Source organism: Helianthus annuus, chromosome 1 (assembly GCF_002127325.2).
Source record: "Helianthus annuus cultivar XRQ/B chromosome 1, HanXRQr2.0-SUNRISE, whole genome shotgun sequence".
Classification (NCBI taxonomy): domain Eukaryota; kingdom Viridiplantae; phylum Streptophyta; class Magnoliopsida; order Asterales; family Asteraceae; genus Helianthus; species Helianthus annuus.
The window spans coordinates 149429600-149501688 of NC_035433.2; the positions used below are offsets into that span (position 1 = coordinate 149429600).

Here is a 72089-nt window from a genome sequence, read left to right on the forward strand (position 1 = left end):
TTACAAGCTTTTATTCTACAGTAGCACCTTTACAAACTGAATTTTCATTAAGTTGTTTCATTTCGCAGATCGAACCACGAACTTACAAAGAGGCGCTTACTGAAGATTCTTGGGTCAATGCGATGCAAGAAGAGTTGAACCAGTTTGAAAAATTGGGTGTCTGGAAACTGGTGGATCTGCCTGATGGTCACAGGAAAATCAACACCAAATGGGTGTTCAAGTGTAAGAGAGACGACAGAGGAGTTGTTGTGCGAAACAAAGCTCGACTCGTGGTCCAGGGCTTTAGTCAACATGAGGGAATCGATTTTACTGAAGTGTACGCTCCTGTGGCACGACTAGAAGCAATCAGAATTTTCCTGGCATTTGCATCTTGGAAAAATTTCAAAGTATATCAATTAGATGTTAAATCGGCGTTTCTTTATGGGAAGGTCAAAGAGGAGGTTTATGTCGGACAGCCACCGGGCTTTACCGACCCAATCCACAAGAACAAGGTTTATTTGCTGGACAAAGCACTGTATGGCTTACACCAGGCCCCGAGAGCTTGGTACGAGACATTGTCTCAACATCTTCTAGCTAACAGGTTCACTCGTGGAACAATGGATGCCACTCTCTTCACTAAAGAGGTCGACGGACTTCTTTTGATAGTTCAAATATATGTGGATGACATAATCTTTGGGTCAACGAACGAGAACTTGTGCAAAGATTTTGAACAAGTTATGAAGCAAAAATTCGAAATGTCATCGATGGGGGAAATGAAGTTCTTCTTAGTGCTCCAAGTTGATCAACTACCTGAGGGAATTTTCATTCACCAGACAAAGTACGTTCATGATATTCTAGAGAAATTTGGGATGTCAAGTTCTACTCCTGCTGCAACCCCATTAGAAACAAATCATGGGATTCACCCAGATCTCACCGGAGATAGGGCAGATGAAACGCTTTATCGTTCCATGATCGGCTCATTGATGTACTTAACTGCTTCAAGACCCGATATTATGTATCCAATGTGCCTCGCAGCAAGATTTCAATCTAACCCGAGAGCTTCGCACTTGATCATTGTGAAAAGGATATTACGTTACCTGAAGAGAACTCCATCGTTGGGGTTGTGGTATCCTAGAAAAGGCGATTTTACGCTCGAAGGGTATTCCGACTCGGATTTCGGATGCTGCAAAGTCAATGCAAAATCAACAACTGCAGGATGCCAGTTCTTTGGACCTTGCTTGGTTACCTGGCAGTGTAAGAAACAAACGTCTGTGGCGCTATCCACATGTGAAGCGGAGTACGTGTCTGCCAGCAGTTGCTGCTCTCAGATCCTGTGGATACAACAACAGATGCGCGACTACGGTTTGCAGTTTCTTAACACACCTCTTTTTGTTGATAATGAGGCCGCAATTAATATAACAAAGAATCCAGTACATCACGCTAAAACTAAACATAAAGAAATTCGTCATCACTTTATTCGCGATTGTTTCGAGAAAAAGTTGATACGAATAGAGAAAATCCACACTGATGAGCAAAAAGCTGATTTACATACCAAAGCATTTGATAAAACACGTTTTAAATATCTTTTAAAACTAAATGGTATGATGCTTTTATCGGTGTCAGATGGAATCATTGGCGTTGATGAGGATACCACTGTAGATGATGTTGAAAAACAATCTGCAACGGTTTGTCGATTTTTTACCTGTTTTGGTCTTTAGGGGGAGATAGGTATATTTGTATATACTTTCAGAAAATCCAAAAACAATAAAAAATTGAAAAACCCAAAAACATGAGAAAATTCCAAAATCCAAAAACATTAGAAAACTGAAAAAGAGCTTGTGTAAAAAGGGAAAATGATAGTACATCAGCTAGACTGTTACGGTATGCTAAAGATTTGTAAAGTCTTAAAAGGATTAAATAGTCTCACTGATGATGTGTCGATAGGTTTTTACACATTTAGTAGATTTATTCGAGATATAAACCTAAAATTTCAAACTTGCGTAATTCGTGGGGAACACTACTTGGATATATAGGTAACCCCTGAAATCTCGTTTGAAAGGTCCCTTATTCTGAGATATTAGGTCTTTATACTCAGTGATATCTGGGGTATTATTTCGGGACTTCTGCTGAATGGAAGTTCTGACCTAGTCCCCGAATAATACTTTCCGCAAAATGCTTGAGACATAGCATCGCCCTTAGCAAATTGATGAAACAATAAAATTGATAGTCATTGTTGTTGTAACAAAAAATCCTCTAAAGGGGACACACCGAAAAGTCGAAGCCGTCATCTCTTTGCGTATACGGAAGTATCGACCTGAGCTCTCATGGCCCTCGCATTTAACCCCTTACAGATATCATCTGTGGTATACTCACCTGTAAGACTGAATATTGGGATCTGGATACGGGAGTATATTCAAAAGGTGGGACACATGAATGAGTTAAGTTCCTAAGACATTTAAATCGTATCCTGAATAAATTGAAATTTGTGTGAAAATTTAAAGTGGACTAGTATATCGACAATCTATGTGAATTGTTTAATTCTGAGTATGAATTTAAGCTTAACGGTACTTGTAATTTGTTAGTAGCTGATATGATTCCCTAACACGCTCACCAAAAAAATATGTTTGTAAATAGTTCACTTTCATTGCATTCTGTATTTTAGTTTCTGATCATTCATTTCTAGTTTAGATTGTACATTTTGAAAAACCAAAAAGATTTTCCTTTTTCTGCTTTAGTTTACGACAAACCAAAGCAGAGAGTTGATCTTTAGATTCACAGTCTGATGCAGATGCAGGAAGTTGTTCTGAACTGGAAAATGAGTTGGGAGATAATCTTGATAAAAACAGAGAAAATGAAAAGTTCATGCAAGTTCATTAATTTGAAACTTGTAAATTTTCAGAAAAAGATTGATCAAAATATCAGTATGTTTTGTCTCGGATCAACCAAGGTCATTAAGTTGAACTTGGTAGACAAATTAAGTACCTAGGGTCATTAATTTGAACCTAGATACTTAAGTGGATTTCTCAAACACTAATAAAGTCAAAAGGTCAAAAAGTCAATGTTGAAAGTTAAAGGATCACTTGGATCGAACAAGCTGTCCGATCGGCCAGCATTACTAGCCGATCGGCTGGCCTAGCCGAGTCAAGAGAGCCTATAAATAGCCGGTCAGAGTTCAGTCAAACGGTTAATCTGTTCGATCGGCTAACTTATTCTCTCTCAAAACTTTCACTGATTTCTTGATTCACTGATTCTCTTTGCAATTATTTCATTGGATTGTTGGTTTGCTCATCATTCTCAATGGCAAAGGTACGTTTTCACATCCAAATCTGTTCAATTTCACAGTGTTCTTCGTGTTCTTCACTGTCGGTTCTTTGATCTTAGATTTAAGAAGATTTAGGAAGTATTCAAGGATTTCAAGCATAGGGTTTTGATCGGAATGATTAGATCTACAAGTTTACCGGTTCAATTTGTGTAAAATCATGCTTAATCTTGATAGATCTAGGATTTTAGTGTTCGGCAGTCGGTATGTTCTTTGTGAAATTAGACACTGTTCAGGATGAATTAGACAAAGATAAACATAGGGTTTTGATCACGACAACATTAGGAACATGGATCTGTGCTCAATTTGTAATAATTAGCATAAAATTTTTGAATCATCTGTTTGTGTTCTTAACTGTTCTTCATTGAAGATGCTAGCCGATCGGACAGCAATTATAATGTGTTTTACTTGTTGTTGCATAGGGTAGTTTATACCTTGAAAAATGTGCCTTGATGTGTTAAGTGTTTGGAAATGATATGTAGTGTGCTAGCCGATCGGTCAACATTGCTAGCCGATCGAACAGCATTGCTAGCCGATCGGTCAGCATTGCAAGCTGATGCAGCATCCTCATCATCACATTGATTTCTGTGCAAATTGTTAATCGATCGGACAGCATTTCCAACCGATCGAACAGCACATGCCAGTCGATCGGACAGTATTTACCAACCGATCGAATAGCATTGCTAACCGATCGGACATGCTAACCGATTAATCAGTCTCACATAATGAAGTCTCACTGCATTGCCAACCGATCGGACAGCAATGCTAACCGATCGGACAAGCCATTCGATCCTCTAGTACTATCACATAGGATTCTCCAGTGTTAGTGAAATTTTCAAGTGTTAGAAAAATTTTCATAAACTCTCATCTTTTTCATCCTCAAGGATCAAGACCTCTACACATTATTGATGTTATATATATTTTCAGAGAAGAGGAAAGGACACAGATAAAGGCCACAATGTTTATTGTGCAATTGATTCTGACAACACAAATGGTACGGTGGTTGAAAAGATGGCCAAATTCTTGAGAGAAAGCAGAGTAGCCAAGGCTCTATCTGATAAAACAGTTATTTATGAATCGCACGTAAGAGCTTTCTGGAACACAGCTAGATCTGAAGAATCAGACAAGATGATACATGCTGTCTTGAGAAAGAAGGATCAAGCTGGAAAAGACATAGATGTGGAGTTTGAGTTTGGTGTAGGAGATGTAAGGAGAGTTCTAGACTTACAAGATTCTGACAATGATCCAACAATCATGTCTGAACGTCTTGCTAAAGGCTTGTGGTGTAGAATGGGGTTTACTGGTCATATCAATGGAAAGATGACTAAGACAAGCTTTTCAAAGGCTTACAGATACTTGCTACACTGCATGGTACATTCATTGTCACACAGGAAAGGAGCCTATGATGAAGTTTCTGATTACATTATGAACATTGTCACAAGCTTGGTAGTGAACAGAAAGTATAACATTTCTCAAGTGATATTTGAATATATGAAAGAGAATTGCCAGGCAAAAGGAGATAAGTATATCATGTATCCTAGATTTGTCATGATGTTGATAAATGATAAGATCAAGGATCTTCCAAAGATCAGAAGTGACGTTATGGATGTTAGAAACATTACACATGAAACAATTTTGAGAGTTACTAAAGAAGCTGATGCAAAAACAAAGCAAATGATATGCAGAATCAAAGATAAAGATTATGTTGCTCCTGAGAATGAAAAGTGGAGGCATGATAACAGTGATTCAAATAATGAAAATGAAAAGATGAGTGATATGACTGAAAAGAAGACCAGATGGTGGTGTGTGAGAGATGGAAAACGAAAGAGAACACCGAAGTCATCCCCTGCAGTTTCTATTCCGAAGGATGGAGATAAGGGTATAGTGAAAGGGGGAGCCTTAAGACAGTTAGAATTTATGTTGATTAAATGTTTTTAACGTCTCTGTTAATGTTTGTTTTTGTAGGGTCTTCTGGAGAACCACACCAGAGATTGATTGATGAAATCGTCTTGGAGCCATCTGTGATCATTGAACAAGGAGCTGATCTTCTAAACCAAACTTTTGAAAGTTATCTGAAAAAGAATGAGGAAGCAGCAGCACAACAAGCTCAAGGATCGAGTGCTCATGTTGAGAAGGTTACAAGGGTTGAACCAGAGATTGAAGATCAGGGGAGTTCAAGTGAAGATGTTTCTGAAGCAACTCAATCTGAATCTGAATTAGATCCAACAACTCTTGGAAGAGGGAAAACTCAGCTGAAAAAGAAACCTTTAAAGAAAAAGAAAACATCTGATGAAGAAGATTCATCTTTTGAACCAGATCAGCCAAAGAAACAAGTAAAGAAACGAAAAGCAGTTCAAGCTGGAGTAATTCCAAGGAATGTTAGAGCAAAGAAATCTGGAGCTGAACCACATAAAGATAAAGGTGGAAAGAAAGAGAAACACATTCAGAAGACACAAAATGTTGAGGTACCAAAAGAACCTGAAGTGGAATCATTAAAAGAACCTGTAGCTGAAAGAGAAACTGGTGGTGATGATTACGTAGAAATCACTGGGTTCAAAACTGCTAGTCCACGTCCTCCTCCACAAGACAAACCAGAATCATCTTAATAGAAAGAAAAGATTGATTACATGTTTGAAGGATTTCCAGAAGCAACAGGAATTTACACAGAAGATATTCCTGAAGAAGACTACGACATATTCAATGATCAAGCAGTTAGAGAATTTGTACAAAAGGTCAATAAGCTGGAAAAAGAAAAGGCTAAAATAGAATTGGAGCGTGATATTCTGAAGAAACAAGTTGATCAATTAATGAAAGCTCATGATCAAGTTAGAGAGGCGTTGATAGAGCAAGAAGAAACAGTGAACAAAATGAAGGATGAAGCTCATGATAATTCAAAGTTGTTTGAACTGTTGACGGCAGAGATTGCTTCGTTGAATGTGAAGATTAAGAATTTGGAAGATGTCAATCAAACACTTAATCAGCTTCTCGGTGAAATGAGTGAAGCTTCATCAAATGAAATGAAGGCAATGAAGCTAGAGATGGAAGCCATGAAGGCAGATAAGGTGGTGAAAGATGAACAACTTCATATGCTACACTCTGTCATGGAAAGTCATTTGAAGATGGATGTTCATATTGCATTTAATGAGATAGAAGTGAAAAGAGCTGAAGAGAGAAGATTAGAACGAGAAAGATGTTTAGCTGAAGAAGCCACTCAAAAGAACAAAGGTGTGATTGATGACACTCAAGAAACTGGGGGATCATCAAGTCAACCTGATATTGGTGGTTCATCATCACAACAAGATATTGAAATGGTTGAAGTTGTAGAAGTTCAGGAACAAGAAATAGCTGAAGATGAACAAGAAATGGTTGAAGCTGAAGAAGTTCAGGAACCAGACTTCATGATTGTTGGTGAGTCTTCTGAGCCTGTTAATATTGATAATATTCTTCGAAAGGTTGAGGTTATTCAAAGAAAGAGAAAAGCAAGAGAAGTGTTGCTACTAGAATGGAAGACACAACAATTTGTACTTGTTGATAACGCCTACCCAGTGCCATACAATGCGAAAGAAGTGGCTCGACTACTAAAGTTTTATGATCTAAAAAGAAAGGGAAAGATAGCTCGTGGAGAAATAGTTGATGAGGATTCAGATGTAGAGATGTTTGGAGATGAAGAAGAGGAAGATGAAGATAATGTTGATGATAAAATGGATGATAAGCGTGATGATGGAAATGATAAAGATGATAAAGGTGATGATGACAATGATCAAGGTGCTTCCGGATTGCTTATCAAAGATCCAACTGTTCAAGAAAGAATTGATGAATTAATGAATGATGAAATCAATGAACAAGAGGATGACGTACAAAATGAAGCATCATTATCTGGAAAACAACATGTTGATCAGGTATTCCTCTCAAACCCAACTGTTATTTACTTGAATGTTCCACAAGAAGGAGAAGTTGAGGTTAGAAGAACCAGAGCTGAAATGCTAGAGGAATTGGGGTTAGAAGAAGGAAAGTTCAAGTTTGATATTGAGGATGAAATTCCTCAGTCACCAGCAAGAGACTTTGAGCCCAGATATGCATTTAAAGCAGATCATTATGATGATGTGATTGTTGAAGACGCTTCAGATTCATCTGAAGATGAAATTGATTTTCATTATGCTGGGATTGATGAGACATTTCCTTCATTTGCTGAGATGTTCAAAGGCAGAAATGAAGACAAGATTAAAAGAAAGATTCTTGAAAAGATCCCCACTGAAGGTGTTCCTGAAACTGTTCCAAGAGAAATTTCTGCAGAAGAAAGAAAGAAATGGTTCAAGAATATGCCTAAGGAAAGAAAGACTCTCAGAGCTCTCCAGTACTTCACTCACAACAAAAATCTGTCATGGGGAGATATTTTATCATGGGGATATCTTGAAGATCTGAAAGTGTATGCCATCAGGAGAGAAGAAGGAGTTCAATACTTTGAGTTCTTATCTGATATTGCTTCTCTACCGTGGTGGGATGTGGATGAATTGGTAAAGACAAAGAACATTAAACAGTTCTACTTTGGTCCTGAAGTTCGTCAACATGATCAAGATCTGTGGAACTACATCAAGTTGCAAGCAAAGAATGGTTATCCTGATTGGAAGCCACAGTATCCAAAGCAGATTGTCAGAATTTTGGAAAATGGTGAGAAAGATATAACTCTGGATGTAAAGCTACCCAAGTGTTTGAAGAATATGCCTCTCAGAGCCATTGAGCAAGATTTTCATGATCTATTTCAAGGATGGTTTTACAATGAAACAACGGCTGAGGCAGTAATATCTCTTTTTGACAAGTCCACCGGAGAATCTAGAAGAATCAGTATATTGGATCCAATGTGGCTTGTGAACTGCTCAAAAAAGACATTGATTGCTTATTTCTTAACAAGATCGTTTACGAGAAGAGAGATAAAGCTCAAGCAATGCAGTATCAATCAATAGTGGATGTTTGCTTCGCTCAAGACATCAATTCTGGTAGATATTGGAAGAGCAAATGGAGAGACATTGAAATTGATGAGTTTTTGAAGCGATACAAGCGAAGTCAAAGATCAAAGGAGATTGCAAAGAGAGCTGCTGAGCTGGGTAGACGAAAAATGGGGTATGTGCCACCAGTTGATCAGACGCCAATTGAATATAAGGAAAACAAGATTCCAAAATGGGATCGAAAGCGTGATGGTGACCCAGTGTACAGGAAATGGTGGATGACTGAAGGAAGACACATAAGACAAAGAATGTTAGAAGAAAGAGAAGAAAAGAGGAGGCAAAAGGCCAAAGAGCGAAGAAGAAACAGGAAAAACTGAAGACTATGCTGGAAGGAACTACAGCTACATCCGAGGGGGAGTCTGTTAGTACAATAACGTCTGTAGCTTCCGTCAGCGTGTAGTCATGTTTTGTATATTTGTGAATAGTTTATGTTTGTATGTATGTTTGTAAAGCAAGTCAGGATATGGCGCGTTATTTTGTTAAGTGCTGACTTTCATTGACTATGTCAGCCGATCGGCTAGCCCAGCCGATCGGACAGCCCAACCGATCGAACAGGCTGTTCGATCGGTCAGCAATGTCAGCCGATCGGCTAGCCCAGCCGATCGGCCAGCACTTACTCTATCCTGACTGTGCCTATAAATAGCTGTTCGATCAGCTCATTTGTAACTTTTGATACTTTCACTCTCTGGCAAACTCATGTCCGTCTGAACTTTCTAAGGAGCTTGTACACTTTCATATTCAATCAATAGAAGATCAGACAGTAATTCAGAGTTGAATTTGTTCTCGTATATCTGTTGTGTGATTCAATGAATTCCGCGCATTAATCATATCCGATTCAACTAAGTTTCCGAAGAAGAAGATCCTATCCGAGGGACCAACAGGGTTTCAGGCAACCACACTCTTGGCCACTCTTTTACCAAGTAGTTCTTTTGTGTCTCTAGTCGTGAATCGACAAGTAAAAATGCCTATGGTTTGGATGCTTCCTATGTCGTTACACATGTTGATGGCCTAGCTAACCATTAGCGATCTCGTATTCCTTACATTTACAGAAGTACTTATTTCATACAATTACATACCATGTTTTCTACAATGAATGCTTAAATGTTTTACACAAAACTGCATGAATTCACACCAACATTATGTTGACGATTTTCCAAAACTTACATGTATTTCAGGTAACTAAAGTGGATGTACGTGCGGTCTTACTCTTGCTCCTGGATGTTGTTTATGTTTTAAGTTATGTTGTATCAAGACTTCGGTGCCTGTTTTGTGGGATTTGATTGTTATACTCCATTCCGTGTGGTGATATAGTGATTAAAAACCTTGTGGTTGTCTTTGAAATAAGTTGTAAACTTTTTAAACAATTATTAGTCGTGTGATGTAAACACTTAACTTATGTTATGTTTTGATTATGTAATGACAATCGCATTTTGGAGTTATTTTACGAGCATGTAGTATGTTTACCATTCGTATGTAGTGAGAACCTTTCAGGATCACACCTTGTGCTTCCGCCTTAAAAAGGGGTGTGACATTTTAAGCAATTCAATGTCACACATGCGATTTTATACATAAAATATTCGAAATTAAAAACATTAGTGTAATCTAACAAGTCTAAATATGAAAAAGAAATTCAACATCAAACAAGTCTACTAGTCATTTCCAATAAATGCTCTCAACCTATCTGAGATTATTTTGTCCAAATCTTTGAAATACTTTTCTCTGTCCGGCCTTTTATCGAAAGCATTTGTCAGTTTAATTATTTTTTGACGTTCCACATTGTGGTCGGATAGAATGATTTTACTTAGATATATGTGCCTCAGGAGATGAAGTTGTGAATTCTGCCTGTTGTTTACTTCATTTTCTTTCACAAACCCAGTCACCCATGGTGTTTTCTCTCCTTTGTATGTTTCCATGTGTCGCATCGTAAACACTCCACAGTCTACACCGTTATTCTCCGTCCTCCATTCCATCACCTTTCTTTCTATCACCGATTTTTCAAGTTCTTTTATAGCTGGTGTTGGTTTAAGGCCTTTTGTAGGTGTAAAACCAATACCCTTCTCTGTAACATAGCAGCATTGTGTCAGTAACTTTACATAAATATAACATGTATATGAAGAAGTTTTTGTATTACCAGTGTGTCTGGAAGCCCCTTGTATCTATCCTTGAACTCTTGTTCAGCTGCTGAATTGTCAATCAGCTCAATTTTGCCGATTTTCAAGTGGAAGCACAAGACATAGAAGTGGTCACCTTGAAGTACCGGAATAAACATCAACTCAACCGAATCAAGTTTTTTTACCTCATATTTCAGTATTATGTCTTCAAAATTTGAGCCAAATACGTTTAGACGTTGGTTGTCTGTATATTTCTCCTCGTTGTACATGATATCCAGCTGTATGTTATGTAATTAGAATCAAGGTTAAGTAATGTATTACAAGAGATTTGTACATGCGAATTTAGTACATGCAAATAATGTGTGAAAATTTTTCACATGCGATTTGTATATATACTGTATGCGAAATTACAATAGTTTGTGAAATGTGATTTTTGTTTTTACAGGAAAACTGTCCATTATTCTACATGCGATTTAACTATAATTAGCATGCGAAATCATTGAATATGCATTTTCTGTTTAAATTTCAAATGCCAATATGCTTAGAAAAACATACCATCATTGTGCTAAACAAGAAGAGTCTGTATGGTGATGATTTTCTATCCCTCTTCTTCTCTTCAAGGTTGAGAACATCCACAAATGCATCTATTCCGTTTGATGCTACGTACTGACCCTGTAGAAGCTTCCAAAGATACCTTTGACCATGTAAACCCCTGTTTTTGATCGGTAAAATACATCCCTGCCAGGCAAAAATTAAATAATTAAATATTTTGTGTGTATATATTTAGATGTTTGTTACTTGATATAATTGTTTTACTTACTCTATGTTTGCAAATGTAACAAATGTGTATCGGATCACACTCAATTCTTGATTCAAGAGTGCTTCGTGCATGTTTACCACTCTGTTGCAGAAAGGGGAACAAAACGCTTCACCAAGTTCTGCACATCTTTTCTCATTTCGAATTTTGGCAGCTTCTATTGTCTTATAAAAGAGTTCATTTAACCCCTTTGGTATAACTTGTTTTGGTTTTAAGTTTTTTCTCCCCCTATCTGGTTTTTTTCCTTTTTTTTCTTCCAGGCTGGGTCCCAGGCTCAAAAGCAATTCAACTGATTGTAATTCCTCAGCCGTCACCTGAGGGCATTCCACTTCTGGTTCCTTCTGAACTTCGATACCTGAATCGGTTTGTTGAGGGTCCTTCTGTGTAGTTTCTCCTAAAGAAACTGCTTCCACTTCTGGCTCCTTTTCTTGAACTTTTTCTTGAATTTGTTGTGTAGATTCGGCTAAGTTCACTGTTTCTTCCATACCAATTTCGTTTTCACCACTTTCTGCAGGCCAGAGTAAGTTAAGAAATATAATATGTTGTTCTTTTTATTTTTTTCTAATATAAAGTGTTTTTTTTTTACCTTTGACAGGTGGTTTGTAAGCGTATACACCTGTTTCGACAGTTTGAATGTTTGCAATAAGGGTGTCTGTCACTCCTCCATCATCTTTATTTGTCAATCCTTCATCATCTGGCTACAGTACCCCTATAGATACAAATTATTGAATTTTAATACATCAGAATCAAAATGGCATGCTTTAACATGAAATCGCATGCGAAATCAAATGTTAAGTGTATGCATGAAATCGCATGTGTTTTTTAAGGTATCGCATGTGTATAGTAAATGGTGATTTTTACATAAAATTGCATGTATTAATTTGAAATCGCATGTTTACCTTCTGATGCCATTTGTTCCAAAACATTGGATATTACTTGTTGAGCTTCTTCATTCTGTCTACTTTCTTCGTTTGTAGTATCTTCATGATGAACTTCAGAAGCTGCATTTTCAGGCTGTTGATGAGCATCAGAGGGTGTAGTTTCAGGCTTTTGAACCGAATTAGACGGCACACAAATGGGATTGTTCCAAAGCGTCTCATCCCACTGCTTACAGGCCTCCATAATCTCCGGATCCCAAAAACACTTATTTTTTGCTTCTAAAACTAAGTTGTTCATCCCTTGAACATCTTGAACCATTTTAATGTATTTTTTGACATTGGCTTTCATTTTTTTCAATAGGTTATGTAATATTTTTCGAGTTAAAATACTATCAAACCATATGATAAAAATAAATGTATTAAGTGAAATTAATATTTTTTGTGCTTACCTTTTTGTGTCCCAACTCCCATCACAAGGTTCAACTGAGACATTTCATGGAGTTCAAAACTGAAATCCATCATATCATCAATGTTCTCGTTATTGTTAGGGTCTTCCTCGGGTTCTACGTTTTCTACTGCACGTGCAGTCCTTCTTCTGTAGCTTATTGTGGTGTCAACAGGTGGTGGTAGTGTATACTCCTCCGTTGAACGACCCTCTTCTTTTTCATTTTCACTCTCATTTGTTGTCCACACAGGTCCGTTATCCGAAATATGCTCCTCGACTTTATCAATCTCCGTAGATGTGATATAACGAATAACCGGTATCTCCACGACTTTCTCAAACAGTTTAAGCCTCTTTTTGTACTCATGCGTGTATAAAAGCTGTATAAATATAAAAAGTAGTTGATATTTAGTTAAAATGTGTATTTATTTTATATTCAAAGTCATCATCATACTCTATTTCTACCAAATCGCATGCTATCAGACAAAAACCTTATGAAATCGCATGTATTCTTTATCCATTTACCAAAACCACTAATCTGATAAAATCGCATGAATTAGTTATGATTTTGTATGTATCAGTTAATCATCACTAAAACTATCTAACCTTATAAATCGCATGCTCAATCAAAATTATTTTTGAAATCGCATGTGTCAGTTAATTATATAACAAAACAAACTAGTCTTGTAAATATGTTATCAAATGTAGTAAGACATACCGTAAGAAAGGCAACAGGTCCTACGAACTGTATTTTAAAGTTCTTCCAGCCCGCTCGTGTACGACGCAAGGTGTCCAGTAGATATGAGCACCAATCTAGGTTTTGTATGTCCTCAACAGCCTCTACACCAAGCAAACATCTATCATTTGCAGTTGTGGCCTTTGTAATCTCCGCAAAAAACGTCATCCAGTACACCGGGAAATTTAACCTAAACAGACTCCCCCCATCTCTTTGATTATCCATTGCAGTTGCAATTAAGCCATGGGTAATTCTCGCGTTTTCCCCCCATTGGCTGATGAGTGTATCCATGACAGTATTTCCCGGTTCTTTACTCTTTTCAATTTTCTCCACATTTTTAACTTTTCTTTTATCCACTATTATTTCAACTGGCTTTGGCATTCCAAATACCTCATAAACCGTGTCGAAATATGGTTGACATTCATATCTAGAACAGCCCCAAATCCCATATTCTTCACCTCATCAATCTGTTTTTTTGAAAATTTTTTCACAGTATCCATATACGAGTTAGGTTGACATCTCAACAGTATTGCTTCTTGCTGTATTCGAAGAAAGCTCTAGTTTCTGTTCTAGGTGGTTCCACCTTTTTTGAAGGTTTTTTGGTTTGTATCTTAGATTTCTTGTCATCTTTCTTCTTTTTCGGCAGTGGCTTAACAAAGTCATCATCCTCAGAACTTTCTTCCACAACCCTTCTTTTTCTATTTTTGTTCACTTTTTTCAATGTTGATATGGGGTCTTCAAAGTCATCATCAGAATCTATTTCTACAAAATCGCATGCTATCAGAAAAAAAACCTTATAACATCGCATGTATCAGTTAACCATTTACCAAAACTCATTAAGTTGATAAAATCGCATGTATCAGTTAAGCATTACCAAAACTAGCTAATCTTATAATCGCATGCTTCAAACAAAAAACATTTATAAAATCGCATGTATCATTTAATTATATACCAAATCTAACTAATCATATAAAATCGCATGGAGTTTTTATAAAATCGCATGCCTAAGACAAAAACCTCAACAAACAAAACTTAACATATAAAATCGCATTTGTCATACAAAACCCTCTATAATATCGCACATGAATCAGCTTATCATTAACAAACCTACATAATCATACAAAACCTAATAAAAAACCATACTTCATAAACCCTAACAAAATCATAGTTATGAACAATATGTAATCTTATAAAACTATAGGTTTCAGACCAAAACCTTACTAAACAAACAAAATCGCATACATCATCCAAAGTCCCTGTAAATATCATTATAAAATCGCAAATGTCAATCGATACCTGGATTCATCTTCTTCGCCTGTGGTCTGTCGTTGTTGGCTTTGCTCCGTTTCTCAAAACTCATGAATCTTCGTTGAATCGCAACGGTAAGTAGTAGGGAACTTGGGGGAAGGAGAATGCAATGTTGATTTTGGGTTTACGGTATGATTGTGAGTTATTGTTTGCTGATAGTCAGGGATGTTGATTTCGCAATGGACGATTTTAACCTTGGCGGTTTCATTTATTTATTTTAATTTGATTAATTTAATAGTGAAGCACGGGGTTTAAATGAGATGATCTGACGGTTGTGGTTGTAGCATACATAAAGTACGATTAGGCATATTGTATGATAACAGGCCTATATATATATAATATATATATATATATATATATGTGTGTGTGTGTGTGTGTGTGTAGAGGATCCTGTAAAAAAAGGGTTTTTTGTGAGAAGGGTAAGAAAGAATCTACACCATTAGATCTTTGATCTAATGGTTGAGATCAGTATGGACCAAATTGTAAAATGTGTTTTATTATTTTGGACTGATTTGAAAATTGTAGGGGTAATAAAGTCTTTTATATCCATTTGGAAAAGGAAACTGTAAGTCAAAAACCCTACAGTTTCGTGAATCACTGTAAACCATTACCAACCTCCATCACAGTTTAACCACCGGTCGTACACCTGAACATCATCTTCTCCGGCCGTGGTTTCAACCACTACAAAGTCAACGAAGCACTCGACTTGTCTCTTGAGTTGAGCTCACAATGCAGTTCAGCCACATAATAATTCTGGTGTCACAATCTTTTAATTATCAAATGTCAGAATTCTTTTAGCCTCCCACTATTCTCACACCGTGCATGAGACTTTCATCTCACACGGCTCCTAAGTGATAAAAGAAAGAAGAACGTGCTGCTAAATGGATGGATCTTATCAACGTCCTCTTGTTCTTTCAAAATAATGGAAATAAATGAATTTTTTACCCTTGAACTATTGATTTACGTAATTGGAAGTAACCAATTAGGTTTACGACGAAACCTTTTCTCGTTTTTTTTCAAAAAATGATCTTGGAAGAGTGGTCGGAGGGTCACCACCACCATCGCAGCGATGTTGTTTGTTGGGGTTTTTATTTTAGACCTAGGGTTCCTATGGCAAGAAGAGGGACGAATACAGATGATAGCAGCGACGATGTTGGCTTCCGGCAAAGAGCACACCGGATCGGACATTGCACGTCTCTGGTCTGTCCAATTCCAACAGACCTGGGAACGGTATCGGTGTCCATGACTTTGGTAAGTACTCGATCGCTCACTAAATGTGTTATAATTTCGATTTACATGAAGTTTTGTATTTAATTTCGAGCATTTAATCATGTTTGTTTCTTGGCCATCAATCCACCATTTTTGTGTTTGGGAGCTTCTGTTGAATTTTGAATATGTATTGAGCAGAGAGAAAAACTAATACACTATGGGTAATTGAATCTATTTTTCTATATAATTTATTAATATGTTTTTGTGGTACAGCAGCACCTGATTACCTTATTATTTTTCAAGCATACAAATTATGATTGTTGATGATTCAAGTTGTCTTTATCAGGAAGTTGTTACTTTTGATTATGTTTTTATAATTTTGGTCATATCATATTTTATAAATTTACCCGTTTTGACCCAGTTCTATTTTGGCAAGAACCCGACCAAAAAATCCGCGGTTCCTAATGGAATAGGTAAAATCAGAATTTCGATCAAATCACACACCGCAGTATACTAGGTCTTCGAATCACACTTTTACCACTAAACTATACCGGATGTTTCATCTCCTCCCCTATTTATATCAAATTGAACTTGGAGGGCTGATGAAAGAATCGATTCAATACATTTCTTATGTACCTATGGGTGATCGAGTATGGAATTCTGTTTACTTGCACCTTCCTATTGGACCAACGTTTTATTCTTTTATATTCGTTTTTAAATTACGGTTCCGTCCTTCATTTAAAATAAAATTACGTTTTTGCCCCCACTTAAAAATAAAATTATGTTTCTCCCTCGCTTAAAATTACTTTAAAATAAAATTACGTTTTTGCCCCCACTTAAAAATAAAATTATGTTTTTCTCCCTCGCTTTATTCCAAAAATGGAAACAATTGCAAGCGTTATCCGGAATGATTGGGCGTAAAGCGAATTCCTTCATCATCAGAGCTCGAAGCTCTTGCCATGTTTGAGCCAGTGCCACATCGGCACCCCTATCTCTCATCACACCATTCCACCATGTCAGAGCTCGTCTCTCAAAGACGCTAGATGCAAATTCTACCTTTCGCTCGTTTGGACATTGAACATGTCTGAAGGTGTTCTCTAAACTCTCGAACCATTGTAGAAGTGTAGTCGCTCCTTGAGACCCAGAAAACTTTGATGGGATGTTGACCAACGGAAGTCAAACCATCCGCGTGGTGTTAATCGAGGAGGAAGACGATCTTGATGCTAGTGACGATCTTGATGCTAGTGACACGGTATTTGGACTTAATTAATTCAGTTGTTAAAATGGGCAGGATAACCCCAAGGGGTTGTGGGTTTTTTTCTAGTACAACTACTGCTTCAGTTGTTGTACCCTGGGAGACAGAACCGTCTGAGAGGAGGCGCGTGGTGTTGGCAAGAAACCTCGTGTGGTGGATATTTCTCAGATCACGCCGCCCGCTTCCCCTCCGTCGAGGACGGTTGGTCTGACCCCTCCTCGTGATGATGTTGAGGCAGACAAAAAGGGTGGAGAAGGGGCTACTGAAGATGTGGGTGAAGGAGCGAACCTCTCCACAACAGCGGCGGCGGAGCGGCAATGGAACGAACCTCTCCACGACACCGGCGGCTGAACATCATCTTCTCCGGCCGTAAACCATTACCAACCTCTCCACGACAGCGGTGGCGGAGCCGCAGTGGTGGTGCCGGCAGTGGAACAATGAGGTTGTAGTGTTATACAAAGTTATAAAAGAGTAATATGGTGTTATATACTAGAGATGGGCATAATAACCGGTTCCAAACCCGACCCGGTAGAACCTACCCGTAACCGGTTCCAGTCCCAACCCGGTATAAAGCATACCCGGTTCCGGGTTTAAAAAACCCGATGGTTCCTACCCGGTTCCATATTTAAAAAAAAAAATAAGTTCCATACCCGGTTCCAACCCGTACCCGGTTCCTACCCCTACCCGGTGTCCATGCGTACCCGGTTCCTACCCGTACCCGGTTCCTATACGTACCCGGTTTGCATGCCTACCCGGTGCCACTATAATTTTTGAAGTTTAATAAAGCTGGGCTTGATTGTTTCAAGTTTACAAGACCCATCCCATCAAGCATAGCCCATCTAACAGAATCTGCCAGACCCATAAAGCATAGCCCATATCTCCCTAATCGATTCTAACGGTAATAATCATCATTTAATACAAATCTGACCGTTGGAACCGGTTCTAACGGTAATAATCACAATTCAGCCAATAGCCAGTACCCGGTTCTGCCTATAAAATGTTTGTAATTTTTTTAATATTATCACACATTAATTCTCCATAATCTTCTATCTTATTCTATAATGGCTACCAAAAATTCCAAAGTTACAAACTCCAAATCCGTCAACAATGGTGATCAATCCGCTCCATTTGTCATTGGAACATTATCCCACAATCGCAATGTTGAGGTGTGGTGTAATTGGGACTTGGTCGAGTTGAATGAAAGTTGAAACTATGATTTTGGAAGAGTTTGAAAGTATGAAAAATGAAAGTTGAAACATTGAGTTAAATAAAAAAAATCGGTTATAATACGACAACCGATTCCTGTAATTACGAATTCCAACATATTGCTTTTAATATGATTTGACTGGACATGCAGAGAGCATCCGGTTCCTTCTTCCATGCATCATGTCGGCTTTTTCTTCACATATACGACAGAACCGGTTCCGACCCGACCCGGTTCCATACTACCCGTAACCGGGTACAACAGGTTATGGTTTTTTGGGCAAATACCCGGGTATGAACCGGAACCAGGTTTGAGAGGAACCGGGTACTGTCAACTTTGAGAGGGACCGGGTACGGGTAGGAACCGGTTCCGGGTTTTAAAAATATCCGATTATGCTCATCTCTATTATATACTATTCATATTGTTTTATAGTGATATGTATTGTTATATCTTGTTTTGTGGTGTTATATAGTTATTACAGTGTTATGAACTGTTGAATGTTGTTTTGTAGTGTCTTTAATAGTGATTTGTAGTATTATATACTTATTACAATGTTTTATGAACTGTTGAAGGGTGTTTTTGTGGTGTTATATACTTATGACAGTGCTGAATGGTGGGTGTTTTTGAAAGGAGTTTTCGAGATGAACCAACGCCATCAAGACATACGTGACCTCGAGGCTCAACGTATACAAGAGAACCGAGAAGTGATCGAGCTTAGAGGGTTATGGGGCTCCATCCACTACACACACGTCATGAAATTTTATACAACACCCCCCCCCCTCCCCACTCCCCATCTTACTTTTTTCATCACTTGTAACATAACCCCCCCCCCATCTTACTTTTTTCATCACTTGTAACTTTTTTCATCACATGTCCAGTCAAATCATATTAAAAGCAATATGTTGGAATTCGTAATTGGGACTTGGTCGAGTTGAATGAAAGTTGAAACTATGATTTTGGAAGAGTTTGAAAGTATGAAAAATGAAAGTTGAAACATTGAGTTAAATAAAAAAATCGGTTATAATACGACAACCGATTCCTGTAATTACGAATTCCAACATATTGCTTTTAATATGATTTGACTGGACATGCAGAGAGCATCCGGTTCCTTCTTCCATGCATCATGTCGGCTTTTTCTTCACATATACGACAGAACCGGTTCCGACCCGAACCGGTTCCGACCCGACCCGGTTCCATACTACCCGTAACCGGGTACAACAGGTTATGGTTTTTTGGGCAAATACCCGGGTATGAACCGGAACCGGGTTTGAGAGGAACCGGGTACTGTCAACTTTGAGAGGGACCGGGTACGGGTAGGAACCGGTTCCGGGTTTTAAAAATATCCGATTATGCTCATCTCTATTATATACTATTCATATTGTTTTATAGTGATATGTATTGTTATATCTTGTTTTGTGGTGTTATATAGTTATTACAGTGTTATGAACTGTTGAATGTTGTTTTGTAGTGTCTTTAATAGTGATTTGTAGTATTATATACTTATTACAATGTTTTATGAACTGTTGAAGGGTGTTTTTGTGGTGTTATATACTTATGACAGTGCTGAATGGTGGGTGTTTTTGAAAGGAGTTTTCGAGATGAACCAACGCCATCAAGACATACGTGACCTCGAGGCTCAACGTATACAAGAGAACCGAGAAGTGATCGAGCTTAGAGGGTTATGGGGCTCCATCCACTACACACACGTCATGAAATTTTATACAACACCCCCCCCCCCCTCCCCACTCCCCATCTTACTTTTTTCATCACTTGTAACATACCCCCCCCCCAACCAAAAAAAAGGGCTCCAACTGGCCTACCCACTACACATGGTCTAAGGGTCACGAACAAGTCATCCGTTTAAGTTACCCACCTACATATGCCTGCCAGTTTTACTTTTAAACCAAAGACAAGAGTGAAGTGTCCCTGTGGTTTTTTAACTTTTGGCATTTTAGGTCAAATTTCAAAATTGCACCATTTTCCTCCCCTGACATTTTCAAAACGTGTCATTTTGGTCCAAAAAAAATAGCCATAGTTAAAAAATTCAGTTAGCTTAGGGGTAAAATTCGTTTGTTTCTAAGCAGCTGGTCACGGGTTCGATCCCGGCCGCTACAATTTTGACTGTTGTTACCCTAAGATAACTGAATTTTTTAACTGTGGTTATTTTTTTTGGACTGAAATGGCACGTTTCGAAAATGTTAGGGAGAAAAACGGTGCAATTTTAAAATTTAGCCTGAAATAGCAAAAGTGAACAAACCAAATGGCACTTAACTCCAAAGAAAATTAATGATTTATGTGAATTGCATCACCCAAGGAATAAAAATGTTTGGTAAAGGTGGCATGTAACTGTAATACATACATTTATCTAAACCAATTGAGTTTCTAACTCTACATTATAACCTATATTTGCATCTAATCTGTTTTGTTCTCTTATATTCTATTCAATGCTATGCTATGCTATGCTCGCGCTCTCTAAAACTAGGTAAAAGCTAAAAACACAACGGCTTCCTCCAACTAGCTGCCTACCACCTTCAGAACAGAGCTTGGTGACATTTTCCCAGCAGCTAAAGGAAGCACCAAACTGCCTTCTCATTAACTCAAGACCAAGGATGGCGATCCTGTAGATAACAAACCTTTCTTTGTCAGTGTGTTGTACAAATTAAACATCATGTTCATATCTTATTCATCATGGTGAGCCAAAGGGTACACAATCACATCCTGTGTCATTATTGAATATGCTTACCATGGTTTGTCATTTGAGCATTGCCTACTAATTATTACCACTGCTGCTCCCAAAAGTCGAATTTGGAGGAAGTGGTGCTGGAACTTGCTGTGAACTCCACGGACTTTCCTTTAAAAAAACTGGTTCGGCAGTGGATATGTCACCCGGTGCCGAATATGGCCTTTTCACTTTCCTTTTATGCATTTCCTGATTCAACAACACCAAAGTCAACCTTCAAGAGAACCACTACTTCAATGCAAAACACGCTAATTCCACTGGTTTAAAATGAAGACTGTTTACCTTGGAGCCTTTTGGGGCGTATGTACTCATTGCTTGCTGAATGGAGGTGTAAACCTGAATAGCTTGTTTGGAATCACGTTTACATTTGATAACACGAGTGTGATCATTGATCTCGGATGATGATTTAGATTTCAAGTAAAGAACAAGTTTGGATGGAGGTGCATTCGGGTGATCTTTCTTTCCACTAGTTAGTTCCATGGTAGCCAGGTCCTCCCACAGAACATCCCACAACACCAGGCACGGATCTCTAGCCGGATTGAACTTCTTCTGTGTCATAATGTTGGATGTTTGTAAAAGTATAACTCTTCGATGGGTGACAACAAGTATCTTGTCTTTACGTAGTGAAAAATGGTCTTCATAAGCATCGGATAACGCAAACTTTCCACGGACTTTAAACAGATCCACCTGTAGAAAAAATGAGCCTGATTCCGCAAGCTGAAGTATCACCTGTCCCTGTGCCCTATAGTCATCATACGGTCTGAGTAAATTATCACCACTGATAACTCTCGGGAGTCTTCTACGAAGGAGGAGGTCTTCAGAAGTGATAGCAGCAGCAATTTTCATCCTCATCGCATTCGCACCTTCAGTCGTCTTTGATAACAAATCAAGGACACCGCTCACTGGTTGTGCAGCTGCACCGATTATCCCTTTACCGACACCTGAAACAAAACCCTCTACACCAGATGCCTTTGCACCTTCTAATGGCTTTGTTACTATACCCATTACTCCTCTAATTAACCCCTTTGCCAGTGCTCCTCCCCCTTCTCTTATCACATCACCGAAATCTTCAACACCTTTGTTTTCCTGTCTCTGTCGGCTTTGAATAAACTTCTTGTCCATTGATAAGGCAGCTACACCTTTACTCATATGTCCAAATGCACTGCTTGCATTTCCCAGTATATCCACACCAGAAAGCAGCTGAAGAGGCTGACTTAGAATATCCTTTGTGATATTTGAGACGGCATTGGTTGTAAGAACGCTTTGTCTCATCGACAAGTTTTCCAGAAATCTCTGATTTACCCGCACCTGTGATGGCAATACGTAAGCATACATAGATTCATACATCATATATACATTCACATTACTTACAGGCATATTTTCCGTGTTCCCTAGAGCTGTCATCAAGGATGACCAGAAACCAAGTACACCCACAGGGCGCTGAGTTGGCGACATAGCCATGGAGAATTTAAATCGAAACTCTGAGATGAATAGAACCCTGCAATCACCACATAAGTTAAATAATACTGTTGCTAAACACAAGTTCAAGAGGCGAGATATGAGGGTCCAACATACCCAATTTCGATAATAGGGTCCACCGAAACAGTGGTTGTTTGAGCGTCACTGAATCGACTAAAATCAATCTGCTGGAACATACCATGAAGTCGCCAAATAATTGGTTCATGAATACTTATCAAGAAAGCAGAGTTTTCAGGCCCCTGTCACAGATAGATACATAGCGTATTTTTTTATTAAAGATGCATGGGGATTTAAAGCTTTTACTAGTTATAAGAAATATAATATACTCACAACTCACCTGCAAACCAATATAAGGATAAACACAAAAATCTAATGATCCATCAGATTGCTTGGTCATAGAAAACTTCAATACGTAATCTGCCTCTATTCCAATTCTTTGTGGCCTAAAGAGAACGGGCATCGTTGTCAAAGGCAACTGATTGTCGATTTGGATCCCCTTCATTCTGATTTTAATTCTACAAAACACACAAGTTCCAGAGATTAGCAGAAGTGGAGTTTGGACAATATATTTTCAAGTGTGAGGAAGACATTACCTACTAATTCCAGAGCCTAAACCAGTCGAATGTGACAAAAGAAGGTTTTGCACCGACAAGTAGAGTATCTCTTCAGGTGTATGATCAATAATGGACAATCCAAGCTCAGTGAGTTCAAGAGTAAGATGGAGTTCACAATCCGATGATGGTTGAGAATCATTCCTTCGTGATGAAGATAAAGTTTTCATATTTTCTGCTGTTTTGGAATCATCATTGTAGTCTGGCATATAGTCCCTAAACATAACAACATTCATCTTCTCTTCTTTAACTACAGTAACACGCACTGCCTTCGTGGGTCCCGTATCCGTCTGAACAGGTTGATAATCCTGAACCTCATCTATATTGTACTTAGCTGAATCTTTAGTGTCAGTGCCATCCACCAGAACTTCCAGGATTCTTTGTCTACCAAGGTCTTCCCATGAAAATGAGGCACTTGTGCATGGAAGAAGACAACGCCATGAATCATCACCACCGTCAATTTGCCGAAAACGGAAGGGTAAAAACATACTACGATTTTCAATCCTGCCAGACATTATTCAACTCAGTTAATTTAATTTGCAAGAAAACTGAACAGGAATCAAATCTTCAAGGAGTAAGAACATAGTTGTTAATGGCGAATAGCGACAAATAGCGATAAGGTGCCTATATGCTACATAGTGAATAGCGACAAATAGCATGGGCTATTTTTTATAGACAGCGATACACTAGAAAAAAAAATTAAAAATTTATACGTATATTTTATCAAAATACCCTGGTGTATACGCTATTTTACATACCCTGTAGCAACCTTCAACCTATACGAGTATACGCTACGCTATTCGCTATAGCGACCATAGCGAACACTATTGAAAACTATGATTAAGAAAAATAACCTGTACTGGCTTGAAAATGAATTGGGTCGAACGATGACGTCAAAGCATGAGCTTGTTGTTCCACTCCTTACCTCAACCTTCAAATACAACTGTTGGCCAGTAGTTTCATTTCGCAAGAGAACACGCATCCAACCTTCATTTGCAACACTAAACGGCGTACTCCAGTGATATCCATTGATCTTTAACTGCAGCAGATAAATTTCAACAAAGAAAAAAAAAATTAAGAATAAGACCTATCAAGCAGTAGTATTTAGAAAAAGAAGGATAAGTATATCCAGACCTTAAGTAGTTCAGCTTTTGCAGATGTCTGCCATTTAAAATGATAGGGATCATCGGTAGGATGAATCCATACTAGCGACTGGGTACCACACTGCTGCAGACATAAACTAAAGCCAGCCCTATTATAAAACAAGGTGTGTGGCTGAAAATGGACAACCTGCATCATATTATTTGGGAATGTTGGCCTAAGTACCCAGGTAAGAATAAAAGACGAGAATGATACGACTTGATAATTAGCCCAAACATTAACTAACAGGTCATGTTATGATGTTTAAAACAAGAAATAGAAAATAACTTTTTAGTGGTGTCATATTAGAGGAGTATACCTTTGTCCTATCTGATGTCAAGTGGAGTAGAGCTGAAAGGTTGTAGTAAGTTCCATCTGAACTAAAAGCTTTAACATCCACTCTTTGCTATATATCAGAGGGCCGATACAAGGTAAGATGATAGCAACAAGATACTAATTATAATAAATTTCAGGATTTAAATTAATCTTTCTGACCTTCTTTTCGAGGTCAAGAAGTGATAGTCCAGCACTAAAAATATCAGAATGCTGAGTAGCAACAGCTAAACCCACACGAGGAGAAAGATATGCATCATTTCGTGACGAAAAAAGATTAGCACCGCCTTGTCCAACGTAATCCTGTGGAGAAAACATACTAGGAGTAGGACTATTGTCCTCTATTGCTTCTAGAACCTGGATATTCCTCTTTGAGCTTGAAGGATTCTTAAAGCTTGATGATTTTCCAGATTTTGAGCCTGCCCCATCTGCATTCTCTACAGGTTCGATTTCTACTACTCGATATGTAAGTGGAACCGAGCAGTCATTACATATCCAATAAGGAACAAATAATCTTATCGTATTAGGGGACGCTGCAGATGCTCCCATGTCCCGTTCAATGCTCACACGCAATCTCCTGCATATATCAACTATGAGTTGAACAAACAATAAACATCATGGTCAAAAGAAGAGAGTGAATACAAACCTTCGTTTATGCTGATGAATCATCCAAAATGAGGAAGCATGATTATTAGATGAAATATCCAAGACAGGAACAGGATCCTGCTTTTAAAGAAGAGTAGCATATTTAAATATCTTTGATGCAGAACTACGCAGTTAATGTGGTAAAAAATCGGATATCGGTCAAGGACCGATATTAGAGATATCGGTAATCGCGGTGGGATATCGGTAATTTTAATATCATGCTGAATTTATATATAAAGCAATTTAACACTAACAATTCAGTATACGCTCCTACTATTAACAAATTAATTTTTTGCAACTTGTAAAACAGTAACCATTGTAGCAAGTAGGAACTGAATAAGACTTAAAACACTAATAGTAGCAATAAGGAGAAAGACAAACGGTAGAACTAAGAAGAAAATACTGATATCGGGAAAATAGGTGATATATCGGTCAATATCGCCCATAATATGGTTACCGATGTTCTGACCAATATTTTGCACGGATATCTCACCGGGAGACCGATAACCGATTATATCGGCGATACTAACTGCATAGATACAATCTTGGAATGATAATACCTTGATTGGATGTATGCAGGATCTTGGAATGATAATAATTAGTGACATACCTTTTCCAACATCCATCCACCTTGTAGAGACAATGAAAGATAAAGAGGGCTACGGACATCAGCATAATAGATGGGCACAACACCACGTGATGATATAAGGCCACGCTGCCTCTCAGTTATACTTCCATTGTTCAACTTTTCCCATATTGTAAACTGTGCTGGACAAGGAAGGCGGTTGTCCAACTTTAACGGAGCATTCACCGATATTTTCCAATCATAAACATGGGAATTGAGCTCTGTCTGAAGAACTGATGCATCTGTACCGACACTCAGCCAAAATTGCTTTGAGTCGGTTGTTGGGCAACACCAAAGCGTGTCATTCTTTTCAAGCTGATTTAATAAGAAACAAGACCTTGACATCTTTTTTCCTTGCTGCTCATTCGTCCCAACGTCAACAGGACAACCCCAAGTGTCGAGTCCCAACACACGAGCACAAGGACGAATTTGTATACTGCTATCAGAATCCCTGGACATGGAGCGCCACGGTAATACGAAAGAACAACCAGGTTCTAAGAGATGGATTACAGAACCACCAGTGTTTGTTATGTGCTGTTCAGTAACTTTTTGCCTTTTACGGATCCAACGTCTACGTCGTACATTGTGTTGAGCCGATTTTGAAGAATTTTGAGGAGTTGGAGGCCATCTTAGAGTTTGATAGTCCCGCCCATATGCCCATCCATCCACATCAACTGGATCAGATTTATCAACCATCCAAGCTGATGTCCATTTCCATCCTGGTGGAAGTGGCGGTTCATAGAAATCCTGTTGCACCACACTAACTTAACATCTACTGATAAGAAAGAAACATAGATTAAAGAAACACTTACATTAGTTGAATAGGACAAGTTTTTGTTGCTCCAACGTCCTGGATCATTCCCACGGAAACTAGGCCGCTTATTACCCCAACCTAAGATTGAACTATGTCTTTGGTTTTCGAAGATCTCTTCTACAGCATTTTGAGAAGGCTCTTCACGCCCAGATATAGAAGTGACGTTTATATCCAATTTAACATCTGAATCGTTTGTGACAGTTGCAAGACTCCTGAGAATGGCATGCTTCTTTCCATCTTTCATGACTACTTCCATGGCGAAGAAATCATTCTCCATCTTTTTTGTGATGACTGAGAGTGGAAGAAAGGATCTAAAACTCTCCCATACACCTTCAGCGCCAAGTCCCACCCAAAACCCCACATCATTCTCCGCTTCTTTCTCCTGCTCCAATGTACTTTGGAGATTTGAAGTTGCTTTCATTTCAAAATAGGATGTAGATGCTATAAGACATCCTTGAAAGGGTACCTCATCATCCTTTTGTTGGCCCTAAAGTAAAAACATAATGAATTACAAATATCAAATATCAAAATAACTACATAAAAAGGATGAATCATCATTAATCGAACATGAAAAGGACAAAATCACTAACCCTCCTCATTAAAAGGTGTGTAACATTTTCCTGACCATGAGATGCTTGTTGCAACATTCTAGCTGATGCTACTTTTCTTAAGGGATTCGTACCATGTCCAACAGAGATCGTTGAAGCACCCACAACTTCACCTGATGATCCCAACACAAAACCACATACAGTTAGGGCCAACAATGATGTTACTTATAGGCCTAGAGTTTAATACGGGTATCACATTAATGTTCATATAGTTATAAGAGAATCTAATGGATACCATATTATGTACGTCATGAGAAAATGATAGATAATGGGTCATTCATGTTATGCATTAACAATATTCAATGTAGAGACAATCGAAACACTTAATTACTTGTTTGTCAAATATTAGATTACCTTTTCCTGCTTTTGCAGCAAGATTAGTCACCTCAACTTCCAACCTAGCCAACCCCTGAAACAACACCCAATATTATGTTTTGCAGCAAGATTAACAACACATAAGTAAAGACATTAGTACAAAGTTTGTATATAGATAGATCAGCCAATGTATTATTGGCAACATTGCTTCCCTTAAATATAATGAAAGAGTACACTATTGTTATCGCAAAAGTTCCAAATAAAAGAACTATATAAGTGTTTGCTCCTTGTAGTTAAAGTGTGTATGTGTTCTTATGCCTTTTGAAAGGAATGAGTTGATCTTCTAAACCATGACATACCTTGCGAGGAACTTCAAAAATAAAAAGTTCATTCCATCTGGCACTACCAAGATCATTACTTATGTTAATAGAGGGCTTCACGCATCTGGTCCTAGCACTCTGAGGAAACAGCCTCTGCTGACTTGCCTCCTGATTCTCAACAACAAGCCGGAGCGCACAGAAGAAGCTATTACTATTTCCATCGTCAACAATTGGTAGATCCTTTAAAAAAAACTCTAAATATTAGCAAGCATGTAATGTTAGTACATAGCTCATGTCATTTATGCATTATGTCAATAAATATAAAACCTTGGCTTCAATTATCTGCACAGAAATATAACATCGCCCCTCCCTTGAATCATCAACTGAGTTTAATCGATTTGAGTGCCTTGAAGGTGGAATCCACACAGAATCACTATCATCACACTTAACAAGGTTAACTGTACTAGAGCTTTGATCAAACTTCTTCAGGTAAATATCACATCCAAGCCTGTTAGTTATGGTCACAGTCTGGTAATCGTCCACATCCAATGCAGAAAAAACTGTACCATCGTCACCAACGCTATGGCTGCTAGCTTCCTGACACGTATTAATAACACAAACATCATTTTATGTCAACTGAAATGCCAAAAAATAATAATAATAATAATAATAATAATATATTCAACTCCAATAGACCTCATCTGACTTGATTGCCTTTTGTTCTAATTCTCTCAGTCTTCTCCAAGAAGCGATCATTTCCGCAAAAGTGTCAATATTTGCAGTACTAATATTCATATTAAGGATACTTGTAGCTGCAATTCGTGCTCTTTTTCCAAGTCTTGATTGAGATTGCTCATTTGTATCATATGTTTCAAATCTTCAAAAGAAAAACGGAAGTAGATGAAAGACGGGCAAGATTTTGCGGAAAAAGAGCTAAAAATAAACAGTTGGAGTAGTTTAATACTTGAATATTCCATCGAATGGCTCCACCAGTGGTTCCCATGAGTCTAACAATGTGTTAAACGTTGATGCAGCAATCGAAGATATAAGCACAGCATTCATCGAGTCCATTCCACCATGAGTTGCAAGCTTAATATTTGTGATAGTAACATCAAAAAATGGAGTCATCTGAAAAGAATCCAAACAGGTGAGTGAACAAAAGTTGTGTAACTTTTTTCTATTATCAACAAAGAAAGTATATGCAAGCTGGATACCATTCCACACAGACTGTCTAAAATGGTTACAGAGAAGCATTTCAATTTTATTTCTGCCATTATGTTGTCTCGTGTCTTTGGTTTCACAGAATCACCAATAGTGAAGGCCAGCCGGCCAGAAGGCTTCTTCAGATCGGAGCGAGCAAGGAAAGTGCAGGCCTGAAAGGAAAAAGGAATGAAAAAAACCTCTTTTCTGTAATATACGATCATATTAAAAGAAGTTGACACCATCTGATCTCCTACTGACCTGATTATCCACGTTCCAGATACTCCAACATTGAGATGATTTTGAACTGGAATATTTTGATATTGGCATCTCAGGAATATTAGCTTGGCTCACAAGATCCATCCTTGGACAGCAAACCAAATTCAATTTGGGCATCTCATCTACTCGAGTAACTATGCATCCCATAGAAACATAACCTGGGGGTGGAATTGGGTACCAGAAAAAGGCATCGTCCACACCTTTCATGATGATATTAGCTACTTTTGTAAACTGAACAGGGTTTGCAGAGATGTCAGGGTTGTCAGCCTTAAAAATTATTCCCAACGCAGGTGGCTCCAACCCTTCAGTTATGCAGTCACCAATAACCTTAAATCCAGGTCGTGGTATAGGTCGCCATATAGAGACAGGTCTGCGGATATCATTACCCTTGTCCCACCAGATCCTCTGAAAACTTGGAGTCGACATGTAGCAGCTAGCTTTAGAAATTGATCTGACAACATCACACCCTGGTGATGAACTGCTTTGTTGACTTGTACTCTCATGGTCAACATTTACCTCAGACCTGGATTCTCTTGCAGAGAGACGATGCCAGCTTGAGTTCAAAAGAAGAAGATGGTTAAGATCATAGCATATGTCCTGCGGGGGACAGCTAACAGAAGGACAGGCGTAGAACGATCCAAGAAGGTTGTCGAGTCTCCAAATGCTAAACCCTGACGGGTATGTGTTATTTGAGGAAGCGTTGAACATGCATGCTGAGTATGCTGTGGATGTTGCCAGGTCAGCTCGTATACAGTAGACAATATGATTTGGTGGTGGCTGGTTTCCAATATGTGCAACACACCCCAGAGCCACGTATCCTGGGGGTGGAATAGGGGTCCACAGAGAACAATCACAATCCATATCTTCAGTTTGTTGGATATTGGAGAATAAACCAACAAGCTTGAAGCCAAGAGGCTTTCGTACACGCCCGTATGTATTACTCACCGCCATAACAGCTTGTGAAGGAGGAATGGGCCTAAAATCATCCATATTGAAAACATAGTCAGCCCAAATGTGTTACACAATCACATATGATCAAGAACCAACAATCAAATTCAAATCCAATAAGTGATGTTTCTACGTATAATATACTGTATAATATACTGAGACAAACAATTATGTAGCCCTTCCATATAACACATGCATGGAAGAACTGGAATGTCAACACCTTAGCATTACACAAGAGATGTATGTGTTTAGCAAATAAAAGTAATCAATAAATAACTAACAGCACAACAACAAACAAGTTGCAAAAAATCGGATCGAACATTAAAGCGATTTACCTGGAAGTGACACAGTCTCCCAATATGACATAATTTTGGGGAGCTCGAGGTCTCCAGAACGTAATTGCATTATGATGTCCCTTCGCTGCACAAGAAAATTATTGTGTGTTCTTGTTAAGAGTTTGAACTAAGGAGATAGCAGTGTACACAAACAACAAACAGGTGGGTTGCCAACAGAAGTCTAAAAAGGAAAAGTGTAAAGGGGAATGAATACCTTTTGGAAACACCCAAAGTTGATCGTAGTTAGTACAAGGAGACAAGGGATCAGCACTCTGAAAGTGTAATGCTGCAGCGGCCTGACTCTGTAGATTAAGAATCAGGGAGATAGCACTCAAGGATAAATGAACATATATATCAGAAGATATTAATGATATATTTGTTTTATCCTTCACAGAAGTATATCCTGCAGAGATATCCACTGGATCAAGAATTCTAAGACCAGATCCAGCCTCAACGGTTAGATCTTTCAGTAGAGCTCGAACCCATGTATCATTTTCTTTTGATGCAAACCTATTAAAACAAATTAGATTAGTCAGCCCTTGAACAAATTATAAGCCAAAACTTCAAGAGATGGAAGAAAAAATAAATACATAGAAGTATCGGTTCAATAACAAAGCAATCATACATGAAGCTCAAATCCATTCTTGCACGAAGAAGCTTTTCAGAATGAAAGGAACCATCAATGGATGATCTGCTGCTATCATAAAAAGTGAACTCAGGAGACACCACCTGACACATCAGCACATAAGGCATGGAGACACACTTTAGAATCTAAAGGTTTTAGATTAAGCAGGAATGAAACCAAATGAAACCGTAAAATAATTGAGAAGGAAAGTACATTAGCTTGGCATACACAAGACTCCTAAAAACATGACAACACATGCACAAACTGTATGTATAGCCAAATGGTGCAATGCATGTAAATTTTCAAGAATGTAGCACAAAGATGTGGCAACCCGCAACTACTGGAATTTGGATCACTGATGGCCTCAGCCCCTATCGAAAATAATACTACTACAAGCCATCTGGGATAATATGGTTGACCAATAAACAGTAAATATGTATACTTAGAGATGGACACAAATGAGAGATACTAAATATTTAAAAATAGTGTATTCACAGATGAATAGATTTATTGGAGAATCAAATGATTCTAAGTATTTAGTGGTTCTCATTTGTACCCACTCCCATAGGGCTTGTTCAACAGAACCAACTTTTAGTAGAGAACTACAAGACCCACATAAGCAACTTGTATGTATGCATGTGAGATATAAGCAGGAGAAATTGAGGCGGTTGTTATACGTTAAGCAAAAGATACAAGTGTTTATAGGATTCTCATAGTTCTCTACTTAAAATTAGTTCTGTATAGAAAGCATAACATTAAGAAATATGTAGCATATATGACCTACCTGAGCCTCAAAGCTTAAACTTGGCTTAGATGAATCGGTTTGATCGATGTCAGAAGTGGGTGGTGAGTATGACGCTTTTTCAGCCTCGTCCAGACTCATCCCTTTACTTGTTGAAGGAAAGTTGTCCTGCACCACAACTTCTACACCGTCTTCTTTGGACACTGAGAAACTGCTATCATTACTCAAGTATGTGTAATCCGTCAAGAGCAAAGCATTCTGACAAAAGGAAATATATACTATAAATTTTTAGAATATTCTATTTAGATATTTAGTCATCCGTTAGGTTAGTTATTTCAACATAACCATACTGCACAAGCATCAAACACATGTACCTGCACATAGTCAAATTAAAATAAGATTAAAAGGCTGTAATGCCATTACCTTAATCTTCACATTCATGAACCGCAGTCTTTTACCCCTTCCGATAACAATAATGGGTCGAAATTCTGAAGATTGCAAATGCTCAGGATCCTCATTCAAGATTATAGTTTTTCCGCAACCATCATAAGTATATTCATCAACTCCTGCTGCATCTACAACCAGCTTTCGATTTGGTGACAGACTGACCTCATCCTCAGTCTGCATGTACAGTGCACCACAGAGTACTACAGTGTCGGTTTTACTGATTGGATCATTCTCAGGATCCATCACCTCTTCCTTGCCAGTTATTGCACCCAAAGATGGCACAAAAAACTCACCAACTGCAAGGAGGAAATCTGGAACAACAAGAACTCGAGGCAGTTGAATCCGAACAACAAACAATTGGGATGATGAACGCCATCGGAGATCCATCAATAGCATAGTCGAGTGTGGTGCATCCACGTTGGACATGGTTACATCTCTTACAAGCCCCCCTCCTACTTTACTAGAAGCTTGTTTCAAAACATCAGTGCTTGTCCCAAGCATTAGTCGCATTTCAGGTCTGGTATCAGGGCGTACATCCAATATAGAAAATCGAGGAACGGTGACATAAAGATCCATTTCTGAAAAAGACGTCATTCGGTATGAAACCCACATGCCCTCCAACTGAGACGACAAGAATGAACATCATCTTTAGAAACAACGACAGGACTAACAACATCTAAAAAGGGAAATCTGTTAATATCTTCTCTTTACTTACTGCAATAGTTGCTAGAGGTGAATCCTCTTGGATACCATTGCAGAGCTCTAGCAATGCATAATCAAGTTCAACTGCCATAATGGTAACTGTACGTGACAAGAAAACTTGGCTAGTCATGTTAACCTTATACGCAAGCATCCGAATTGTATCCGTTGAGCCTGAGTTGGTATAGCGGAAACCAGGAGGGAGCTTAGCTTCCTCACTCAAGTTCATGGTCACACAACTAGTAATCACACTATATTCTTTGTCAGACACCACAGCGTGCAACGACCCTATCTGTTTTCAAAGACAGAATAATAATAATAATAATATTATGAGTTTGACCATATTAGCAACGACCCTTAAGCATTTCACAGTTCAAAAAGCAAGTGAAGCCTGTAAGTGAAGGTTGTAAAATAACCTTCACATCCAAGGCAAAATTTGGAACTTTGCGGAAAATGTCTCTCAAACTGCGCCTCACAAAGATATTAATTTCATGGCCTTCGCGTATCATTGGTTTCCCTAAAACACCATTTACTCCAACAGCCATATTGATTCCGAAGATCTGTAGCAGTACCCCACACCTTAGTTTCATGTCATATACCATTAGTGGCATACAAGAAAAACAAATCCAAGAAAATACCTGTGCGTGAAGAATGTCAAGATGAACAGCCGATGGGTCATCTACAGGTCCATGCCAACTAACCTTGTTTGTCACACGCAAATGGCCTAAATCAAGCTGCAGAAAACTGCATCCATGACAGAAAAACCATCAGCAGCGCTAAAACATTTTCACAACACCTGTAAAATTCAAAACTGCATCCAAGAACAATCCAGCAATAGATCAAAGTGTGTGCATCTAAATGAACACACAGTAGAAAGAAGTACTAACTCTTTGCTGGAGGAATTCCGTGGTACAACTATTATTGGGGTCTCTAACGAGAGGTCCAACTTCAGTGCAGCAGATCCATCCATCTCATACTGATGAATCAACCATTCAAAGCCTCCAACTTTATCCACAAACTTGATCGCTTCTTCTGTATTGGGAGCTGCCAGGCCCACAAAATACGCAGAGATCTGCACCATGAATTTTGTTAATATGAACACTACAAAGCCATCTACAAAAGAATTAAATGGCACTGAAGTCTAAACTAACCTCTTGAATGAACCTGTTGAGAAAAACAATACGAACAGCAGAAAGTTTCCCACTCAAGCTATAGTTGTATCCTTCATAGTCATCATCATCAGGACTGTAGGACTTGAATGTGAACTGTTATATATATATATATATATATATATAGAGAGAGAGAGAGAGGTCAAGGTAAATAAACAAAAATCAGTACAAGTAGTACATGTAACATCAACTGGAATATATATAGGTTATACCTGGATGAGAGAGTCAGCCCCCGGATTACGTATGTCACAAAACCATCCCCAACAATGATCTGTACCCAGTGAAAGATCACAGAACCTAAAGTTCCCTAGTGTACCTTCAACCGATATAGAACCAGGATGAACCTGAAAAAATAAGCATTAATTACCAAATTGAGACCTGACCCAATGATTAATTTTCCTACAAAAGCAGATGTTAACCTTAAGATCCAACACAAAACTTTCTTGCACAAGCATTGCAAGCTGAGAGCCATCCTCTTTGTTAAGAAATACAGTGACATTGTCAACATTCATTTTCAAGGAAAATACAACTCGAACGTTCCCACGTCCCAATAATCCCTTCACTTCTGCTTCTTCCCCCTTGTCTTTCTGAGCGTCCTTTGATGCACCGCTTGCATTGCCAAGATCAATGCCCAAACTAATTAAAGCAACAATAGTCGGCCGGTGACAAAAGAACTCTAATTTTGACATGCGGATACTCATCTATCAACATAAAGAAACAAACTCATTCAAGATAGGATTTCATATTGTTAACATTTTAAGTGCCTTGATCCACAATACCTGAGTGTCTATACCATCATAATTAGGAGACTGAGGAGTCCGTTGCACAAAGGTAAGCGATACAAAATCAGAGTCATCAATGCCTTCTGCCTCAAAAAATATGTCTCCAGAATTGCCTCTTGCTGTTCCATGACCTAAAGCTTCAGCAGCATCAGACCATTCTGTCAAGGCGTCAGTGAAAGTGTCGTCCTCTTCCGCCGTGTTTGTGTTTACTAATACCTCTTCCACAACCGAGCAAGCTAAATATTTTGAGCCCGTTGATGAGTGCTGAAGTTCGTCTTTGATTTCCAGCCGGTGCAAATTCATCCTCACTGTTAGATCCCCTTCATATGATGCAACATACACCTGCAATAAAAACTTAGATCATCTTACCATTAATAAAAAAAAAATTGTCAATAAGGTCTGCAATCAATTTATTGCATCCAACCTAAAATTTGCCACTATGTAGTCAGTCAACAGATAAAACTTGCCAATTAAGCATCCATCTAAAAATTCACATGAAAGAACTACCATGATATGATGCTTCTGGTTGGCAAATTATATATAAGCATGCCTAAACCTAAATTAAATTACGTAGCAGCAACACTAACCCCCATATCGGACTGGTTGACCTAATATTAAGTTCCTGGTTTATTTGTGAAACTTTCGCTTGAAAAGAAAAAAAAATGCAACTGTTCTATTATCTCACTTCCAACTTAAAAATATATTCAAACACAGCATAAAAGGCATACAATTACAAACCTTTCCTCCAGCAGCAAGAACCTCAAGAATCTGAACCTCCACAGTATCATCATGCACCTGCAAGATTGAGCAATATTTGTATTCAATTACAAACAGTTAAAAGATTAGATTAGGAATTAGCAATGAAAATGCCATAGTAGCAGAATACTATTGAACACTTAATATACTATGAAAACCACATCTAACCTTCCCATATATTAATAACTTTGTTTCCACCAATGTTCCATTAACAATAATGTCGGCTATCTTCGAATTAGTAGAGCGAGGTTCAGAAACTTCTGCTGCAGCATCACCTTCTTTTCCTAGTATATCAACTGATGAGGTAGCCTACACCATGCACATTAAAAATCAAAACCAGATGCTACTAAAACAATCAACTATACTAAAAATATAGTATCATACAGAGGCTCGGTAGGTTGCTTGTACAAGTCCTCTCATCCAACTAGCCTTTTCTTTCTCGTTCTGGAACTTGACAACCAACGTACTAGAACACTCTAAAGCCTTCAAGAAAATAATAGAAGATTAGCATCACACTCATCATGTTATCATGCATACATTATACGAAGATCAAAAATAGCAAGGCAAAGTGCAAACACTACTTACCTTCTGGATGTCCATGCCTCTAGTACACACAGCAATACAAGAAGAAGAACCACCAACATTGCTTGAAGGTACTTCATATACTTGCTTACCAGCCATGCTGCAGCATATAGTTTAACACACACTTCTAAGAAAACAACCACTAAAGATGATGAAATTTAACTTGTATCCAAGGTTTTAAAAAACGGAAACGAGTATCGAGGCGTTTTCCCTTCGCCTCACGAGGCGTAAGGCTGAGGCGGTATTAATAAATAAATATTAAAATTATATATATCATAAAATGATAAATATTTAACATCAAAAAAAAGACTTTTCTCATCAAATTTCATTAGATTCAGTAGTTAAAAACATAAAAAAGATTCAAATTTCATGAAATAGTTAACATAAAAAAACACAAATAGTTTCTAATTAAACTCAAATAGCATAACAAACATCATCTTCATAAAGTAAATAACTTTCCTAATGTAAATAAGCTTGTGAGAATAGTTTGGGTTAAATATGATAAAAGTTAATGTTTAAGGGTCTTAATGTAAGTGCTTGTAAACGGAATGAATAAAGGGGCTGTCATTTTTCAGTAACCCTAAAAAGAGTTACGCCTCCGTCATCTTCTCCATCCTGAAACCCTAATTTTTCTTGGTCACACATCACTACAAGCCAGGTACGTCTCCATCTACCTCGGTATTTCATCCCGATTCTTTCATAATCGTCTCCATCTACTTTATTCTTGCCGCCAATAAGTTTGCCGCCTAAAAAAACCCTATCTATCCTGCCTAAAACATAAACGTACGCCTCGACATAATAGTTCCGCCTCGACACGAATTGTGCGCCTCACCCCACTGAGGCGTACGTATAATATCTGACCCTGAGGCACCGCCTCATATACGTTTTTCCTCCGTTCCGGCTCGAGGCGCGCCTCAATACGGACGCCTCGGCCGTTTTTTTAAACCATGCTTGTATCCCTATTGGATAACTAAAAAAAGCAGCAGCAACGCTAAAAATATAGAAGGAAAATATGTGCACCTAACAAACCGCTGATAGTTCTGGGATGTAGAAGATTCCAACACATAAAGATACAGCCCAGACAAGACAAGATAAGAAGGCTGCCATGAAGCAACTGAATAGCCAATCCCCTGAATCAACCAAAATTAACTAAAGAATGAAGGTAGATAAATCCATATGCATCAGCTTCTGAAAGAAAAATACAACACATACCCTCCAAACAAGTATTTGAGCCTCAGTTGCAAGATCAGGGGAGCTCCACGGGGCATATTCAGCTTGATAATCTTCTACAAGCTTTGTGCCACTTTCTATAGTACCAGACAGTATATTCAAGAGTTCCATTATCCGGCTGAATCTGGAAGGTGAAAGGTGAATAGCAAGTGTAGGAACTTGGACTGAGACACGAGTTGACGGATGGCATGGATGAGGCACTTTAATCTTCAGTTAAAAGAAAAAAAAAATCTTTTATAACACAGTGAAGTGTATTTGACTATAAAAATTGATTATAAATGAGATTGGAGGTAACTGTACCTGATTAACTACAACTTCAATCCCACACCTGTCAACAAGAGCACCCACAGCAGAATATGCTGAAAACTGACTACTTTGACTTGGAGATTCCAGGTCAGAACTACTATCAGTAAAGAAGGCAGCTATATCCCTGCCAGATATACAAAAACGAGAATACAAGTTTTGTCTTTGATTGTCATGGTGACCCTCCTGCAACAAAACTACGTTAATCTTCAACTGACATTGAAGAAACAAAAATATATACAATCTAAGTAGTAACATACGTCTGTTCGCAATGTAAAATTGCCAAAGTCCAAAAGAAAATGACTGTCATACTCTTCAGATGAGGCACTTGTTCTCATAGGAACTCTAATTTTTGGAGCATCAAGATCAATGTCAAGGGCGAATCTGTGAGATGGAGGGCATGATACATGTTACAAACTTTACCAATGTATGTAACAAATGAGATATTGATTTCTCAATAACAGTACAAATGAAATAAGTGAACCTGCTTTGTTCCTCTAACACTGTTTGAAATTGCTCATGAGCTCGACGTGTCGCCCTTTCTATCTTATTCTGTAATCATTAATCAAAAATGAGATATTGATTTCTCGTATATAGCTAATTAATTCTGGAGATCACGTAATTGTACCTGCAAAGCAGTTGCTGTTTCAAAAGCAACTGTAGGGCTAACAGAATTGCTCCTCTTAATAAATTCAAGAAAGCGATTATAACTCTCCATCAAGACCTATAAAAGAAAATTTCAGTAACCCTTAACCTCATGTGTCAAACATCCAGTACCAGTTGTGAAAAGACCTATAAGACAGTGATGTTTATTCCTCAAGTGGTTCATCAAATGATAAATTACAAAACAACCAACAAATCAGATAAATTACAAAACATCCAACAAATCAATGATACTAAAAATACCAACAGAAAAATCAATAAATGATATTTCAGTCTTCTCTAAAAATATTGGAACTAATGAAAAAAACCCAAATGTTAGCAGCCAGATCTAATTTTATCTTTTACCATATCAAATTATAATTGTTAATAATATTAGAAGAAAAAATCACCGTGACATGGCATGGAGATATTGTTGCGGAAAGCCTCCAGTCTAGATTCTCTCCAACAGGTAAATATACAAAACTAGCACCCAATGCATTCGCCTTCTGCTGACTGGACACGCTCTGAAAAAACGGAAGACCAATTCACACGAAATGAAAAGCAGAATAAAAAGGTTATGCATATGTATTCACCCTCACATGAAAACAATGATAATGCAGAACAACAAACCTGACAAAGTGAACCTTCAGGAGCAGACAATCCATAGAACTTGAGTGTCGCATCACAATAAATGCTTCTATGTTTAAACTTCGCAGAGGCATGAAGTTGTTCAAACCTACCACATACAATTTCAGTTTCATTTATATTGATGATCCTCGCAGCAGATTGACCAATGGACACAATTACAATTCGATGTGTCATATTCTGCATATCTTTTCCAGAATGTGATGTCAACTCCTCATCTTGTTGGAAACTCAAAAAATTATTGAGTGCCTGCCATTCTTCTTTACTCAATCCGTCCACCACAGTTTCAGATCCCTCAGGAGCATCTTGCTCTGAGGTACCACTTGAAACAGAACGCCTGAATTGGAAAAAAAAAAATAGAGTCTTACTATTATTAATTATATACATATCGTATCTAGATGGTAGTTAACTACAATACTGTTTATATATACAGATCCTATGCAACCCTATAACAAACTCTACCAATATACAGTACACTATAACAAACACCATCCAAATGAGAACCCTATAAGAAACAATCAATAAACAATACTCTTCATGATTTAACTGAAAAGCCACCCACCATCCAAATGAGAACCAACTATTCTTTTTAAGCATCCTCTGCTCAGCTTTTTCCTTTGATTTTACAGATTCAACTTTTGCATGTGCAAGGAACCTAATTATCCAAAAAGAACCCAATTAGAGAGAACATGTGTAAGTAATTATAAAACCAAACAAACGGGTTTATGTGATTAACTGTGTCTTGATTATGAACACGCATAATTCAAGCAATACTATACACAGCCAACATATCCTGATACATGATTAGTATATAAGGATCTACTTTTCCATCATTTTACAAATTTCCGGCAACCTTTGTAGCTTACTGATCAACACAATACTAAAGCCACTGACAGCAGCTAAGACACGTACCTCCATAGAAGAATTACTTTTGGATCAAGATCTCTCTCAATACTTCTAATTTCAGAGTCAATAGAGTCTGGCAACTCTTGCAGGTAAACAGCATAGAGCTGGATATACTTCCTACGAAGTTGACTGAATCGTTGAATTTGAGCCCAAGATAACCTATAGCTGGAAATAAACATAAACAAACTACAATCAGACCATCTAACAAGCAAGTGATTGTAAAATATTTTGAACCAAAAATAAAGTGACAAAAAATGAAGAGGCAAATATGAGCAGCATAGCTATCTAAAGCAGCTTCCATCAGTTGCTCTTATGTCACAAAACTAGGAATGCGTTTTGACGTTTATGGTCAACCAAGTCATTTTTTTATCCAAGATGGATGACTAGAAAACATATAACGTGTTAACTTCCTCAGAAAATGAAGAATGGTTTTATTTGAAAAGTAAATGGTCAAATATGGATATCAAAACGCACCATTTCACCCTGAAAATCAGGACGTATCTATTATTTGGAACAAAGGTAGTATAAAGTTGAAGGTCCTAAATCATCTATCAATCTTCAAATTATATATGTTTACCACATTTTCTTCTGCTGCAATGCAGCTTGAGCCGCATAACTCCACCACAGTATAGGACCCTCAGTCACCGACACTGCAGGCCTCAAATGTGACACCTCAACATATGTCTTATATCTTGATATGACCTCAAGGAGTCGAATCCAGTCATGATACTGAGCCTGTAAAGCATTTTTTTTAAAATTCAATCAATCAAAATACTCCATCTAATAAACATTAAAAAAAAGAGAACCAAGAAAAAACTTCAAACAAAAAACTGAAGGAACATGCACAGCTTCGTTAGAAGGTCAAGGATTATTACTTCTGTTACTGTCAAAGAAACGTCACTAAGGATAAGATGGGCCTCCTCGAAAGGCATTTCTGGATCAGTTCTCTCAGAATTCCCCAGACGGTGATACTTCAGGACACCATTGATTGGTGAAACTAAGTAATTGCGATCACGAGCCCATTCGGAAGTTCCATGCCCCTTGGCAGGTTCATTTATTCCATCTTCAAATATCTGACATTCATCAAAAATTAAGTTTTAGAAATCTAGCATTCGCCAAAAGCAATGGCAATTCCATTACTACTGTCTAATACAAAAAGAACCATACAACGGTATCAGGAAAGGAAGATCGCATTTCTTAGAATGTGTGGACCCTACTAATGGCAAAAGATTAAGGAGCATACCTCAACCCAATCCTCAGGACAGAGATCTTCCCATTTTTTATCCATGTTCCAAGGAGGTCGGTTGGAATCATGATACATAGCAAGCCTTTCAAGTTGCAAAGACTACAAAAGAAATGTTGAGGTATCAGAATTCAAAGTTGACGTTTTACGTTCTGCATTGAAAAGCAAAATCTAACATGACAGGACATAAATAATTCAATTGAGTTTAAAAAAAAAATGAAGTTCCTATAAAAGTGTCAATAACTGCAAAATAATGGCCTCCGACGTTAAATCAAATAACATCAGCATTGCAAATATTAACAGTACAATGATCAGATGTAAATACATAGCAGCAAGAAGATCTACTCGTCACTCTGAATTAGTGCAATACCATAACATTTCCTTAAGTTCTAACTTCTTTATCATAGCACTAAACTGTACAAACATATGTTAGTTTATTGAGGTAAATTCCAGCTAGTAACTTGGAGTACCAGTTCACTTTCAATCAACTGGAGCATTGTCAGATGAAACTGATAGATACTAGCAAATGCGTATCCAACAAATAATAACACCTTCTATTGATGCTATACTTGATCCAGGTAGGGAGATCAATTCCATTGAAGTAGAAGTAGAAGCTCATACTGCGACGTTAAAAACATTTCTCTTGAAAATAACGGTTATGCTTATACATCACCTACTTAGCTATCATTTAAAACTCACTAAAAACACTACCAAGAAGAGATGAAACTGGTAAAGAAACAGAAATGACAAATAGTACTTCAATATACCCGAGTTGTAGATAAGACTAATAAAGGGTTGAAAACATCCGGTGCATATATTGTATGAAATATCTCTATAAAAATACATCACCTCAAACCGAGCTAGTGAATACCTCAACCGACCAAATAGCAAGCAACAGTTACAAGTAGATTCTAATGCAAGCAGCAATTAAAAGAACTGACCTTTCGCAATTTATCTAGAGCACCACTGGTGTCAAATGTTTCATTCCCCTTCTCATCCACTGTAAACGCAGCGAGTTTTGCCAGTGTAACACCAACAGCAAAAGGATGTCCTGGATTGCTGAACATACAAACTTCTTCTAATCAAAAGAAAACCAAACATATGGATGAAAATTGACTCCAACAAATGGATGGACACAAACCTAATAGAATCCTCGTATCTGATATGAACATTTCCAATCGAGATCTTCAGATTTCCTATAATTGTACCAATCAAAGACCCCAACCATGAATTTCCACCACCCGACTGAAACAAGAGGTAGCATGCTCAGAAGACAGTAATGGAACCAATGTCAGCATTACTGTATGATGAGGCTAGTTGTTGAGCAACATAAAAAATAATGCACCAACAAAAGTTAAAGTTATGCACGTACGTTTCCCAGCTTTGATTTTGATATTGCATCAAGAGTTGCCGACTCTGCTTCCTGCAACACAGTTGATTGTTCAGCAAGAAAAATTTGTAAAGAGTTCACAACAAAAAAATGTACAAACTTAAGTCACACAGAAGTTAACTAGAGAACACAGACATAAGCGGTCTCAAAGAAGGAAATCAATATATTATTACCTCAATCTGTTGAAGTTTGGCTTCGAAAATCTTTTCACGCTCCTCAGGCTACAAAATACAGAGATATATACTTAAAAGAACAAATAAACCTTGCGAACATAGGAAACATGTTTCTTCTTACTGTAAGTGACCTTCCATCAGAAGCAGGATGAGCAAGAATGAACACACGATCTATAAGAACTATCACAGGCTCTTTCCCAAGACCTTTCCAAGGAACCTGTGTTCATGTCGAAGCAATAGAAACTGAAAAGCTTATCTCTAATAGTGATAATATGATTGTCTATGCCTATTTGTATTTAATTTTGTTTTTGATAGCGTAACAAATGTCCATTAGACTGTATCAAAGAAAAGGTAGAACGCAGAGCAACACAAAAATCATCAACAAAATGTAGTAAAACAAATTTGAGGGGTGAAAAGGTGCAGCAGTTCACATGACAACCATATCAACAATTGAAGTGTAAAAAAGTACCTTCAGTGTTATGCTACCAACAAAACCAGCTTTTACAGTAACTGGAAGTTTTAAAGAATTGAGTGCCTCTGCCTTCAATTTCAAGTCTTTGAGTACCACATCACCTGAACATATAACTTGCTATCAGAACAGGATCACCTATATAGCACGGGGACTCCATTTATGTGGCCGTACCCGTCTCAGGTACTTGTCGGGGACGGAAACACCATGGGTACTCGTTGGGGACGTTTCCTAAACGTTTCCAATGTCGAGGACGTATCTGGTAGAAGTATCCAGCCCGTTTCCATTTATTTTTAGGGTTTTTACTCTTTCAAATTCCACAACCGGCCATTAAATAAATAGACCTATCATATTCGGCTTCTCTAATCTCTAAACTCTCAAGTCTCATCATCTCTAATTCTCTATCGATTGCCGATCTCTCACTAGATGAACCGGAATTTGAAAATGATTTGATTATTGATAATTAATTACCTTTGGAAGATGTAGTATTTTTGGAATTTGTTTAATGTATTTTTATTTTTTTATATTTTTTATTGTCGTACCCGTATCTTGGAATTTTGAGTTTTGCCGTTCCTCGTTCCCGCATCGTCCCCGTACCCAGATCCCATACCCGTTCCAGTGCTACTTAGAGGATCACAAACAATCAACCCTGGTTATATACTAACCACAACATGAAAAATATAAAATGTGAACAGTTTGTGCAGGCACTGTGACTGAGACTTTACAACATGAACCTAATAGTAGTCTAAAATTTAGAAACTTTTGAATAAAGATATAACAGTTACAGAGATGGTTAACGAACCTTTCCAGACGCTGATTCTTAGAGCCTCTGCCGAAAGTCCATGAACATACTCACCCAGATATCTCCGAAGCAAATTCAATACCTTGAAGGATAAGCAAAATCACATAAACTTCCAAAATCTCCTTAAGAACAAACTTTGAGCTAATAATGGGAACTTGTAAGGATGATTGTGGAAAAGGGGAAAAAATAAAATTGGTACATATATGAAGAAAATTGAAAAAATAGTATGGTCGGATGTTACAGAGTTACAATTGTTGCAAACGCTACAGTTGTGTACACATGAATGATGAAACATATTGAGAAAAACAAGACCCAGCTTCACATACAAAACATACACATTATCTCTCCTTCCATTAGCATCAACTCCCTGTCATTCACCTTAAAGCATTTTGATAAACATCGGAAGAGGCAAGATTTAAATCATTGGTTTACTACAATTGTTCATATATTCATTAATTCTACGCTTTATTGTACTTGGCATATCAATAAATGTCCACTTGCTTTAAAAATTCTTTTTAAATGTTTACTAGAATTCCTAAATAAAAGACGAGGAAGCCATCCAAAAGGCATTCGCCAGACCTCCAAACTTCTTTGTGTATCTAATTTCCACCTTAATCCTTCGAAGAGTAACCACGCATCCACCTTGGAAATCTCAATTTGCATAATTTGCACGTGAATAAATGCGTGAAGCCACTAAAATTAGCAACCTAACACAATCATTTAAAGTAACGTAGACCTAGCCATCTATGTTGTCAAAGCGAGGGGCACTCAAGGCACATAGGCCGATCCTGGAGCCTAGGGGCTAGAGGCTTGGCCTTTTAAAACAGGGCTTTTTAAATAAGGCGCATGGTATGAAATACCTTTTTAGGGGTTTTAGAGATGTTTTAGGATTGTTTATGGCTCGTTTACGATGTTTTAGGGTTGTTTAGGACTCGTTTATGGCTCATTTAGGATATTTTAGGGGTTTCAGGCGACTCAGCGCCTAAAAGCGCACCTCACCGGTCACAGTCCACTTACTGCGCCTCACGTGCTTTTGACAACATATCTAACAATCTAGCATGTCCATCAATCTTCTCACATTCATAATACGGGCCCATCAAAAAAGATGTCCCTAAGATGTCTACGTCTAGACATGCTTCCTTACATCCGGCTTGCATTCCAAAGTGTTGTTAAATGTGTAATCTTGAAAAGACTAAAGTAACGAGCGCATAATAAAGGTATGCCAACAACATGACACACATAACGCTTTTGAAGGTTTTCAAGTTGTAAATCAACTTGAAGAAACATGTTGGCTTTGGCTACTAACCTTTAGAAAAACTAAGTTCTCCCACGCTTCTAATATTGCATAACTCTTCCTCTAATCACAATCATGAACACACCACACACTCATACAAACATAAATTGTACATATGGTATACACAATGCTTTCTAAACTCATACCAATCCTACCTAATAAAACTAATAAAAGACCATACCCGTCCTAAGCAGTCCATAACCCTAATACGACTTCTCCAAAACTCCTATCCCGGATCATGTCCTGATTGAGGTGCAATTTATGCCTAATCCCCTCATCCCATGTTAGTTTAGGTTTCCAGATGCCCAAACCATCTTAATCGCACTCATGCGGCTTACCTATACCCGAGGATGTACATGCTTGTGCTTCTATCCCACCGACCGATTATACCTAGTCTTTTTTAGAAGTGAACAATTATTAAAATAGTGAGGTGGAGGATAATTTCATAGTCGGCAAAACAAGCTTCTAACACTTGGAGCATAATTCATTTGAAATAAATTTATTATTATTATGTGAATTTGTTTCAGATGTCTTGTATAATATGTTAAAGCAACTTTATATATGATGTTAAGAACAACCGCACACCAAATCAGTGCATTCATCTCTTGTCATCTAAAGCCAAATTTGAAGTTGCTAAGAAACTTAAAAGATATTATCAGTCCAAATTTGCCGAAAAAAAGGAAGAAGAAGAAGCTTACATGTGCTTCAAACATGACGAAGAGGTTAGGGCACGGATTTAATCGATTAGAAAGCGCATCTCCATGGAGTGAATCGCTGATGATGAAGAAGAAGAAAACAGTGATGAGAGAGAGAGGGATTTTGGGGATATTTTTCTTCAGACGGTTCTTGTGAATCAAAGGCGGTGCGATGGAGTGTGTGTGTGTGTTTGTGTGTGTGCGCAGAAAAGAAAAGTAAACGATTTCGTGGTTTTCAAACTGGACAGATGGCCATTCTCCGGTTCACAGCTTAAACCCGGTCGGCCCCTTCAAAAAAACAAGAATGTATAACTTTGTACAAATCGAGGCTCCATTGGCTGTCTTGCTCACAACTCGCTGATTTATTATATAGTTTTTAAATTTTAAATGAGAAAATTATGAAAGGGGTCAAGAAAAACGTTGACTTACGAAAATAGCCACTTTACGCGTCCTTGGAGCAGGTCTTTCCACATCTTATCTTTATGCGTCCTTGGAGAAGGTCTTCCCACATGTTATGCGTCTGCCTGTAACGTATTGACACGTGGCAAAAAGTAAGGTGATGCCTCAGCCGCCAGCGCATCATGTCCAAAAAGTATGGTGATGCGTCTGGCTCAGCTGCATCCGGAGGCGCATATGTGGCTGGCTCTGGCTTGTTGAGTGGCTCGTTTGGAGGAGCCATAGGACGCATCGGTATGCGTAATTATATATTTTTTTATTTTTTCACATTATTTTTATGACTTCGGTATGCGCAATTATATATTTTTTAATTGAAATTTAATTTTTGCCCACCTACTATATAATGCAACGAAAATCAGTTTTGTTGAGGGTATTTTTAAACATTTTGTCTGTCTCAATACATGCAACCAGTAAAATAAAATGCTAATTGCAATCTATCCGCCTTTCGATAGTCTCCAAATAGAAATGAAGTTGTTTCCATGTGTTGAAGATGACGTTTTTCTGAGCTTTAGAAGTCCTAGAGTTTATGAGTGATGGTACCTGCCACTAGTGACGGAAGTGATCTGTTTTGCCATTTAAGGTAGGTTGTTTAACGAAGAAATTCGAAGAACTCACCTACAACGGGCACATTGGATCACTTTGTGTTATCGGATTTCCCCGTCCACGTCCTCTACCGGTCCTCCTATGCCGCCAAATTGTTCAAAAACAGAGAGGAATTGGAGACCGAGCTTTGTGGAGGAATTGGAGACCGAGCTTTGTGAATCACATTGTGTTATCGCTTAAAAATATCTTGTTTAGTCCATAAGTTTTTGTTGGTTTATTTTGGTTTGTTTTTTATTTGTTTTAATTGTTGTATATAAAGGTAAATTTTAATAAAAAGTTGTACATTTTTTCTTTTCTATATTAGTTATAAATTTGACATTTCTATCCATATCTTCATCTATATATTTAAAATTTGGTCACTAGTATACCACTACACAAATAATTAGAAGAGATGGGTGGTGGTGAATTTGGACCATTAGGTGATAGACCAGAGGCTAGTTGCAACCCTCCACCAAAAACCAACGAATCTTGGTTAACCCCTCCACCAAGCTACCGTGCACCGCCACTAGCCTACCGTGCACCGCCACCAGGCTACCGTGCTTACCAAACACCGGTTATTAGACCTCGACGCTCACCCCGTTTAAATCCTAAGTTATTCAACCCAGTGCCTCGAAATACTTATGATGAGTGGGACGGTATCACCGATGAAGAAGCAAGCTTTGCTTACGACTGCGCCATGGCAGAACTCCAGTTTTCCTGTTTGCGAGTTGGTGGTAGTCAGTCAAACTACATGGATTGTGGGGAGGCCAAGAAAAGTGACCAGCGTTAGGCTTGGTTAATAATTATTATGTTTTGGTTGTAATTCGCTTAAGCCGTATACTATATAAATATTATGTCTAAATTAAATTTTGTAATGGGTGCTACTACATATTTAATGGTAAAATGTATGTTAATATGTTATCAAAGAAATCCAAATTTTAGGTGAATTAAAAACAAATTTTATATATAATTTAGTAATTTGTTATCAAAACACATAAATATATATATCTGAATGTTAAAAAAAACAAGGCTCTATTTTCTAATTTTTTAATAGTAAAATGTTAATATGTTATTAAAGAAATCCATATTTTAGGTGAAATTAATTTGTTATAAAAGAGAAACTAAAAACAAATTTTATATAAAATTTAGTAATTTGTAATTATCATTACACCCCCCCCTATTATTACCGTTTACTCATAGTTTTTTTATAATTTGTTAATTATACTATTAAAAAAAGTGAGCAAATTTTATATTTAGACTCACTTATTTAGGGATGACCATTTGCTAGTGGGTACTGGTACTGAACCGGTATCGGTACCGAATTTTTTCGTACCGTGTATTTAGTGATTTTGTTATTTTTATAGTATTAATTAAATTATAAAGGAATTATTAGATAAAGAACACAAAGTAAAACGATCATGAAAGTAAATTAAAAATTCCATATTAAACTACGTTAGGACGTGGTAAACAACGCCAGAAATACAAATTATCTGCCATGAACCTTCTATATGACTTCATTTTTTGATTGATGTCACCGGTGAGATTTATGGGTTTATCTGTAACGAGATGCTCCATCAGCATACATAGATACACAGCTTCGTTTCCAGACAAGGAGCAGACAGAGCAGTTTGACACGACATAGTCATCATTCATTTCGAATGAAATGATTTTTTCTGGTTTTCCGGTCTTTTTCCAATAGCGCAAATTAACTAATATTGCTCCTAAGTATACGCATATTTTTGTCAGCCTAGGGATGACAACCTGTCTGTATTTTTCGCCTGCACAGATGTCTTGACCCGGGAACATTACCAGCTGTTGGGTTGCCAGCTCAAGACGTAGCATTAGCCACTCCTTATTTTCTAGCGGGATCGGGAAAAAAACATAATCAATGTCAAAAAAGGAAGGAAACAGGCTTAATTTACTGTTACAGTAAGTAGCCACGTTTTTCGGAACCGATTCCAATAAACACTCATAAAACTTTGGTGGTAGTATTGTCCAACGTAAATTTAACAAGGGGTCTTTTGAAGCTTTCTACTTCTCCAATTCATCAGTCTTCCAACCCAGGCTTCGATATGCTGTAAAAATTGTAGTGTTAGTAACATATTTTAACAAATTATATTTTACGTAAAATTGTTGATATAATTTACTGTGTCATTGAGATAGTCGTTGAAACGAAATCCCAATAAAGTTCCCCAAAAGTTTTTGTCAAGCTGTACCGCGCCTCTGTTGTAGAATTCGAGCACATCTTTTGACCAATTTTCTGTTTCATCGTCTGGTATCGCCCATCTACCGCGGTTGTGCTGATGTAGGCTATGTCTATTATGTAGACAGTCTTCTTCTCCTATTTTTTGGGGGTTGGATGATGTTCCACTTTCTGTTGCATTCACCGGCTTCCTCCATCGATTAAGGATCCATCTTGATAATTTTTTAGCCGGTTGAGAGCAGTATTCTTCACCCGCTAAGTCTTTTCCCCGCCGTTCAGACATGTTTTTTTATTAAATTTAGAGAACCACAGACTTTTTACGTGTTTTTGCACTTCTAAAAAAAAGTTACTTATATAAAAAATTACATTAAAAAATAAAAAAAACAACTTAATTGAGATGGGACGTTCCCGACGCATCCCATGCGTCTCTGACTCCTAGAATAATGGGCCTTGACTCCTAAATTAATGTTCTCATTAATGTGACCCTTTAAACTTTTTGAAGACGCATCCGATGCGGCTAAGCATTCTACGAGGAGTCCATAGGCGCTTTCAGGAGTTAGACGTCTCCCATTGCAGGGACACATGTGGTGGTTTCACTGTTCCTTTCGACGCTTCCGAAGCGGGTAACAGGGACCACCTTTGACGGAGCTCCGACCCATCTTTCCTCACTAACTAACACGATCCGACCCGATTCGTTTTTGTTAAGGATTCAGTTACTCGCCGACCCGATCTGACCTATTTTTGTAACGGAAACACGCACAATGAATCAGAATTATTGGGAGGATGACCCAATCCCAAACTTTAACATTGAATTCACGGTAGAAGACACGGCTGCAATGTTGGGCAACACTCTTCCGGCTACCACTAAACTGGTAATTCTTTAATTTTAATTATTTTGGTAGTGTTATTGGTTTTTTAGTTTTTGTTGTAGTGTTTCCAATTCATTATCCCACTGATGTAGGCTAAGGCTCCTAGAATTAGAGTTAGAGCAGCTTGGACAGTTCTAGATAAAATCAAGAAACTGACAGGTAATTTAGAACATAGGCTAAGGTAGACGGTGTTTGGTCACTATTTGGATCTTGAGTCTGTGATTTGTGAAAGCCCACTTTTGCTTTGTGTTGCACGACATCAGGTTCCACTGCTAATCCTAGCGATGGAATAACTTACGTGTTCGGGAAAGATTTTCTTCATTTTACTCCCATTCAGTTTTGTCTTATCACCAAGTTTAGATTTGGACTGTTACAAGTACGATATCTAATGGATCATGTTGCAACCCCCATCCCCTAATAACCCGGGAACGGTCGGCCGTGGCCAGTTTCAGTGGTATCGGTGTTTATCAGTTTGGCAGCGGAAAAATCATCAGGACCGTAGTTAGGAAATATTTTATCAGAGTAAAATACCGTATTTTTATAATATTAAACACATGTGAAAATCCCAAGTTTCTAGTACACACATTTTCATAGGGATACACCCAATTTTATTTAAATAAAAATATCTCCTTATTTAGGTAACTTATATAGCCACTTTTCCAAGCCTTCAGTGCTGTCCAGCTGGCTTATATTTGGCTTTCATATTTTGTTACCTGAAACGCGTTTAAAAACATTTTGTCAGTAGGAAATACTGGTGAGTGAATCCCAATTTAATCAAGACAGCTAAAACTGTTTACAGCATTGAGGGTGGTCTCGCAATTACATATGTTTATTTTCTACTTTAATTACCACCCACGGTACTGTCATCCTGACTTGTGGTCATGTTACTACTCACAGTGTAGTAACAAATTTTGTTTACAAAACCCCAACATACTGACGATAATTGTAGAATACAAATACTCAATCATTGTTTAATATAATGTAAAACATTTGAGGTTTTGTAAAAACAATTTACAAAAAGAAGGATTACTCACATTGCTACTTTAGGGTTTTCTTTTGTGATTTCCTGGTGATTATCTATTAATTACACAATGCACACGCGTTAGTATGATAACCCAATATTTACATTAGTTATACCCTCCCCGAGACAGAACTCCAACGACTACGTCGGGCAGAACCTCGACAGCCGTTACGGAGCACTAGATCAATCGGGCAGTGTATCTAATACGTAACCGGGGGTTATGATACTTACAACGAGACAGAACTTCGCTAATTAGGGGGTATAACGCCCGGGTATAGTGGTATAATACAGAAATTAGAGAGAGAATTCAAAAGTTAAGCGAGTTGGGACTGAGGCTGATCGAATCCATTTATAGGGCTGATCAGGCACTTCGTCGCGCCCCGCGTAAGCTGAAGGCTTAGCCTTTGCGCCCCACGACGTAGGGTAATAGAGGCTAGGGTTGCTGATTCGCCAGTTGTAGACTCGACACGATGCTGACACGTGGCACGCTAGGGTGTCGCCCTGACCTTGAGCTGTCGCGACCCGCGTAGAAGACTACCATGGTCTTCGCGGCCCCCGAGCGATGCTCAGAAATTGTTTTTATTTAATTTTTAATTATATAAGGTAGTCTGGGCCCGGTTTTCGTATACGGGGTGTATTTTAAAACGTATAGGGGCACTCTAAACATATTAGGGGTGTCGGAAATAATTTTGGAGGGTTGTTATAGATCACCTAGTTCGTTCAGATCAAGAATTTTCCCGGGGATACGCGATATAAGGTTACGTCATGTAGAAGATGCATTTGATTCAGACTGGGCACAACACAATGAAGACGATTGCCTTCATCTCTGTCTGTTGATGTTACTAGAGTTAGGTTTTAAAGGTACCCAACGGTTCGAAAGCATTGACAAAATGGTTATGAATTTGGTTGATGATTTACAAGCATGGAACAACTTTTCGTGGGGTAGCTATCTTTGGCAGATCACATATTTGCATGTATATGATTTGATTCGTCGATACCAACAGGGTAATGCCAGGTTCTCGTTGCCTGGTTGCGTGTGGCCGTTCAAGGTACAAAGTTTGATTTAATCTGATGCAATACATTGCAATCCCTTAATTAAAATAAATTTATGTATATGTGTAGATGTGGATTTATGAAGTGTTTCCAGAATTTAAGGAGATGGGTTCATTTTTTAAACGAGAGGCAATTCCAAGATTTTTAGGTTGGGGGCCTGGAAAAAGGGTTACAACTGCTACCATTGAACGCATTTTTGAATCGGCACAAAAGGTAATTGTTCTACTTTGTTATTTTATTCTCAGTTATATTGTATTAGAATAAATTGATTGATAAAAGTTTTCATTATTCAATTGTTAGAATGAACATTACCGTCCGATTCAATCCATATTTCCCACTAGTGAGGAGATGCAGACTGAGTGGTACATATCTAGCTTACAATTTTTAGAAAGTATTCATATAGCAAGCCAGATACCCCCTAACATGCAGCCCAATGACGATACGAGGGTTGGTGATGGGTTTGAAGGTTATGCACCGTCGTTCACCATGGGCACCCAACAAGTAAGAAAAAGAAGGCCTGCAATTCATGATGGAGGAAATGTTTCAAATGCGGATGAATTAGAATCGTCTCTTGTGGAAAAATTTAAATCAATATTGGACAAGAACAATGAGAAGCTAACTCTGCTAATTGAGGCAAAGGTGAGGGTGAAATTAAATAAATGTGTTTTATGTAATAGTGATGCCATAATTTAATATGTTTAATTGTTATGCAGCTAATGAGTCTAAATGTTGATCATGGTAGCGTTCATTCAGTCGGAAAGGTAATGTTGTATTGCAAGGATTTAGGCAATTCAATTACGTCAAAATAATAATATCTACTAATGTTCCTTATCACTTAAACTTATGTATGTAGCCGGAAGTAGACTCGTTTGTGAACTTCAATGATGTTGGTGCTTATCATGTGGCAACAGACAACTTGCAACCGTGTGACGATCTTGTATGTAATAATACAAAACACTCAGCCGATGATGGCCCGACAGCAGCACTGCGACGATCAAAAGAGGTTACTAAAGTCGGGTCTGTCTATGCTATCACCTTTTGTTGTGTTGAAGATGGTGTCAAAGAGAAACAAGAACAAAGAAGATAGTACGGGTAAGGATAGACAGATAAAAAAGATCTGAGATTGGTGTATCAACGAACGTTCACTGGTAACCCATATGGATGCAAGGCTGCGGAAGCTTGGAAAAACGATGGCTGGTGAAGTTGGCCCAGAATTTTGGTCGTCGTTGCTAGGTGACGACGAGTCCGGTTGGTTAAGTGATGATGTAAGGAAATTATGAATATTCATGCTTCCAAATTAATTTTATTTTCAAAACTGTTATTTTAAAAATTTATCAAAACAACATTTATACGGTTGGATGATTAAGATGTATGAGCAGAGGAACCAAAGCGATCGTTGGAGCATTCTACCACCTTATTTTCAAATGACCATAGTTGAGTGTGATGCGCTCCGGAGGTTGGAGGGTTATTTCAATGGGTCCTTGATTCCTATTCCACCAATTTCCGAAGTTGACGAAGTAAGTTATGTTTGAACGCCGAAATGCTTATATATATTATATTTAAAAATTAACTTTTAAATGCATGGATAGGTTTATGTTCCGTTGAATATTAGAAACGTGCATTGGCTTTTGGGGGTGTTCCACCTTCGCGATCGGACTCTTACAATTTATGACAGGTTCCTCATATCGTATATATGCCACTGTAGTCTATTGAATCCCTTTTCTTACAATTTACATATGCCTACGTGTGTAGTCTATTGGAAAGTGCAACCATGGTGAAAGATAGAACGGAAGTCATTTACCACATCAATTTTGCCTTCGACATATGGCTACGCATTAACGGATACTATGCAGACGATGAGCCATTAAAGATGTCTTTACCGTTCAAAGTCATTTACCCCAGCCAAGTCCCTCAACAATCAGGGAGTTTAGGAGATTGTGGTGTATGGGTTTGCATTTTCATGGAAAGGTTAATCAACAAGCAACCCGTATATCGAGAAGAAAACACCGCTACAGCTGCTTACAAAATGAGGCAAAGGTTGGCAATAATGTTCTACGATAGTCTCTTACCCGAAAACTTTGATCTCGTCAGTAGTTGCCAGTCATTTGAAAATGATGTTGATGAACAAGTTGTATAACCATGAACAACATGACACTTTAGTTTTTATATATTATTGTGGGTTATGGTATAAAATGTTTATTGTGATAAAAGGTATTATCACATTGAACATTTGCATTCATACCTTAGCTATACGGGTGGGCAGAAGTAGCTGGCATTGGGTCGGCCCAATTCTGATTCGGGTTAATGAGAAGGGGGTGGAGCAACAGGTTTTTGGGGCCCATTTTAATGCACGTATTTTGTTTTTGTTTGCATTACATTATCAGCATAAAATGGATGTAAAATTGCATATTCTTTTTGTTCATCCTTTTAAGAGGAACGCTCAGTTAAGTGAAAAACACTGTGGTTTTCATTGTTTTATAAGAAGGATTTTTTTATAAACTAAAAGAAAGGTAAAAGCCGAAGCGATTGAGCAATAAGTGCCTTTTAACACTCAAAAGTTTTGCAATGACCACAAGAAATAAAAAAAATCAGTGAAGAAGTGTTTTAACAAATTAATCAAGCAATGGAAATGGCATTGGGCCGGCCCAATTATAATCCGAGTATAATGTATATGGGTCAAGATATGATAGAGCTGATTTTAAATTTAACATAATGATTTATGCCCCTGGACTTTCAGGGCCTTGAAATTCACCACAGTGTGTGTTTATGGTTTGTGTATATATGAACTAGAAATTGATAAGAGCTTTTGGTGCTTAAAAATGAACAAAATTTTTTTAATAAAGTAGTAGATATTACTATAACAAAAAAGGTCCATTTCATACATATCTTAAATCTTAAAACCTGTTAACCAAACTAATACATAAAACCAAAATAGGTTGACATACGGCTGAACTTAGACATAATTGAGGAACTATATGAAGACTTATAAATAAATCTTCATAATCTGCCAAACCGAGACGTGATCAAAGTCTTCCTCATACGTCAAAAGGTAGTCTAGCAGTGCTTCCTCGATAACTTCGTCTTCAGCTAGCTTCTTCTCGGCCTTGGACACGACGTTTACTCTTCTGTTAAACATGGAACATTTGCACCGAAGGTAGGCGTAACGTGTCCGCAGCTCGTTCATGTCACGTGTCGTTTCACGAACATGGATACAAAACATGTGGAACACGCTGTTCCAGAAGCCGTCATCCATAGTCGTATGCCTGCATGCATGTCGTGTTTCAACGTACGACAATGCAACCGCAATGTCTTTGGTTTCGCTCCATGAACCATTGGCCATTTTGTTTAGTGTTCTCAAAGGTTTTATCAAGTTTTTTATGGGTTTAAGAGATGGTATGAATGATAATAAAAGTGGGCTGTATATATAGGCAACAAGTAGAAGATTATTAAATGCTAATTTTGTATGAGAAAAATAATTTTAATTGTAACTTTAAGTTTATTAAAAGAAGTCATTTCCCATTCCATCTTTTGAAATTCCTATTTTTTGTCTTCTCCTATTCCATTTTTATGAAATGAATTCCTTTGTTTTGTTAATATGGACATGTATACACGGATATGTAAAAAAATGGAGGTGATATTCCATTATATATTTTTTATATTTCACACTCAATCAACCATAAATGTATGTCTCCTATCGAGTTTCACATGTATACATACATATAAAGTCAAATATATCACGTGTTAAAATAATAATAATAATAATAATAATAATAGATACATATTTATTTTAAAAAATTGAGGAGGTTGGTGGATCTTATTATTGGTCTATAAATATGGACCATTGGTGGGAATTTCTTCATACCACAATATACCACAATAATGTCGTCAAAAGGAAGGCGTCAATCAAGCATTCCAGATTGTGTAGAGAACACTGTTTGGCTTAATCGCAATGACCAATCTATTTATTGGTCACAAAATGTTCTTGACTTCTACTACGACGGTGATAGCCAATTTTGCTATTCAACTTATATGGGGCAAACGCCGTTAGACAGAGAGTGGTGGGGTGGAGTACTAAGCTATTGTGGAAATGGTTTTATGCAAGAAACGGTAATTTGATTATTTTACATAGTTTATTATTTTTATTATTTATAATTTCTAAATATGATCATTTTAAAAAAAAAATTATAGCATGTCCGTGCATGGTGTAACAAGCTGATACAAGATAGAGAAACAGAAAATCGTCGAGGGACATCTTCATCAGATACTGTTCGTTGGACCATTCTCCCCCCAAATTTTATAAACCTTCTGGCGTAACAGGATCAAGATGCTTACGGATACGCTACTGGCGATGTAGGACTATACCCTGCCTTTTGGAAAGTGGATACGGTAAAAAAAAAGTTTTACAGTGTAAGAATGACCAACATAGATATACACTCACTAAATATTTACCATATCTCCTTTTCAGGGTTACATACCAGTATCGCAAGACAAAGAAGTCTGGATAATCTTAAAGATAGATATGCACTCACTAAATATTACCATTTATTTTACCAATAATTGTGATGCACTTAATTGCGGGGAACGATTCTGCGTTCACAGAAGGATGCACCAAACTCTAGTAGAATTCGAGAGTCTCTTCTTATGGTTCCTCGGTCGTATACAATATTGGGAAAACGCTGGACTAAGCGAGGCTGATGCGTTGGAGTACACCGGGGATGTTGTCTGGCTTACATCCGAACAACAGGTTGGTCGGAATTCGGGTGTGATATTGTGTATGTTACTGCAAAATCTTGTGCAAAACAGTGTACTTCCAAATTGGCAGGAAGGAAACATGCAAGATGTCTGTATGAGATATAGAAGATTTATGGCAAATCAACTCTATTCTGCACGTTTCATACCCCATTAATAATTTATTTAATAAATAATGCCTATAGTAGTTTACATTACCATGCTTAATTATCTTCTATTATTTTTCAAACCTAATGAATTGTATGTTGTGAAATTAATTAATTGAATTGGAATTTTTGTTAATTGTTTATTTAATGAAATTATCTTCTATTTTTTTTTCAAGTAAAAAGAGTGATAATGGACACATAATTCGAATAGTTAACTTCTGATGTAGGGTAAAATATACATATTTGTCCCGTGTAAATTGTATAATTATTGTATAGTTTTTATTTGTTTTTATTTAGTTTTAGTGTTATATTATATTATTTTGTGTTGGGCTAGGTCCTGGTGCAAAGGGAGCAAAAACGAGTAATATGGAAATGACCAGCCAGTTGGGCAGAGTGGGGTGCCAGTGACCGAAGTAAAATTGCCACATTTTTTTTTATAGATTAGAGTAGATTGTACGTGCACTTAAAGATGGAATTTATGTGGTTTGGCTGGCCCACCACAAAACATTCGAAAACATCAGGAGCTTGTTGGGCCGAAGCCCATTTAATTGGGAGTGGACATCGAAACAAGTAAGGCGGCTATTCTAAATTATTTAGAGGAGACAAGAAGAGACGAACAGGGAGCATAGGGTTAAGTGTGGACGGCAGCAGGAGATAAAAGAAGTGATAGGAGTCGACGAAGAGAAGGAAAGAAGAAAAGAGGGTGCAAGCCACGATCAAGATTCAACTTCGGGTTTGCAATTTATTGGTATTCAATTTTGTTAAGACTGTGTGTTTTCAAACTTGATACTATGTTTTGTTTATCGTTTGAGACTCGTTTCTCTTTCTTGACTATGATTCTTGGCTAATCTTTTTTGCTACCTAGGCCTAGATGAACCATGATTTAAAGTTTTGATTACTCGGTTTTGACTAATGATTAAATTGAGATGATTTACATATTCCTGTTTTGTGATTGTTTATGAATTTGTGTGCTTGTCTTGGTTGTGATTGGTTGTTTGGTTAGGTGATCTTGTTAGTCTGGTCTGGAACTATTTAGATCATTCTAGGTTCGTTAATCTATTAGGTTTTCGGTCTAGAGCTTGAAATTAGAGATAATTCAAGTTTAACTAAATTAATTAAAATCAACTGAGTATAGTGTGCATCCTTTTCTAGCAACTCTAGGGACAAGTCAGGATTGCTAGGTTATTAGCTAGGCGTTGTTTGGTAGTTTGGGTGACCGATAACTGGGATCCGGCTACTTATTCGCTTTTAGGGTTTCCTAGGTTTTCAATTATTTAGCAGGTTTAGCTTCATGAAATGGAGGATTTTAGCACCGTAGTTGTTTTTAATCTGACAGTCGTGGGATTCGGTGTCGATAGCTCGAGTCATTTCCAATTTAGCACTTCATCACTCTGTTCCATCTTCTATTTTGGTTGATCATCCTTAGCGGGAGGTTTTCTGGGTAGATTCGGAGCTTTAGCCATTGGTCAGGACTAGAGGTCATGGGTTGATCATAGGGATTCGAAGCCTGGGTAGTTCTTTCTCATCATTGTCTGCTTCCCGTCACTTCACCATATTTCTTTCTTGCTCTGTTCTTTTGTTTACTCGCTTTAGTAAAATTATAAAATTCATAAAAACAAAAATTAAAACCAGTTAAGTAATTAGTTGAGTCAGAGTCTAGTTTAGCGTCGCTAGTGTCTCGTGGGTTCGATACTCGGACTTCATTAGGATTTACTACGTACCATAGGTACACTTGCCTGTCAGTGGTCTAGCATTTAGAGAGTCTTAGTTTATAAATTTAAAACTAAGGTGTCTAGATTATGTTTAGTTTTTATAGACCACATTCAGCACATCAAATTTTTGGCGCCGTTGCCGGGGACACTTAGGTGATTGCGTTATTAGCTTTGTCTGATCTTACTTGTTTAATTGGTCTTATTTGTAGTTTGAGTCTTAGGGTTTGTGTCTAGTCGTCTTTGTAAATATATTTTTATTAGTTAATTTTTTATATATTTTTTATCATGTGTTTTATCTGTGGAGGGCCCCATTACACCAAATATTATCCAAACGATACGGGGTGTCCCATAGATTTCGATGTTAACCCTCTTGTGCAGCCACAGTCATATCAGTCTTGGAATTGGCAACCAAAACAAACAACAGAGGACTTCCGTGACTGGGTTAAGGCTGCTAAGGAAGAAAGAGATATGGGGATTCAAGCCACACTTGATATTTTAAACTCACAGAGCTTGAAAAGCCAAGTCCGTTACACGTATGATGTGAATGGAAATTACCTAGGATATCAAACGGCTGATGGTGAGATGGACTATACAATTCCAGATCCGGGGGGAGAAATGTGCATTGAGAGTCCACTACAAGGTAAATATTACGATTCTAATTTTAATTATTATAATTCTCATGAATCAGATTTACCCTTGTCTTGTGAGGATGATGTCGTGTAGGTTTTCCATTTTGAGCCCTTGTATGAAAAAGTTGAGGATCACACTCATGAACCGGAGACGATAATGGACGTTGAAGTCCCACCCCCGGTTCAGCAAGTCGTTAAAGTATAAAGTAGACAAATCATCCAAAACTCGTTACGAATAGGCAATGCCATAACCACGTCCACGACTCATCGTCTTCAGATTTACCAATGGTTGTCTCTGCACTTTAATGTTGCCTTGAACTTCCTCTGCACTTTAGGGTTTAGGGTTTAGGGTTTAGGGGTTAGGGTTTAGGGGTTAGGGGTTAGGGTTTAGGGTTTAGGGTTTAGGGTTTAACGTTAAAGTGTTATGCACGACTCGTTAAGCGGCATCGGCTCTCCTAGATCAAACTCCATATTGTTGGCCTATAAATGGAAAGATGCATATGTTTATATAGGCAACAAATATAGAAAAATAAACCACATGGCCAACAACACAATTACTATATTTGCCCGTTCAAATTTCATTTCTAGATTGACTTGACTTGACTAGCACATGGCTAGTAAAATATGCATGATTTTCATTAATGAATTAATGATAATGGAAACTAACTAATAAATTAATAAGTTTTAAAAATAATTAGAACTACTATATTAATCACTAAGCCTTACCGTTAAGGAATGGACTCTCAACAACGCTGTGTTAATATTATTTATAATTAGAACTGCTATAGTAATCACTAAGCCTTACCGTTAAGTGATTTCTTTTTTTAATTAATTAATTTATTAATTAATTAGTTTCTTTTCTTGAGATGATTTCTTTTGTGGAATTGATTTCTTTTTATTTATTTATTTATTTATTTATTTTATAGTTTTTGATCTGGATCTTCTTTTTAAAATTAATTTATTAATTTTAATATATATTTTTTAATTTAATATCGTTTTCCTTTGTTCATGTCCTCACTAATCCTTCAGTTTTTTTTTTAAATTAATTTATTAGTTTAATATTGTTTTCATTGTTTAATGTAGTTCCACTAAGCCTTAATTACTGCGAGGTAGCAGTACTGGACTGTAACAGTGTTGGGCTTAGTAGTTATTGGGCCTGATGTATATTGGGCCTTTAGTACTGCGAGTTAGCAATATTGGACTTACACAATACTCGTCTTTTGGTGTCTTGTTTATTTAGATACTTGTTAATAAATACGAAGTATTTAGGGTTTAGGATTAATTGTTTCTTTTAATAATTGGATTAATTGTTTCTTTTAAGCCTTAGGCACCTTAGTCGCCTCATGGACTTCTCCAGAGTTTATGCACTAAGGCATAAAGTTTTTAAAATTGCAATTTGGTCCCTGGGACTAAGCGATAGTGATTTTTAACTAAGTGATAGTGATTTTGCACTAAGCGATACTGGTTTTTCACTAAACCTTAACGAATTTGAAATTTGAATTCTTGGTTTCTGTGCGACTAGCCGTTAGTTCTTTTGACTAAGCCTTACCCTTTTTGACTAAGCCTTAGGCGCCTTAGTCGCCGCATGGACTTCTGCAGAGTTTTTATCTGCAGACTTTTTTTGTGACGGTTTTCGTCGCAAAAATTTGAATTCTTTTCGTCGCGAAAATTTGAATTTTTGTAATTAACTTATGTTAGTATATCATGCTGTCCATACTTGAAAAATAAATTTATTTTATTTTTACTGATTGAAACAGTGTTGAATGCTTTGTAGTGCTATCTACCATGTATTAAGTTAATCATCGATTAACATACAGTGGTTTTGATTTGGTGTAGTTGATTATTCTAATCATGTTTTCACTTAGTTTGTCTTCTCATTTTCAGGATGTTTGTAACCGGTGAAGATGAAAAGGAAGATTGTGTCGTGTCTCTTCTTTGTTCATGTCCTCACTAATCCTGCAGATAATTTGATCTGTCTGCAGGTGGGTCAAAACAATGTTTTGTCTACAAATGTCCTTAATGTCGTGTTTTACTTTGAATATTATAGTTCAGCGTGTTTGTAGTCCTCGGATTTCTACAGTATTGAAGTGGGTCAAAATAGTGTTTAGCTAGTCTGCAGGTGTTGCCTGTAGATAGTGTTTGGCTTGTCTGCAAGTGGGTCAAAACCATGTTTTGACTGCAAATGTCCTTAATGTCGTGTTTTACTTATTTGTGGTTTATGATTACCATAAATGATGCTGATACTAAGCTCGTTAATCACATGTACTCGATACCATTATCGTAATTGGTCCGCGCAGCGGATCGTTAACCATAGTTAACTGTAACTTAATCCTTTTTGGTCTTTCTGCAAGTCTAATTACTTGCAGTTTTGGTCTGTATGCAAACCTGCATTTTGCAGACGATGATGTTGAATTTGTGATCAAGCAGTTAATTATCTTTATTAAGATTAATTAATTCTGTGGTTTCATCTTTAATGTGTTCTTCAGTTACTGGGAAATTTGTGCAGAAATTTAATCAAAATTCAATTAACAATACAGAAATTTTAAAAAATTACAATTTACAGATAATATTGGAATTCAGATAGTGAAATGCAGTTACAGTATGCTGTTTCCGATCATCATGTTCTAACTATTCCGGCAAAGCCGGTCTGAGTCTAATTACATAATGTATTCTGGTGAAGCCGGTAATTACAGGATGTATTCCGGCAAAGCCGGTCTGAATCTAATTACAATGAGTTTCCTAAACTAATTTCGACATCGTTTTCCGGCTAATTTGTTCATCGTCTTCTTGGTGTTCTTCTTCGTGGCACGATCTTCATCTTCTTCTTCTTCGTTGATGGCCTTTCTTTTCAGGTTGACCTTTACCTGAACTTCCGGCGAAGCTTTGTCTTCTCCGGTGATCTGTTCTTTCTCCGGCCAAGATTCCGACAAAGCTTTCAAAGAATCTTCTTCAACCTTGTAATGCCTTTGATCTGTATTCGGCTCTGTAGAACTTACGTATGTCTGTTGTGGTCTTTTAACAGCATCTGCAAGTAGTTTCTTCTTCTAATAAGTTGCAGGTGTCTTCTTCTGCACATTAAACCCTAGTTTCGTCCTTGATGAGTTGCAGGTTTCTTCTTGAGTCAAGATCGTCGTCTCTGTGTCTTTGTCTTCGTATACGATCATCGTTGTTGTCGATCGATGAGTTATCGAGCATCGATCGATGAAGATCATCCCCAGAGTTTTGAAATCGCCAGAGCTTCGCCTCCTCGAGAGGATTTTGGGGGTGAACCCAATTCTCAAAAACTTTATATCCTATTATTGGATTATTTACATCTAGACCCAAGTAATGAGCCGAATCACAAACCCGTGTTATAGGTCTGTTATTAGGGAAGTGCGTGTAGCCGGGTATTGGGCAAAACTCTAAAAAGTTTGGAACGAGTCAAAGCGTAGGTCTAGGGATTTTTCTTAGATCCGACATTTGCGTAGGGTCTTGGAAAGGTCTACGGACGCCTCCTAGACCCAAGTAATGAGCCGATTCACAAACCCGTGTTATACATCTGTTATAAGGGAAGTGTCGTTTACCCGGGTATTGGACAAAACTATAAAAAGATTGGAACGAGTCAAAGGGTAGGTCTAGGGAATTCTCCTAGATCTGGATCTTATGTAGGGTCTTGGAAGGGTCCACGGACACCTCCTAGACCCAATTTATGAGCCGATTCACAATTCCGTGTTATCTGTCTATTGTAAGGAAGTGTCATGTATCCGGGTATTGGGCAAAGGTATAAAAAGTTTGGAACGAGTCAAAGGGTAGGTTTAAGGAATTCTCCTAGATCTGGTTCTTGCGTAGGGTCTTGTAAGGGTCCAAGGACGCCTCATAGACCCAAGTAATGAGCCGATTCACAAACTCATGTTATAGGTCTGTTATAAGGGAAGTGTCGTGTAGCCGAGGATTGGGCAAAACTATAAAACGTTTGGAACGAGTCAAAGGGTAGGTTTAGGGATTTCTCTTACATCCGGTATTTGCATAGGGTCTTGGAAGGGTCCACGGACGCCTCCTAGACCTAAGTAATGAGCCGATTCACAATCCCGAGTTACATGTGTTTTATAAGGCAAGTGTCGTGTACCCGGGTATTGGGCAAAACTATACAAAGTTTGGAACGAGCAAATGGTAGGTTTAGGGATTTCTCTTAGATCTATTATTTGCGTAGGGTCTTGGAAAGGTCCATGGAAGCCTCCTAGACCCATGTAATGTGCTGATTCACAAACCCATGTTGTAGGTCTGTTCTAAGGGAAGTGTCGTGTACCCGGGTATTGGGCAGAACTATAAAAAGTTTGGAACGAGTCAAATAGTAGGTCTATGAATTTCTCTTTGATCCGGTATTTACGAAGGGTCTTGGAAGGGTCTATGGACGCCTCCTAGACCTAAGTAATGAGCCGATTCACAAACCCGTGTTATAGGTCTGTTATAAGGGAAGTTTTGTGTACCTGGGTGTTGAGCAAAACTATAAAAAGTTTGGAACGAGTCAAAGCGTAGGTCTAGGGATTTCTCTTAGATCCGTCATTTATGTTGGGTCTTGGAAAGGTCTTCGTAGGCCTCCAAAACCCAAGAAATGAGCGTATTCACAAACCAGTCTTATACGTCTGTTGTAGGGGAAATGTCATTTACCCGGGTATTAGACAAAACTATAAAAAGTTTGGAACAAGTCAAAGGGTAGGTCATGGGAATTCCCCTCGATCCGATTCTTGCGTAGGGTCTTGGAAGGGTCTACGGACTCCTCCTAGACATTGGTAATGAGCCGATTCACAAACCCGTGTTGCAGGTGTTTTGTAAGTGAAAAGTCGTGTACCCGTGTATTGGGCAAAACTATAAAAAGTTTGGAACGAGCAAAGGGTAGGTTTAGGGATTTCCCTTCGATCAGGTATTTGCGTAGGGTATTGGAAAGGTCCTCGGAAGCCTCCTAGACCCATGTAATGTGCTGATTCACAAACCCATTTTATAGGTTTGTTATAAGGGAAGTGTCGTGTACCCGGGTATTTGGCAAAACTATAAAAAGTTTGGAACGAGTCAAAGGGTAGGTCTATGGATTTCTCTTTGATCCGGTATTTGCGTAGGGTCTTGAAAGGGCCTACGGACGCCTCATTGACCCAAGTAATGAGCCGATTCACAAACCCGCATTATAGGTATGTTATAAGGGAAGATTCGTGTACCCGGGTATTGGGCAAAACTATAAAAAGTTTAGAACGAGTCAAAGCGTAGGTCTAAGGATTTCTCTTAGATCCGGCATTTGCGTAGGGTCTTGAAAGGTTCCACGGACGCCTCCTAGACCCAAGTAATGAGCCGATCCACGAACCCGTGTTATAGGTCTGTTATAAGGGAAGTGTCGTGTACCCGGGTATTGGGCAAAACTATAAAAATTTTGGAACGAGTCAAAGGGTAGTTCTAGGGATTTCTCTGAGATCCGGTATTTGCGTAGGGTCTTTGAATGGCCCATGGATGCCTTCTAGACCCAAGTAATGAGACAATTCACAAACCCGTGTTATAGGCTTGTTCTAAGGGAAGTGTCGTGTACCCGGGTATTGGCAAAACTATAAAAATTTTGGAACGAGTCAAAGGGTAGGTCTTGGGAATTCTACTTCATCCGGTTCTTGCGTAGGGTCTTGGAAGGGTCCACGGATGCCTCCTAGACATAAGTAATGAGCCGATCCATGAACCCGTTTATAGGTCTGTTATAAGGGAAGTGTCGTGTACCAGGGTATTGGGCAAAACTATAAAAATTTTGGAACGAATCAAAGGGTAGTTCTATGGATTTCTCTGAGATCCGGTATTTGCGTAGGGTCTTAGAAGGGTCCACGGACGCCTTCTAGACCCAAGTAATGAGCCGATTCACAAACCCGTGTTATAGGTCGGTTATAAGGGAAGTGTCGTGTACCCGGGTATTGGCAAAACTATAAAAATTTTGAAACGAGTCAAAGGGTAGGTCTTGGGAATTCTACTTCATCCGGTTCTTGCGTAGGGTCTTGGAAGGGTCCACGTATGCCTCCTAGACCTAAGTAATGAGTCGATCCACGAACTCGTGTTATAGGTCTGTTATAAGGGAAGTGTCATGTACCCGGGTATTGGGCAAAACTATAAAAATTTTGGAACGAGTTAAAGGGTAGTTCTAGGGATTTCTCTGAGATCCGGTATTTGCGTAGGGTCTTAGAATGGTCCACGGACGCCTTCTAGACCCAAGTAATGAGCCGATTCACAAAGCCGTGTTATAGGTCTGTTATAAGGGAAGTGTCGTGTACCCGGGTATTGGCAAAACTAAAAAAAATTTGGAACGAGTCAAAGGGTAGGTCTTGGGAATTATACTTCATCCGGTTCTTGCGTAGGGTCTGGGAAGGGTCCAAGGATGCCTCCTAGACCTAAGTAATGAGCCGATCCATGAACGCGCTTATAGTTCTGTTATAAGGGAAGTGTCGTGTACCAGGGTATTGGGCAAAACTATAAAAATTTTGTAACGAGTCAAAGGGTAGTTCTCAGGATTTCTCTGAGATCCGGTATTTGCGTAGGGTCTTGGAAGGGTCCACGGACGCCTTCTAGACCCAAGTAATGAGCCGATTCACAAACCTATGTTATAGGTCGGTTATGAGGGAAGTGTGGTGTACCCGGGTATTGGCAAAACTATAAAAATTTTGGAACGAGTCAAAGGGTAGGTCTTGGGAATTCCACTTCATCCGGTTCTTGCGTAGGGTCTTGGAAGGGTCCACATATGCCTCCTAGACCTAAGTAATGAGCCGATCCATGAACCCGTGTTATAGTTCTGTTATAAGGGAAGTGTCGTGTACCCGGGTATTGGGCAAAACTATAAAAATTTTGGAACGAGTCAAAGGGTAGTTCTAGGGATTTCTCTGAGATTCGGTATTTGCGTAGGGTCTTCGAATGGTCCACGGACGCCTTCTAGACCCAAGTAATGAGCCGATTCACAAACCCGTGTTATAGGTATGTTATAAGGGAAGTGTTGTGTACCCGGGTATTGGAAAAACTATAAAAATTTTGGAACGAGTCAAAGGGTAGGTCTTGGGAACTCTACTTCATCCGGTTCTTGCGTAGGGTCTTGGAAGGGTACATGGATACCAACTAGACCTAAGTAATGAGCCGATCCATGAACCCGTGTTATAGGTCTGTTATAAGGGAAGTGTCGTGTACCCGGGTATTGGGCAAAACTATAAAAATTTTGGAACGAGTCAAAGGGTAGTTCTAGGGATTTCTCTGAGATCCGGTATTTGCGTAGGGTCTTGGAAGGGTCCACGAACGCCTTCTAGACCCAAGTAATGAGCCGATTCACAAACCCGTGTTATAGGTCTGTTATAAGGGAAGTGTCGTATACCCGGGTATGGGCAAAACTATAAAAATTTTGGAACGAGTTAAAGGGTAGTTCTAGGGATTTCTCTGAGATGCGGTATTTGCGAAGGGTCTTGGAAGGGTCCATGGACGCCTTCTAGACCCAAGTAATGAGCCGATTCACAAACCCATGTTATAGGTCGGTTATAAGGGAGGTGTCGTTTACCCGGGTATTGGCAAAACTATAAAAATTTTGGAACGAGTCAAAGGTAGGTCTTGGGAATTCTACTTCATCCGGTTCTTGCGTAGGGTCTTGGAAGGGTCCACGTATGCCTCCTAGACCTAAGTAATGAGTCGATCCACGAACTCGTGTTATAGGTCTGTTATAAGGGAAGTGTCGTGTACCCGGGTATTGGGGAAAACTATAAAAATTTTGAAACGAGTCAAAGGGTTGTTCTAGGGATTTCTCTGAGATGCGGTATTTGCGTAGGTTCTTGGAATGGTCCACGGACGCCTTCTAGACCCAAGTAATGAGCCGATTCACAAACGCGTGTTATAGGTCTGTTATAAGGGAAGTGTCGTGTACCCGGGTATTGCAAAACTATAAAAATTTGTAACGAGTTAAAGGGTAAGTCTTGGGAATTCTACTTCATCCGGTTCTTGCGTGGGGTCTTGGAAGGGTCCACGGATGCATCCTAGACCTAAGTAATGAGCCGATCCATGAACCCGTGTTATAGGTCTGTTATAAGGGAAGTGTCGTGTACCCGGGCATTGGGCAAAACTATAAGAACTTTGGAACGAGTCAAAGGGTAGTTCTAGAGATTTCTCTGAGATGCGGTATTTGCGTAGGGTCTTGGAAGGGTCCACGGACGCCTTTTAGACCCAAGTAATGAGCCGATTCACAAACCCGTGTTATAGGTCTGTTTTAAGCGAAGTGTCGTGTACCCGGGTATTGGCAAAACTATAAAAATTTTGAAACGAGTCAAAGGGTAGGTCTTGGGAATTCTACTTCATCCGGTTCTTGCGTAGGGTCTTGGAAGGGTCCACGTATGCCTCCTAGACCTAAGTAATGAGCCGATCCACGAACTCGTGTTATAGGTCTGTGGGAAGTGTCGTGTACCCGGGTATTGGGCAAAAACTATAACAATTTTGGAACGAGGTAAAGGGTAGTTCTAGGGATTTCTCTGAGATCCGGTATTTGCGTAGGGTCTTGGAAGGGTCCACGGACGCCTTCTAGACCCAAGTAATGAGCTGATTCCCAAACCCGTGTTATAGGTCTGTTATAAGGGAAGTGTCGTGTACCTGGCTATTGGGTAAAACAATAGAAAGTTTGGAACAAGTCAAATGGTAGGTCTTTGAATTCCTCTTAGATCTGGTAATTGCGTAAGGTCTTGGAAGGGTCCACGGACACCTCCTAGACCCAAGTAATGAGCCGATTCACAAACTCGTGTTATCGGTCTATTATAAGGGAAGTGTCGTGTACCCGGGTATTGGGCAAAACTATAAAAAGTTTAGAACGAGTCAAAGGGCAGGTCCTGAGAATTTTCCTCGATCCGGTTCATGCGTAGGGTCTTGGAAGGGTCTACGGACACCTCCTAGACATTGGTAATGAGCCGATTCACAAACCCGTGTTACAGGTGTTTTGTAAGGGAAGAGTCGTGTACCCGTGTATTGGGCAAAACTATTAAAAGTTTGGAACGAGCAAAGGGTAGGTTTAGGGATTTCCCTTCGATCAGGTATTTGCGTAGGGTATTGGAAGGGTCCTCAGAAGCCTCCTAGACCCATGTAATGTGCTGATTCACAAACCAATTTTATAGGTCACTTATAAGGGAAGTGTCGTGTACCCGGGTATTGGGCAGAACTATAAAAAGTTTGGAACGAGTCAAAGGGTAGGTCTATGGATTTCTCTTTGATCTGGTATTTGCGTAGGGTCTTGAAAGGGCCTACGGACGCCTCATAGACCCAAGTAATGAGCCGATTCACAAACCCGCATTATAGGTATGTTATAAGGGAAGATTCGTGTACCCGGGTATTGGGCAAAACTATAAAAAAGTTTAGAACGAGTCAAAGTGTAGGTCTATGGATTTCTCTTTGATCCGGTATTTGCGTAGGGGGTTGGAAGTGTCTACGGACGCCTCCTAGACCCAAGTAATGAGTCGATTCACAAACCCGTGTTATAGGTGTGTTATTAGGGAAGTGTCGTGTACCCGGTTATTGGGCAAAACTCTAAAAAGTCTGGAACGAGTCAAAGCATAGGTCTAGGGATTTCTCTTAGATCGGACATTTGCGTAGGGTCTTGGAAAGGTCTACGGAAGCCTCCTAGACCCAAGTAATGAGCCGATTCACAAACCCGTGTAATACGTCTGTTACAAGGGAAGTGTCGTTTACCCGGGTATTGGACAAAACTATACAAAGTTTGGAACGAGTCAAACGGTAGGTCTTGGGAATACTACTTCATCCGGTTCTTGCGTAGGGTCTTGGAAGGGTCCACGGATGCATCCTAGACCGAAGTAATGAGCCGATCCATGAACCCGTGTTATAGGTCTGTTATAAGGAAAGTGTCGTGTACCCGGGTATTGGGCAAAACTATAAAAATTTTGGAACGAGTCAAAGGGTAGGTCTTGGGAATTCTACTTCATCCGGTTCTTGCGAAGGGTCTTGGAAGGGTCCACGGATGCATCCTAGACCTAAGTAATGAGCTGATCCATGAACCCGTGTTGTAGGTCTGTTATAAGTGAAGTGTCGTGTACCCGGGCATCGGGCAAAAATATAAAAATTTTGAAACGAGTCAAAAGGTAGTTCTAGGGATTTCTCTGAGATGCGGTATTTGCGTAGGGTCTTGTAATGGTCCACGGACGCCTTCTAGACACAAGTAATGAGCCAATTCACAAACCCATGTTATAGGTCTGTTATAAGGGAAGTGTCGTGTACCCGGGTATTGGCAAAACTATAAAAATTTTGGAACGAGTCAAAGGGTAGGTCTTGGGATTTTTCTGAGATCCGGTATTTGCGTAGGGTCTTGCAATGGTCCACGGACGCCTTCTAGACCCAAGTAATGAGCCGATTCACAAACCCGTGTTATAGTCTGTTATAAGTGAAGTGTCATGTACCCGGGTATAGGCAAAACTATAAAAACTTTGTAACGAGTCAAAGAGTAGGTCTTGGGAATTCTACTTCATCCGGTTCTTGCGTAAGGTCTTGGAAAGGTCCACGGATGCCTCCTAAACCTAAGTAATTAGCCGATCCATGAACATGTGTTATAGGTCTGTTATAAGGGAAGTGTCGTGTACCCGGGTATTGGGAAAACTATAAAAATTTTGGAACGAGTCAAAGGGTATGGATTTATCTGATATCCAGTATTTGCGTAGGGTCTTGGAAGGGTTCACGGACGCCTTCTAGACCCAAGTAATGAGCCGATTCACAAACCCGTGTTATAGGTCTGTTATAAGGGAAGTGTCGTGTACCCGGGTTTTGGTAAAACTAAAAAAATTTTGAAACGAGTCAAAGGGTAGGTCTTGGGAATTCTACTTCATCCGGTTCTTGCGTAGGGTCTTGGAAGGGTCCACGGATACCAACTAGACTTAAGTAATGAGCCGATCCATGAACCCGTGTTATAGGTCTGTTATAACGGAAGTGTCGTGTATCCGGGTATTGGGCAAAACTATAAAAATTTCGGAACGAGTCAAAGGGTAGTTCTAGGGATTTCTCTGAGATCCGGTATTTGCGTAGGGTTTTGGAAGGGTCCACGAACGCCTTCTTGACCCAAGTAATGAGGCGATTCACAAACCCGTATTATAGGTCTGTTATAAGGGAAGTGTCGTATACCCGGGTATTGGCAAAACTATAAAAATTTTGGAACGAGTTAAAGGGTAGGTCTTAGGAATTCTACTTCATCCGGTTCTTGCATAGGGTCTTGGAAGGGTCCACGTATGCCTCCTAGACCGAAGTAATGAGCCGATCCACGAACTCGTGTTATAGGTCTGTTATAAGGGAAGTGTCGTGTACCCGGGTATTGGCAAAACTATAAAAATTTTGGAACGAGTCAAAGAGTAGGTCTTGGGAATTCTACTTCATCCGGTTCTTGCGTAGGGTCTTGGAAGGGTCCACGGATGCATCCTAGACCTATGTAATGAGCCGATCCAGGAACCCGTGTTATAGGTCTGTTATAAGTGAAGTGTGGTGTACCCGGGCATTGGGCAAAAATATAAAAATTTTGAAACGAGTCAAAAGGTAGTTCTAGGGATTTCTCTGAGATGCGGTATTTGCGTAAGGTCTTGTAATGGTCCACGGATGCCTTCTAGACCCAAGTAATGAGCCGATTCACAAACCCGTGTTATAGGTCTGTTATAAGGGAAGTGTCGTATACCCGGGTGTTGGAAAAACTATAAAAATTTTGGAACGAGTTAAAGGGTAGGTCTTGGGAATTCTACTTCATCCGGTTCTTGCATAGGGTCTTGGAAGGGTCCACGTATGCCTTCTAGACCTAAGTAATGAGCCGATCCACGAACTCGTGTTATAGGTCTGTTATAAGGGAAGTGTCGTGTACCCGGGTATTGGAAAAACTATAAAAATTTTGGAACGAGTCAAAGGGTAGGTCTTGGGAATTCTACTTCATCCGGTTCTTGCGTAGGGTCTTGGAAGGGTCCACGGATACCAACTAGACCTAAGTAATGAGCCGATCCATTAACTCGTGTTATAGGTCTGTTATAAGGGAAGTGTCGTGTACCCGGGTATTGAGCAAAACTATAAAAATTTTGGAACGAGTCAAAGGGTAGTTCTAGGGATTTCTCTGAGATGCGGTATTTGCGTAGGGTCTTGGAAGGGTCCACGGATGCATCCTAGACCTAAGTAATGAGCCGATCCATGAACCCGTGTTATAGGTCTGTTACCCGGGTATTAGGAAAAACTATAAAAATTTTGGAACGAGTCAAAGGGTAATTTTAGGGATTTCTCTGAGATCCGGTATTTGTGTAGGGTCTTGAAATGGTCCACGGATGCCTTCTAGACCCAAGTAATGAGCCGATTCACAAACCAATGTTATAGATCTGTTATAAGGGAAGTGTCGTGTACCTGGGTATTGGCAAAACTATAAAAATTTTGGAACGAGTCAAAGG

General features: G+C 38.5%; 1 protein-coding gene across 2 annotated transcripts; it reads right to left on the reverse strand.

Moving 5' to 3' along the window:
* Nucleotides 1-20533: 20533 nt before the first annotated feature.
* LOC110884559 lies at nucleotides 20534-46470 on the reverse strand. 2 transcript variants are annotated; one of them, XM_022132282.2, is made up of 60 exons: nucleotides 46251-46470; nucleotides 44259-44340; nucleotides 43457-43560; nucleotides 43109-43204; nucleotides 42988-43035; nucleotides 42797-42847; nucleotides 42566-42669; nucleotides 42366-42483; nucleotides 41425-41526; nucleotides 41057-41254; nucleotides 40759-40916; nucleotides 40188-40346; nucleotides 39838-39930; nucleotides 39261-39612; nucleotides 39041-39154; nucleotides 38617-38712; nucleotides 38473-38540; nucleotides 38249-38372; nucleotides 37986-38174; nucleotides 37668-37892; nucleotides 37476-37585; nucleotides 36459-36555; nucleotides 36258-36356; nucleotides 36042-36182; nucleotides 35856-35912; nucleotides 35115-35459; nucleotides 34755-35036; nucleotides 34548-34679; nucleotides 34318-34431; nucleotides 34054-34238; nucleotides 33805-33910; nucleotides 33583-33726; nucleotides 33183-33458; nucleotides 32444-33088; nucleotides 32063-32278; nucleotides 31279-31382; nucleotides 30868-31163; nucleotides 30654-30738; nucleotides 29353-30346; nucleotides 29106-29264; nucleotides 28856-29019; nucleotides 28588-28768; nucleotides 28219-28488; nucleotides 27931-28131; nucleotides 27611-27665; nucleotides 27239-27369; nucleotides 26647-27135; nucleotides 25820-26581; nucleotides 25211-25287; nucleotides 24727-25141; nucleotides 24551-24637; nucleotides 24226-24381; nucleotides 23946-24130; nucleotides 23074-23595; nucleotides 22818-22995; nucleotides 22577-22719; nucleotides 22373-22499; nucleotides 21284-22309; nucleotides 21005-21190; nucleotides 20534-20879 (listed from the first exon to the last, which is right to left on the reverse strand). In XM_022132282.2, the coding sequence occupies exons 1-59, from the start codon at nucleotides 46263-46265 to the stop codon at nucleotides 21032-21034; spliced, it is 12411 nt and encodes a 4136-aa protein (XP_021987974.1). In that variant the 5' UTR covers nucleotides 46266-46470; the 3' UTR covers nucleotides 20534-20879; nucleotides 21005-21031. The 2 variants fall into 2 exon arrangements, with proteins under 2 accessions (XP_021987974.1, XP_021987967.1); XM_022132275.2 differs by having other exon boundaries at nucleotides 20538-20879; nucleotides 25211-25290.
* Between the last annotated feature and the right edge of the window lie 25619 nt (nucleotides 46471-72089).

What these genes read in the sequence shown, in the direction of transcription:
- LOC110884559 (XM_022132275.2), bottom strand. An exon ending in ATCCTTATATTGGTTTGCAG is followed by an intron (nt 22,720 to 22,817) that starts GTGAGTTGTGAG and finishes TATCTGTGACAG; the next exon opens with GGGCCTGAAAACTCTGCTTT. An exon ending in GGAACACGGAAAATATGCCT is followed by an intron (nt 22,310 to 22,372) that starts GTAAGTAATGTG and finishes TTGCCATCACAG; the next exon opens with GTGCGGGTAAATCAGAGATT.